This window comes from Pleurodeles waltl, chromosome 2_1 (assembly GCF_031143425.1).
Source record: "Pleurodeles waltl isolate 20211129_DDA chromosome 2_1, aPleWal1.hap1.20221129, whole genome shotgun sequence".
In the NCBI taxonomy this organism is placed as follows: Eukaryota; Metazoa; Chordata; class Amphibia; order Caudata; family Salamandridae; genus Pleurodeles; species Pleurodeles waltl.
The window spans coordinates 170,059,590-170,131,678 of NC_090438.1; the positions used below are offsets into that span (position 1 = coordinate 170,059,590).

The 72,089-nt window shown below is 43.1% G+C and overlaps 1 long non-coding RNA gene across 1 annotated transcript; it reads right to left on the reverse strand.

The window, feature by feature from the left end:
* Window positions 1–946: 946 nt before the first annotated feature.
* LOC138258559 (uncharacterized) lies at window positions 947–52,051 on the reverse strand. Its single transcript, XR_011198419.1, has 3 exons — window positions 51,954–52,051; window positions 7,436–7,559; window positions 947–1,113 (listed from the first exon to the last, which is right to left on the reverse strand). It is a non-coding gene; the product is annotated as an uncharacterized lncRNA (long non-coding RNA).
* Between the last annotated feature and the right edge of the window lie 20,038 nt (window positions 52,052–72,089).

Sequence of the window (72,089 nt, forward strand, 5' to 3'; positions counted from 1 at the left end):
TCCCTCTGGCCATGTGTGCTGCCTGTCTGTGGGATCTGGTCTAAGTTTTCATGTTTGTGCATTTGGCTGCCGGCTAAGTTTTATCCCACCTGTGACCTGTCAGTCATTAACCTTCAAGCCTGGTTCTCAGAGCCCGCATGACCACATGCGTATGTGCTGGGGTTGAAGGAGAATTCACAATGGGGAATCTAAAAGTGGTGATGCGACTTCGTCCGTGTACGAAAATGTTATGTTCATGTAAAAAGTTTCTTGTTGTCACGCACATCGTTATTGATCCATCCAATATCAACATTCTCCCTGTAGTTGAATTTTCAACTACACCATCAAACCCACAAGTTATGACAATCGAATTGTCGGTGCCTTGTTGTCCCACCGTCCTCGCTAGTTTTACTCTACCCAATTTGGGGACTGCATTTTTACAGCAGGAAACCCCCAATTGTAGGAAACCACACAAAACAATAACACATGAAAATGAGTAACATTGACATGCACAAACTAGTCAGCCACCAGAGAAGCCTGGAGAACCAGTTCATTAACCACTCCTGCTCAGGTGCATCTCCCTCTTCATGCATGTCTTTCTGTAGTCGGTGCAATGCTTGAATGGCAAGTGTCAGAGTTCCATTGTCGATTTCATTGCCAGGTATGAAAGAGCAGCAGGATGCACCGATCTTCACCATTTTGAGCATTTCCCAACTGGTTATTTGCAACCAGTGGGCATTTGCTTTTGCCTGCAAGGTAAGGAAGGGCATGGACCCTCCTGCCGATACTTGGGCATTGGTGAATAGTCTAAACTCCTCGGGAATGTCCTTGTACTGAGCCCAGCCAAAATAATCAGCGGCTCTTCTCCTTCGAGTCTGATGCAACAGTGTTGTTTTCTTCCTCAGCGGGTGTTGATACAGTTCAGACAGGTCTCCTATGAGGATGACCAGGGTTGGGGTGTGTATGGTGACGAGGGCGCAAAGGCCATACCATCCAGGAATGAGCTGGGTGTAAGTGAACTTGCCGCACTGCCAGTAGGTATCAATCAGAGTGGAGGTTACCCATTGCATATCCGGAATGTGCAGGTTTGTGCCACAGTTCTCATTCGTGCCCGGCAGATTAGTTCCTTTGCCTCTGAAACAGAAGGAATACATTGTGAGTTTCTGTACAATTAGGGGTTGTCCCTTCCCTCCTATCCACGTGTATCTGCATATCTCAGTGTCCCACATCTCCTGACACAGGGTATCTATGCTGTTGTTTAGCCCTCCCCTATAAGTACCATTTCCCTTCATGTCATCAAGGTTGATGGCTCTGCACTGAAACTCCGTGCCTCAAGTCCATTTGTTATTAATGAAGACAGCCCCAAGCATGCTAAGGGCTACCCTGGGACCACAGACAGAAGCAGGAGTGGACATGTTTGTGCACTGTTTTGTAGTTAAGCTACCTCCAAGAATTTCTTCTCGTCAAAATCTCAGGACCATATAGTGTCCTCCTCTATACCTCCCCTTCTGCCTATCCTGTCTAGCTCAATTTGGAAATGGGTAGACTCTGTGAGAAGGTACAGTGTTGTAGGATTGCTCTCATAGCAGATAACATTTACTACCACCCTATGGGGCTCTAGTCTGTTAGTTTGTATTTTGGCCCTAATTCCACACTGGTACAGATGGAGAAGGCACTTTGCTTTTTTCAGGGGCTACCTCTTGGGATAAGTACAATTTATCTGTGCATACTGCATGTGGTATCATCAAACAAACATAACATGACCTGGCTGATGTCTCGGAGCCCACTGTGGTCATGTGCAGATAGCACATTTTGTGTAAAAGAGAGCTGTGTAGTGTATGTGGGATGCTAGTGCTGGGTGTGGTGTAATTAAAGGTAACATGAGAGAGGCCCTACTCAGGCATGGTGACATTTATCAAATTGACTCCATTACACCAGGCTGTTCTTTGGAAATGCATGGATTCAGTAGCATCCCTAGGAAACAGAGAATGTATAAATGCATAAAGACACATAACTTAGGAAATAAGGTCTTGAGATGATTCCTGTAGGGATGTCTATGGTCTTCTTGGTGATGGGAGTTTCTGAGTTGAAAAACAGTTGTGAAAATCTTTGGAGCAAGGTGTGGTATGGGATTCCATTGGTGGTATGAATGTGAAAAGTCCTTGGGGTGTGTTGTAGCTCTTGATCCTGCTGAGTGTGACAGTTTTTGGAGCAATTTGTGGCTCTTGATCCTGCTGGAGTTTCTGGTGCAGCCGCTGAGAAGGCGATGGTCCACTATAGAGGTGGTGCACTTAACAGCTCAACTACAGACCTGTTGGGCAAGAGCTATGTTTGGTCATTATAAAAGAAAAGAACATTGCATCTTTGAGTGTCACCAATTAATCCTTGAGTATTTCTGTGTTTCTATGAATTTGGTGAGGACCTGAGGGTACACCCCTTGGGATTCCTGGCTATGGAAGAAATAGGTTATACTTTTATAAACATTAAACATTTTATTTCTATGCCTCGTCGGGTTCCCCCATGCTTGACCAAGTGCGTGTTTAAATGGTATGCTTTACTGAGTGGTTCTCCTGCATGTGCGTGGTTTTTAACTTCAGCTGGCATTCTGTTGGCATCACCAGCCCTTTGGTGCTCTAATGTGTGCATAGGGTGTCATCCCTGGAGGGGTCGTGATTCAGGCCTACCCTTCCGGGGGGATGCATTTACTGGAGGCGTGTCGCACTAAATGTTGGTCAGCAATCACAACATGCCCTGAGATCATGTGTGCACCCCTCTGGTTCTAGCGCCTTGCCCAGTATATGACCCTCCCAAATGGTGCCAGGTGTCCTAACTATGCCTTTTTCTCCAGGCTTCAATTGAGCTAGCTTTGGGCTTCTTCATTTAGCTCTTGAGTGTTTCCACAGACTTCTGATCTTTATTGTCGTAACCCAGAGAGGGTCATAGAGTTTTTACATGGCCCCTGTGTGCCTCTGATTTGTGGAGTTCCATATTAGGATTGTTACTCTTTTCAAACAGTGTGAAGCCTTGCGTGTTACCAAATTGTCTGGGCCTTTTGCAGGTGAGCATGTTTCTGCATTCTACTCTACTTGGGGCTGCAATGGGTGGTTTGGACTCTCTTTACTAGCACCCCCTCTCTCTCTGACCATCTCTATGGGCCTGTGGTTCCTGGCTGCTATTGGGAAGTTCAGAGGAAATGAAGAGGCAAAGACATATCCACACGGAGAATCTGGCACAAAGCCAGGAACTCGTCAAGGCTTAGCCCAAATTATGGGAATGAACTAGGGCTGCTAGCTGTCCTAGTGAACCCCCTCTAATGACCTGACACCATGAAGTGCTCCGTTGGGACTCATGTACGCACTGGGAACGGTATGTGTTCTCCGCTACCCCGAGTGCACAGTAGGCCTGGCTCCCAACACTTGAGTACAGCTTCATTTTGGAACGAAAATGGGGGCTCCCATTTGGCTGGGGGCTGCTGGAGGCACTATTGGTGTTGGGACTAAAAGGCACTTTGGTCTCAACAGGGGCCCTAGAATGGAGACCTTTTGTTTTGGTAATAGGATCCCATCCCATTTGTTTGCGTGGGGTGTCTGCCTTTTAAGCAGTGGTTGGAGGAGCCACCCTGCTCCTCTTTGTCATGCTGCCCTTTCCATAGGGTGTGGCTGATTAGCCCCATCCTGGAGAACCAGCAGCATAGTGGGGTCTAAACTCTGATGGACACCCATTAATGGCAAACTCTAGTGAGGATTCACGATCGACAGCCACATAGCAACCCAGAATGGCAGACTCTAGTGAGGACATCCAGTCAACTGCCACACAGCAACCTTGAGTTTCCCCAAAAACAAGTAAAAGTTAAAAACCTCTAATATTGTTTAACTTACCTTTCTCCTAATTTGTTTTTGCTACAGTGAATTTTATGATACCTGTGAAATGGATAGTTTGAATTGGGAGGTACTAAGGTTTGCTACGCATTTGGGTTCTGTGTCTGCGCAAAGGCATTGCTTTCCCAAACGGCTACCGTTCCCAATTGCAGCCTAGATCCTTGTTGGGCTGGGTTCCCTATCTGTTGTTGCTGATGCCATGCGTTGGTCCAATTACCTAACCCCTGCTGAGGGGGTGCAGCAGTGGACTGACTTCCCTGCGGCTAAATGTAAGGTGCATCCTGGTTTTATAGGGCTTGATTTTGCGTATGGGAATTTTGCAGGGCCTGGCCTCAGCCCATTGACTTCTGCACGAGGTGTGCTTTTAGTTGGCACCTGTTTGCCATGTGTCTCATTTTATGGCAATGGTAGCATTGTATGGCGTTTGGCTGCTGCCAACCACTTTGGTTTCCATTATTAATGCCATTTGGAACCCTCAGGAGTCTTGTGGTGGAGTTCCCTTCATAATTAGTGTAATTTGCATGCTTGCGTCCAACATGGCCCCCTCCAGGGTGGTCTTCCTCCGCTTATGTTGGATCAACCTAGCATTGTCCCTCTGAGCCTGTTCTTATTTCTCCTCATCCTTCTGCTGTTTCCATTTGTGGAAATGAAGTATGTGCACCTGTATATCTCGCCATTGTTTAGTATTGAGCCCTAATGCTCTGTCTAAACCACTTTGTTTTCGGTGGGCAGCACCTTCTTGAGAATGTTGTAAAAGAAGATGACTTGAGGGCCCGTATCTGCCCATGACTGTCCTGTCTCCTGTCCCGCCTTTCTCTCATCCTATCTAGGAAGTGTGTTATGGTCTCCTCAGGCTTCATGGTTTCTGCTATCAACCCATCTACATCTGGGCAGGCAGGGAACATTTCCCTCAAGACTTTCTATATTTGGTGCCTGTATGAATTAAACATGGCCCCATCATGCTTCGAGTTGCTCAGTTGATCACTTCTCTTGGTCCAGCAGACTGGCAGGCTGCAAAAGGGGTGTGCGAAGATAATGCCTTCCTCCTAAGCTCTTGTTTCCATTGGGGTTGGAAAACCATCAAGTAGCAGATGTCTTTATCAGTGCTCTCCTCGTTCGCACACATAGGTGGCATCTTGGTCCTCCTGTGTCTAAGCTGGGTTTTCACCAGGCAGCCTTGGTCCCCAATTTTGTGGTCACCCACTCTCCTCTACTGGTGCTCGGGCAAGGCACAGATCCCAGTCAAAAGCTTCCCTTCTGAATCTATCTAGGATTCTTCTGTGATTGGGTTTCTGTACCTACACCCGCTCTCTCAGTTGGAGGGCGCACTACCCTTTTCTCTTGTTGGGAGCCCAGGGTGTGAGCTCTCTCTACCTCCTTAGTGTGCATGATTCCTCTCACTCTCACCTAACCTGGATCAAGGCGCTGTCCTTCTAAGATGGGACCCGTTCTTGTGCTCGCTCTCTGTGTTTTCCTCTCCTACCTGATCATACCCTATGGCTCCCTCCTGGCTGCCAGATCTTGGAGAGCTGGGACCTCTTCCCTCATTTTTGCTAGCTGTCTCACTGTCCAAGACTGCTATAAATCTCTCTTTCACTCTGGTTTGCTCCCCGGAACCAGGGGGGCATTCATCCTTGCTGCTGAGGCTTGGTCTGCCGACTGTTACGAATGGGGAGTTGAGCCTCAGGGTGCTCTAGTGCTAGACTGGGGTGGTGCAGTCTATTGGTTCGCCATGCCTAAACCTAACACCCTGCTGTTTGGTAGGGGCCCCTTGAGCTCTCTTGACTAGCGGGTTAGTGTATCCTAATGCGGGGATAGCAGGCATCGGGGAGAGCACCTCCATACCTATACATGGCAGGGGAGGTACGGACGCCTTGCTTATGATGGTGGGTCAATGCTATTGGCCTGCACTTCCTCAGAGTTGACCCATAGTTCTAGCAATGCTTCCCTTTTGTCCTTGTTTTGCCCTGTGTATTTTGTTTGTACGTACGTTCTTGTGTGCTCTATGATATTACTGTTGAAGGTTCCCTCTTTTGGCAAGGGGAACATATGTGTCTATCTGTGTGTGTGTGTGTGTGTAGCTCATGCCACAGCTTGCTAAGCTTCTTGGCCAAAGTGGGGAATTTACTCTGCAAACGCTTTAATGGGGATTCTATGGTAAAAACTGGGTGGTCTTTTTAGGGGACAGTTATTCTTTTAGTTTTACATTTTTAGGGGAATTTTAGGTTATATGCATTCTAGCTTTTTGGATTTTTAAAAGATGTCTCTTCGAAGTTACTAACATTTCTGTTTTTATAGATTTTCTAAATTTAACTCTGGTGACAGGGAAATATGTACAAGGTTATTACTGGAAATATATATATATATATAAACCCCTTGTATATATACACATATATATACAAGGGGTTTACCAAATGTAATGTGGTAGAAGATGATATACACATGGGGTTACTAGATCTAACGAGCTCAATTTTATTCCCAGATACATTAAAAAACCATTTAACAAACAAATTCATGAAGACTCATAATCGTAGGAAAAAGTGCAATTGTTGATTCACAGCAACTTGAAATCTGGCAAAAAATAGCAAGCCTTACTTTGGCAACAATTTGTGCGAATCAGCAATACCTTCAGTATACATTAAAATATGGACAAAAACACAACATTCAACTTTGAAGACAAGGACAGTCACATTGATCTACCAGCATCATTTTATCAAAACAACACCATTTCAAAAGGCAGGGAAAATGTGGACTAGACCCCCACAAATGAGGGGAATTGTCTGTCTGCAATACCTTAGCCCTGCCTACTCCTAGTGCATGTTAGCCTGTGACCAAGGGGACCTTTACACTGTAAGGGACTAGAGGCATCTGTAAATCTTGTTAATATAAGCTCAGGGGAAAATATTGCAACAATTTATGTAAAGAATGAAAGGACTTACTTCAATTACCATAATCCCTTCTTGGCAAAAACACAAGCTATGCCTTGTCTCCTAGATCTCAATCGTTCTAGTATCCTACAGTCCAAACTCCCCCTGTGTCACACCCAGGGGTTTTGCGAACCATCTGTTTTATACCCTGGGGTGTAAGCAAAGCACATCTCTCACTTCTTTCAAATACCACCAGTGTTAAGAAACTGGTGGAACTGAGAAAATCAGGATAGCATAATAAGATCAATATGTGGACTCTATATCACACCCAGAGCCTATGAGTACTGCCTTCATCACAAGCCGCGGTCCAAGCGAAGGCACCTTTTAAAACAGAGAGCTCACCCTATGTCACATCCAGAGCCTTATGCGTACCATTTGTGTCATGCTCAGTGGTCCAAGCGGCCAGCAACCCAAAAACCCTGTATGACACCCAGGGGTCAAGTGTCCCATCTGTATTATGGCCAGTGGTCCAAGCGATCCCTTTTACGGACGCCGACAATTAAGGAAGTGACTTCCACTGATTATGCTTTTTCCTAGTTTGCCACACACTAACTCTAGGACTCAGGCTCTGATGTAGTCTCTTACTTTTGAGGATGGACCTTCACCCCTCAGATCAAGAAGAACTTCCAATCAATTGTGGCATCTGCTCACCTTTCTAGTTGCCCATATGTGAATCCGTCCAGAGTGGGCTCCCCTTCCTTTGGCCGCAATCGGGGCTGAAGAACCAATCAGCTCTTGGCTGACTCGCCAAAATGTTGCTTGAATGAGAATTTACCTTAAAAACAATAGTCAAGAGGCGCCTGGTAAAACAGGAAACAGTTCATTTAATTAAACATTGCGTCCGGGAGAGCAGTGACAGAACCGGAGTCTGAGGACTGTCTCTTGTTACATATAAAACTGAAGCAAATTTTATACATTTCTCTAGGAGCAATAAAACCATAAAATGCAAACAGTTGTCACAGAGTCACAGATACAATTCCAGATAGGGAATGCAGGTGGACCTCAACCTGGCACCGACACAATGTGGACCAGCACGTACGTGTCGAGGTGTTCGGCCTAAGGGGCACGTGGTCACTGCATGTGCTGTGTGTGCTGTGTCCTGATTGGCTAAGTATGCCTAACTACATGTGGCATCTAACTTTAGTTGTTTTGGGAATGCATGCATTACTCTGGCATGTGTGCTGTATTGAGGTTAATCTCCGGGGACCATTGTAGTGTTGTTGCCTATCTGTGGGATCTTATTTAAGTGTTCATGTTTGTGCATTTGGCTGCTAACTGTTACCTCACCTGTGACCTATCAGTCGTTAACCTTCAAGCCTGGGTCTCAGAACCTGCCTGACCACATACCTACTTGCTGGGGTTGATGGAGAGCTCACGATGAGAAAATATAACAGTGATGATGTTGCTTCTTTATCTTACAAAAATTTATTGTTCGTGTATAAAATATCCTGTTGTTGTGTGCATTGTCATTGATCAACCCAATATCCACATTCTCTACCCCTTACCAGCCCAAAACCAATGGCCTTGTTGAGAGATTTAACTCTGAAAGGCATGATCAGAAGTCTACCTGAGGAAAAAGTGGGATATTATCTGTTGTTTTCCTTCAGGGAGGTACCGCAGAAGGGAGTGGGCTTTAGCCTCTTAGAGCTTCAATACAGGCACCCTGTCAGGGGACCTCTCAGTTTGGTGAAGGAGGGGTAGGAGCAAGTTCCCAGCCATGTTCTTCAGAAATTAGTGAGCTAGATGCTGGACTTTGGAAGCCAAATGACTAAGTTGTGGAAGCAAGCTTGTGACAACCAGGAAGCCAGACAGGTTGTGATGAAGGTGTGTGTAATAACTCGCAACCAATAGAAGTAGTTGACAAGTTTATTGAACGTACTCCTTGCAAAACACCTCCTCGCTTGACAGCTTCTTTTCTCCTCACTGCACTCTTCTCACCAACATTCTAAGGTGCACTCCTGGTCGTACCATTAGCTAACATTCTACAGGAGAGCATAGGAGCGCACCATTACACTAGTACTAATGAAATATAAACCTAATTGTAAGGATTTAGTCATGTAGGATTTAAGTTAGTTAACTATGTAAAACAGTGTTTCTATAATAGGTTAATATGCTAAAATACATAGGTATTCATAATTACAACAATATTACAACACTTTCCCTCCAATACATAAGGGAGAATGGTTCATCATATTGTTTATTGTCGTAGGACATAGTCCTTGTGCCATGCTGGAGGAGTCTTTCTCCTGGGAAAATCAGTCTGGGTTCTCCGGGGAATGGTATTGCTTCCTTCTCCAATTCTCTCCTGTTCCTTATCCGGTTGGCTGTCCTGGATGGCAGATATGCGATCCATGCTCCATACCTGACCGTCTTCCAAAGTTACCACATTTTTATGTACTCTCACAATTCGTAACGGTTCAGAGAACTTGCTCATTCCATTCCGAGTGGATTCTGGAAGTTTCACTCTGACCCATTGACCCACCTTCCATTGTTTTCTCCTAGTACCATATTTGTTGTTATACCACTCCTGATACTTTTTCTGACTCTTCTCTACTCTCGCCAGCACTTCCTCACTCTGAACCAAAACAGGTTCCCCCCCTTCAACCAATTGGGGTTTAATTTGGTTCCCGGTTGCCTACCCTTAAGAGACACAAAGGGAGATACTCCTGTGACCAAATTAGGGGTGGTGTGGTATGACCACAACATTCGCTCAATCGCACTCTCTCCAGGCTCTCGCGACATGCTAGCTAACTGCAAACACTCTTTGACCATCCTGTTAACCCTCTCCACAAGACCATTAGCCCTCGGGTTGTACAGTGCTGACCTGAAATGTTGGATCCCACTGTTTCTTAAAAACTCTGCCATGGCTCCGGAAGTGAACTGCACCCCATTGTCTGTCACAATAGTGCTAGGAATACCTTCTCTGGTAAAGGCTTCTTTCAGAAATGCTATTGCCTCTTGTGTTGTTACATTATGAACAGCTTTTGTCATCACCCAGTGTGTATGATAATCGACTAAAACGAACATGAACCTTGCTCTCGAACCCAGATATGTAAGGGGTCCCAGGATGTCCAACCCTAAATTGTCCCAAGGTTTGGTGGGAACCTCGACGGGAGACAAAGGGGACCTGTGCGTAACCTTGGTTTTATCACTCATTGCGCAAAGGACACACTCACGAACAGTATTTTCCACCAACCTGTCCATGGTGGGAAACCAGTATGAAGCTCGAAATTTATTTTTGGTTAAGGTTCTACCTAGGTGTCCTTCGTGTGCCAGAGCTATAAGTTTTTCCCACAACACTTTGGGAGGAACGATTCGTTCACCTCACATAACTAAGTCATTGGCTATATGTAACTCATCACGCACCTCCCAATACCCCTTGAGTTCCTCATCAATCGGTTGTAGTCTCTCAGGCCACCCACTCCTTATTTTACTTTTCAAGGCTTGTATAACCTGATCCTCATTAGTGGCTGTAACCCATTCTTCCTTAGTAATGCCTGATAGCTCTACATAGAGCACTGGTTCAAGGGTCTCCTCCATTTTGTTTTGCCTCTCCTCTCTTGGTAGCCTAGACAGACAATCTGCTATAATATTCCTTTTTCCTGGAACATATTGCAGATCAAAATTAAAGGCTTCTAGCCCCATGATCCATTTTGCAATACGTGGTGTGGCGTGGTCTTTACCTTTAATGGTAAACAAAGAAATGAGTGGTTTGTGGTCCGTCCTAACCAAGAAAGGCAAACCCCACAGAAAAAACTTGAAGTGGTTAATAGCCCAAAAGCACGCCAGCGCTTCTCTCTCAATCGTAGAGTAGTTGAGTTCTGCCTCCCTTAATGACTTGGATGCAAACGCCACTATCCTTTCCTGCCCGTCAACACACTGAGATAAGGTGGCACCAAGACCTTTTCCACTAGCATCCGTGGTAAGCCATGTTTTCCTAGTGGGATCAAAGTTTCCTAAAGTAGGACAATGGACTATGGCGTCCTTGACTTGAACGAATGCAACCTGACACTCATCACTCCACTCAAAAGGTGCATTCTTCTTTAATAATGCTCTCAAGGGGGCCGTGACCACCGCAAAATTGTGAACAAATTTAGACATAAACTCAGCTAACCCTAAGAACGATCTCAATTCCTCTTTATTAGTTGGGGCTGGGGCTTCCTTCACTGCCACAACAAGATCGCATTTGGGTTCTACGCCGTTTTTATTTATCCTGTGCCCCAGGTATTCCACTGATTCCACTCCTAGTTGGCACTTTTCCTTTCTAATTGTCATGCCTGCATCATCAAGAGCTTTGAATACCTCTCTTAAAATGGAATTGTGTTCACTCTCCGTACTTCCATACACTAATATGTCATCCTGGAAGCACATAATCTGCTTAATTCCCTGCAATATGGTTTGCATAATTCTTTGAAACACCGCTGCCGCTGAAGCAAGGCCAAAGGGCATCCGGCGATATCTAAATGCCCCAAACGGAGTGATAAAGGATGTGAGTGAGCGTGAAGATGGATGTAATTCCACTTGGTGGTAAGCGGACGATAAATCAATTACGCTAAAATATCTGGCTGCCCCTAACATACTCACCATTTCGTCTATCTTGGGTATGGGGAACCTGTCCACCCATATATTAGCGTTCAAGTCCCTCAAATCCACACATAGACGAATGCCTCTGCCGCTAGGTTTCCTAGTGACCACTATGGGTGCTAGCCACAAGGAGCATTCAATTGGTTCAATAACTTCGGATTTAACTAGTTTTTCCAATTCTTCTTTCAGGGGTTCCCTCATTAAGTACGGCACAGTCCTGCACTTGTGTACTACAGGTGTAGCACCCTCCTTGAGTTTAATTTTGTGCTGGAAATTTTTCAGTTATCCCAGTCTATCTTCAAACAGCTTGGGAAATCCTTCACTAATGCCTTCACTAATTTCTTGCAAATCTACTAATAGCACGTGTTCCTTGCTGTTAGGATCCAGTTTGATTCCAAGATCCTTTTGGTGTTTCCACCCTAATAAGTTTGATCCTTTCTCTGTGATATACACTACTCCCTTGGTGTGCCTATCCTTGAATGTAATGCCCAGTTCTAGCATCCGTTTAAGTGGTATAGGATCATTGTTATATCCTCCAGGTCTTATATTAGCCGTGTTCAATTTGTACCCCTGGTCATGGAAATTATCAACAAAGGTTTGGTATTTCATGAATGTGTATGGTGAGCATGAATCAGCGTACGCTTCCACCTCAATACCATCAAGTTTGATGTTGCACAATGGATAATTGTTACTAAGGGGTTCCCTCCCATGACTTGCCTTGACTTGCAGTATAAATTTACTACCTAAATCAATGACCTCTTCCACCTTATTAGTTCTTTTTTTTGTGCTTTTATCATTTCTACACACCCGTGCATAGTGCCCCTTGGCTCCGCATTTCCTGTATAAACAGTTGCGCGCCAGACAAAGGGGACTGTTAGCCAGGTGATTGGGATTCCCACATCTGAAACACTTCCCTTTTGATATATCTTCACTTTGATTTTTTTTCATTGGTGCAGTTGATAATATTGAATCGTCAACCTTGTTGACCACACTTTCATCTAGGTTATTACAACTGTTGACTTCCTTCACCCCTTCTACCTCTGGCGAATTTTTGATTTCCTTCATACACTCCATCGTATGCTCAATACTCTTAGCTATGTCCACAGCTTGTTTAAGAGAGGGGTTATGTGTGAGGAGTTATTCCTGTACCCTTGGACTACTTGTACACCTCACCAATTGGTCTCGTATCAATGAATCCTCCAAGCCCTCAAAATCACAAGTATGAGCTAAGCCCCGCAAGGCGGCAATATAAGTGGCTACTTTTTCTTCTTTGCCCTGTACTCTGCAAAATAATCTATGCCTTTCCAGGACAATATTGATTTTGTGACCAAAATGACATTCCAATTTAGCAAGTGTTTGTTGGAACACATCAAAATTTTCTCCGCCATCCTCACTATCATCTTCTGCATCAGTCAGACTTTCATACACCTTTCTTCCATGTATTCCTAGATTATGTAGCAGTATATGTTGTTTCCTTAATGCCGTGAACTTTTCCCCCCGATAGCAATCAGATATGATTCAAACAGTTTAGACCACTCTTTCCAGGGTAACATCGGTTCACCTATTTCATTAAGGAACGGAGGAGGTTGGGACATTCCTGCTGCTGCCATTCCCTTTGTAGTTGGTCTCACTCAATAATATAGTGACTTGACTGAACGTGATATGTAACCCTTTTTTTTAATTTTTTTATATTCCTACCTAAGCATGTACTGTATCAACACTAACAATTCACTCTCAGACAGTAACTCACTAATTGTACTCTCACTAAATTACAACCCTCATGCACAGGTTGAAACAAACGTGCTGTTGATACAAGAATTAGCATCATTTAGAAATACAAACTCTTATTATGAAAGCGATCCAAGTTCCAACAGACAGGACTTTTATTTTGACAGATATTCAATTTCTGTCTTCCGTGTTCTTTGGTTGAAGTAATCACTAAGATAGTTTTTACGACTTTGGAGTCCCGTTGATATGTTTCTTCATGTCGCTTGATCGGGATTCTCACCAGGTAGGCTCCTCGCGCCTCCAAAGTTGACCCACAGATTCCCAACAGGCTCCGATAGGCACGATGAGGGAGAATTTCCTGAAGCACTTCGCGCAACTCCGTCAACACACTCAGAGGAAATCCTGCGCGTTAAGGAACCATGCTGCACGCACGCCACGCCGAACCAGCTGGCTCAACACAGTCTCACAGGTTGGTTTCTCCTCACGCGGCTCTGGCGCAGCGGAAACCGGTAGGGCAGATCCCTCCCGGTGATCGCGCTTCCCTCGGCACAGTAATGACACGGCTAGGACGCCGAACAACTGCCTCTGCACGGTTCTCCCCACACTTCGGTAGTCGGGAGAACTCACGCTCAAGTAAGCACACGCAGTATCCCCTTCTGTTGAACACGGCAAGGGGGGGCACCGTCCTCAATACTTCCGCTCCGCACTTTCCCACAGTGTGAGAAATACCTGGTCTCCCTCGTACCAATACAGCCCTAGTAGTGCCTACCGCACACACCACTCGGAATCTCCATATGGTAGAAGACTTCGCTTTCTACTGGATTAACCTTATCCAATTATCACACCACGAACAGTCACTGATGGGCAAACCCAGACCGTACCTTCCTAGATATGCACAAGCTGAATATAGTCTGTCATTGAGGTGTTGAACATATCAGGGGCAAGGAGTCTTCACCGCCCCTGCGCAGTATCCCATCCTCGTCGCCAAAAGTTCTTCTGTAATAACTCGCAACCAATAGAAGTAGTTGACAAGTTTATTGAACGTACTCCTTGCAAAACACCTCCTCGCTTGACAGCTTCTTTTCTCCTCACTGCACTCTTCTCACCAACATTCTAAGGTGCACTCCTGGTCGTACCATTAGCTAACATTCTACAGGAGAGCATAGGAGCGCACCATTACACTAGTACTAATGAAATATAAACCTAATTGTAAGGATTTAGTCATGTAGGATTTAAGTTAGTTAACTACGTAAAACAGTGTTTCTATAATAGGTTAATATGCTCAAATACATAGGTATTCATCATTACAACAATATTACAACAGTGTGGTATAACCAAAATTCTACCACTGTGGAGTTACAGTCTGGTAAGATTCCACATGGAACCTGTAGAGCCTAGTGCCCTTTCACGAAAATGGACTGGGCCTTATGAGGTAATTTAGAAGACGGGTAAGGCCACCTACGTGGTAGACCTTAACACCCTGAGGCAACCCCAGAGGGTACTTCACATCAATAGCCTCAAACTATACTTTGAGAGGTCTGAGCTCACCATGGTGTTGGTGACAGATGGAGCAGAAGAGGAAGAGAGTGATCCTCTCTCTGACCTCTTAGCCTCCATGAAGAAAGATGGATCTGTGGAGAGAGTAATCCTTTCCACCACTCTGACTCCTGAACAGCAATGTGACAATTGCCAATTGTTGGAGAAGTACTCCTCTCTTTTTTCCATTACTCCTGGGATTACCCACCTGTGTGCTCATGATGTGGGCACAGGGAACAACCTCCTGTCAAGAATAAATCTTTCAGGTTGTTGGAGAAGGTGAGGGCATGCATCAAGAACAAAGCCTCTAAGATGCTGGAGTTGGGAGTGATAGAACCCAACAGTAGCCCCTGGTCCAGTACTGTCGTTCCGGTATCAAAAGCCACCCCACCTGGCACCACACCTGGAACGGAGGTTCTGGGTGGATTATAGAGGACTAAGGGCCAGATGTAGGAAGCCTTTTGCATGTCGCAAACTGCGAATAACGCAGGTTGCGGCATGCAAAAGGCCGAACGCGATGCTCATCCTCAAATTGCGAGTCGGTACCGACTCGCAATTTGAGGATGCGACTCACAAATAGGAAGGCGGTGTTCCCTTCCTATTTGCGACCGCATCGACATGCTTAGTTGCTTCGTGACCGCGAATGCGGTCGCAAACCAACTCGCAGTTACCACCCACTTGAAGTGGGTGGTAACGCATTCGCAAACGGGAAGGGGTCCCCATGGGACCCCTTCCCCTTTGTGAATGTCGCTGAAAATATTTTTTCAGAGCAGGCAGTGGTCGAATGGACCACTGCCTACTCTGAAAAAATGAAACCAAATGGTTTCATTATTTTTTTTAATTGCAACTCGTTTTCCTTTAAGGAAAACGGGCTGCAATTCAACAAAAAAAACTGCTTTATTGAAAAAAGCAGTCCCAGACATGGAGGTCTGCTGTCTCCAGCAGGCACCATCCCTGTGAGTGCAGGGACTCACTATGGGGTCGCAATTTGCGACCCACCTCATTAATATTCATGAGGTGGGTCTTTGCGACCCCATAGCGAGTCGCAGAAGGTGTCTGAGACACCTTTCTGCATGCAATTTTGCGAGTTGCAATTTGCGAGTCGGTATGACTCGCAATTTGCAAGTTGCAAAATTATTTTTTGCTACATCTGGCCCTTAGCACTGTAACAAAGACTAATGTGCACCCCAGGTGGATGAGCTCATTTACAGGTTAGGGGCTTCCCAGTACTTAAGTACTTTCGATCTTACATCAGGGTACTGGCAGATCACCCTAACAAAGGTTGCAAAGGGGAGGTCAGCCGTCTCCACTCAATAGGGCCGCTACCAGTTTAGTGTCATGCCCTTTGGATTAAAGAACACTCCAGCCACCATCCAGGGGTTTGTGAACCAGGTCCTTGCTGAATTGGAGGCCTTCTTAGCTGCCTACCTGGATGACATAGATGTCTTCAGTAGCAGCTTGGAGGACCGCATCTTTCACCTCCAGGAAGTTCTCCAGGCCTTGCAACAGGCAGGCCTGACTATCAAGACCAGTAACTGTCAAATAGGGTAGGGGTCTGTGGTGTACTTGGGTCACCTGGTGGGCAGGGGTAAGTTAACTGTCATGGCCTGGGGACCCCCCCAAAGCCCAGACTGAGTCCAAAGCATTCTTATGCCTTACTAGTCACAACAGGAGGTTTGTCAAGGGATATGGCATCATTGGTGCCCCCCTGCCAGAGCTGACTTGAAGAAGCAGCTCTGTGAGAGAACAGGGCTGATTGCACAGGCCCCCTAACTTTTTGTCCCCATTTCCCACTTTTTGCTGGTGTTTTCCTGACTCTAATGGTGCCCTGGGTACTGCTAACCAGTCCCAGGGTCGGTGCTCTGTGTAAAATCAGTATGCAAATTAGGCTAATTATAATTGGCCAAGTCAACCTACCTCTAAGTCCCTAGTATATGGTAGGGCATGTAGGTTTAGGGACCCTAGCATAGATAGTGCACCCATAGGTGCACTGCGGAGGTGCCTAGTGTCTTTTTAAAGGCAGGCCTGCCTTGCTGGCTGCTTTTAAAATAAAATTACATGCAAATTTGACTTTGGAATTAAAAGTAGTTTCAAAGTCTTAAACTACCTTATTTTTACATATAAGTCACCCGTAAGGTGTGCCCTATGTGCCCCTAGGGCTGGGTGCCATGTAACTATAAGCAGGGACCTTATAAAGATAGTTTTATAAGCCCTGGTGAGGTAAAACAGCAAAATTTGTTGTTTCCCTCATTGTAGTGAATGGCCTACATAGGCTAGACTGGGGAGACTTTATTTTAATTTTAAAAATCTCCTTAAGTAACAGATACCAGAAGTTTGGTATCAAATTAATTGCTATAATAAATCTCACAACTTCCAGTTGTTTGATTTAATATAACTTGTTCAGGTAAAGAGTTTTAAACATTACCTGAAAAGTTGCCAACTTCAGCCCTGCAGTGTTTTTGCTGGATTTTTGAGGAATTTTGTTCCCTGGGATTGATTTTTGCCACACTTCCCAGGAAGTGGTCATCACAGGGGGAAGGACCCTGCCCCTGATTGGAGAACCAGGACCCCCATGTTTTTCACCTAGGAGCAAGGATAAAACTGGCAGACATGCACCCATACCTCAGATCCCTATCAGATTCCAACAAGGAAGAACTACAGAAGAAGGACTGCCCTGCTGGACCCCTGACCTGCACCTGGACACTGCACTCTGGAGGACTGCACCAGCTGCACACTTGGGCTTCACCACTAAAATGACTTTACCTGTCTTCTACTGCTTCAAGAAAGGACTCCCTGTTTGCTACAGGTACAAAGTAGCTGCCCAGAGTCCCCTGCATCAAGTCCTGCAAGCAGAGCCCAGCTGACCAGCGTCCAGTGGTCATTTGAGGATTCTGACCAGGTGCATTCTGGGAATTGTAGTCCCAACACCCAAGCAGCAACTCAGAGCTTCTGGAACCTTGGATCAAGTTGTGGACAGTTCAAGGACACAAAAAGGACCTCTGGAAGAAGATCCAGAAGTTTGGAGACGTTTGGAGCAACTCCATAAGTTGAAGAGGTGCATTGTGGGAGTTATAGTCCCAGACCCCAAGAGGTACACCAGAGCCTCTGAACCCTTGGCTGGTGCTGTGGACCACTTTCCGGAATCAAACACTTCTGAAAGTAAGTGTGACAGTGTTACCTTGTTGATGGCCTGAACTCTGGACTTTGTTCCTTTCCAGTGTGAAATTTGTTTTAACCCTTTGAGGCTAGTTGCTTCTATGCTCTAGAAAGCATTAATTCTTTGAAGATCATATCTCCGGTTCCTCTTATCCAATTTTATTTGTTTTGGGGTCATTTTAAAGATAAAAATATAATCTATGTTTATAAATTGTTTTGGGATTTTTAAACTGTTTCCTGTGTTTTATTTAATTACTGTTTTGTGATATTTGAATGCTTTATGCTTTATCTCCTAAATTAAGCCTTGTCGCTCGTAGCCAAGCTACCAAGGGTTGAGCTGGGTTTAATTTACTGAGACCTAACTGGACCTAAGTGGAGGTTAGTGGCCTATTGCTAAGTGTAGGTACTTACCTGCCCTTACCAATAACCCATTTTCCAACAAGCCCAGAAATGTGATTTAGACCGAGGCATGCAAAAAGTATTTGACTCCCTGAAGCAAGACATGTGCACAGTCCCTTTGCTCAAGATCCCTGAATTCTTTAAGGAGCTTATCATTAAGACAGATGCTTCAGAGCCTGGTATAGGGCAGGTTTTATCACAGATCAATGAAGAACGCCTGGACCAACCTGTAGCCTTCACCTCTATGAGGTTACTTCCCAGGGGACAAAGGTGGAGTGCTTTTACTGTCATTTGGACCCTGGTGAATTTGAAGCCATACCTGTTTGGCACCACTTCCTAAATACGGCTGACCACAGGCCCCTCAGGTGGCTAAAGCAAATGAGAGGTGAAAATACTAAAATTTTTAGGATGGTCCATTTCCCTACAGGGTATGGACTTCAGGATGGAACACAGACCTGGGGAAATTACGCTAATGCTGCTGGTTTATCTAGGTTTTTCCGATGAGAACTCCCTAGAGGTTGAGTAGCTCTCAACAATTTCAGCTGGGGAGACATGTGTTAGACCGGTCAGCCTAAGAGTGGTCTTCTCCCAAACCTTCTATCTGTCTGCCTCATATTTCTGCTGTATTATTTTGTTGGCCTTAGGACTCTGCGCACTTTATAATAACTGACCAGTGCTAAAGTGCATGTTCTTCTCCCCTAATCATAGTAACTTTGGTGTATCCACAATTGGCCTTTCTAATATACTTGTACATCCCTTGTTGAGTGGTATACCATATATCCTGGGACTGGGAATTAAATGCTACTCGTGTGCCTGCAGCACTGATTGCTGATTGTGCTCCCCACACAAGAAGTCTTTCAAACCTGTCTCAGGCCTGCCATTGCAAAGCTTGTGTGTGCAGTATCACTGCCACTTCGACTTAGCATTTAAAAACTCTTGCCAAGCCTTTAACTTCATTTTTATTACATATAAGTCACCCCTAAAGTAGGTTACAGGTAGCCCATAGGGCACAGTGCTATACAGGCAGTGCTTAATTTGTAAATAAAGAGGTGCTGGTGCCCAAAGCCCTCCTCATAAACATGCGGCTGCTGCAATTAAATGTGTGAACACAGAATACTGAGGCAGCATAATCCTGAAGCCATTTCGGGCCTCTTCAATCCACATAAAGCCACCCCCTGCCCCTTCAACTCACTTTCAGCTGGTTACACCATTTGTGATGATTTTTCGTTTTTCCCTTCCTCAGTCTTTCCCATATGTGTCTTTTGCTTGCAGCAAATGCTTGAGGCAGAAGAGCAAGCGCCGGTCCTCAAAAATAAGTGCTGGTGCTCAGCACCGGAAACAACAAGCACAATTTAAGTACTGTATGTAGGTAAAAGGCAGGATATGCACTTTTAACTTTTATATGTCCTGGTAGGGAGCAACTCCCAAAGTCATTTTTCACTACTGTGAGGCCTACCCCTCTGATAGGCTAGCAGTGGGAATTCCTTAATATAATTCTAATCTGTTATTCCTGATCATCAGAAAGGAGTAGCTGCATCATGTTTCAAATAATTTGAATGATAATGCTAAATCCTCTTTACTGGTGAAGTTGGATTCAACATTACTGTTTTAGAAATGTCACTTTTAGAAAGTGGGCATTTCTCTGCTCTTAGTGCTCTGTGTACCTTGTAGCCTGTTTGTAATACACGTTTGGACTTGGCTGATTAACTGCTACATTTGTGCACTCCCTCCATGCAGCCACAACACAAGACACTCTACTACACCTGTATTGATTTTTATACTGATGGGTCTTTCCCTGCAGGAAGAATGGGAGGGCTTCACACTTACACTTCAAAGGATAGTGGTCTGACCCTCACAGAGGGCCGAATACCTCCAGTTGATAGTCTGGAGCCAGGGCTGGGATGAAAGGGGATCTCTACATGTCAAGGAGCTGCTCTGAAGTCACCCTCACTTCAAAGGCACACTTGGCTATAAATACTGGGGCTCTGATTTTAGCAAATCAAATCACTACTGGACTTGGGAAGAACTCTGCTGGAGCAAAGGCTGCTGTGCTGTAAGGAACACCACTCGGCCTGGACTTACTATTCCAAGGCGTGCTTCTCTGCATTGCTGAGCTGCCCTACTGCCTGCTGATCTGTGCCCTGCTGAGAACAAGGGCTGGACCCATCTTGCTGACCAGAGTGACTTCAAGGGCTTGGTGGCTTCCCCCTGTTCTTCTGCAGTTTCATCAAAGACTGCTTATACCTCTCCTGTTGCTGCTGGCCACCATCTGTGAGTCCTACCCTTTCCTGAGGTGCCCCATCAAGTCAGGGGCTTCAGAAGTGGTTTCTGCAGCTTATTTATGCAACAATTGATGCATCCCCATGAGTGCGTGAGAAATTTCACCAATTCATTACTTCGACACAGACAAAGAGGCTGCTCAACAACAGTGGATTCACAGCCTGTGCATCCCTACGACGATGCTCAGCACAACTCGATGACAACACAACTCATTCACTTCAGTGGAGCCTGACAATGATGCAGTGACCTGAGTGCATGGAAATTACTGCAATATTGTGCCCTCGACATCAACGCTTTGCTCCATCAAAGGCACTGTTTCAGTGGACCCTGCATGAGTTCTGTAGCAGGCCTACCCTCCATAGCAGTCTGTCGGAACTTTGGCTTTGCACCAGTACCTCGTGACTTCAAGTAATCTTTTGACCACTAATGACTTCTAAGCACTATTTCTGATTTAATCTTTAAAACTTCATATCTCAACTTCTACTCATTGGATTTTTGTATTTTGGTCTTGTTTTACTCAGGTAAATATTCTTTATTTTTTTAAACTGGTGTGGAGTCCTTTTTTGCTGTGTTTTCATTGTGTTACTGGGTGTGTGTGTTGCTCAAATACTTCTTACACTGCCTCTTAAATTAGGCCTGACTGCTCTGTGCCTAACTACTAGACACTGTATGTGACCCTAACTAGAACTGTGATCCCTACATGGACAGGGTGTATACCTCTGCCAACTAAAGACCCAGGGCATAATTTACAAGTTTTTGCCACAGGGCTATGCAGCATGTCACTTTGCTGCACTGCCCTGCATCATAAGAAAAGGGCAGGAATGTTCCCTAATAATTAAATATGGTGCATTGCTGTCCTTTATGCCTGTGTACAAATTGGTGCCTGGCGACAATGCAAGCATCCTTGCACCATGATGCAAGGGTGTCTGCATTGTTGGAACACCTTCCTGCACAAAATCACTCAAATAAGTTGTTTTCCAATTTCTATGTGTGCTGCATTCTGCATGTAACTTCTTCATGGTTGTCCTGGATGTCAACATTGATGACATGTACAGGTTGGCAGGTCTCCTGTTCTCTGGAGTTTAAATGCTGCAGCACACATAGAAAGAGGAAAAATCAAGGAGAAATAAACTTTTTTCTCCTGGTTACGCTTCCCCTGGTGAGATGCACAGTTTTGATGCATTTCTAGGTTTGCAGATCCTTGCAAATTTGTAAATGTGTCAAAACCCATGGGTGTGGCATGGGGAAACCCACTGCAATGCCCGCTGAATGTCTCAGGGGCGTAGAGTAAGGCAAAGCAGCACTATGCACAGTCCATGCAAAGCTATGCAGGGTGGCTTTGCATTGCCTCATAGATTTGATGGAGAGACATGTACCACCGGAGCATCATAAAAAGTGATGCTCCGTCGGTGCAGGCCTCTTGTAAATGAGGCCCCCAATTTATAACATTCTGCTAATGCCTTTCAGGTAAAAGCATGAACTTGGTCATATTGAAATGTATTGACCTATCCACATTGCTGCCAAGCTTAGCACGTCTTTTATGACTGTGCAAGCTATAACAAGGCATTGGAGCCATACCCACATTAATTGCATTAATTGCATGCATGAGTCTACCACTACTACTTTACATTTGTACCTATCTACTGGTTGTAGCGGACTGATATGATTCACATACACAATTATCAAAAGATTTCCAGCTTTCTCCAATAACAGTGGTGGGGGTCTAATAGTGAAAGAATGTTTTGAACTGTTGACAAATTTTGCATTCTAACACATATTGTTTACCTTGCTTTGGCATCAACGGCTACCAATAATGCCCCTCTAGGACGTGTAACATTGCAGACACCTCAGCATGCACAGAGCCTATTTCTTCATGAATGCCCATTAAAAAAATGTAATCTTCTGTATTCATTTGGGATATAACGTTTGTCTCTTAAAGTACGGAGTCTATTTTTCCCAGGGAGCAGTTTCCCGGAAAGCTAGGAGGTATGGCTTTTTTGCAGCGCAACGATTGGTCTGATGACTCTCAGGACCCTGAATTGCACAGCGGATTGTGCAGATTGGCTTGTGGCAGAATTACTTTTGGATTGAACTCCCTCACTTTGGTGTGCTGGATTTCCACTGATGAAAACTGTCAATGGAGGGCAGCTAGCTGAGCCCAAAGCTGCTTAGCGTTCATCATCTTTCCCTGTGAGTCTTTGTAATTATTGGTCTCCCAATGTTTAAATCAACATTGTATCCCTGGACACAGAAGAATGAGTTGGATGGGTTTTATTCTTTTTGTCTGCTGGTGGTTGACTTCTCTTTTCAGCACATAGACTGATACTATATAAGGTGCTGGGGGACAGCAGGCACCTTTAATAGACTTCCCTTACTTATCGCCACAACCCTGTGAAAAATAGGAATAGTGCTCATCAGATGATTGATACCACTCTGGGGTCCTTATTTACCATTTAGCTCACTGGTTATATCCCCCCTGTAAAATTGTGGTTTCATTTAAATCTACCCTGTTTTTCTCTTGGTGGACTCTCATTCACTGTCCTTGTTTCAAACCAGGATCTCTGCAATTTCACCTATAAGATCTGTATCCCCTTGGGGATACAGACATGAAATATTGTTTCCATAACTCTACCTCTTTCTGATTTAGCTGAGTCACAGCATAACGTTAATGAATAGCGAATTTTGCTGCATTGACTTTAATAATACAAAGAACTATCTCAGACACTGTCTCTATATTCACTATAAGTTTCATCTCTTAATGCACTGCAGGCAAACCTATATGCTCCTTCTGTATCTCTTTCAACAGTTTTGGCAACACTGTAGTGTTAAACCTTGCAGCCTTAGGTCTTAAGTTGGCCTTCCCCCATGCATTTGCTTGTTTCCTTCGCTTATTTGGTGGAACTTGTGTAGTTGGCCTTTGGACTCTGTGCCCTTCACAACTGCTAAATAGAGCTAAAGTGCTTGGAGTCACTCCCTAAACATGATAAAATTGGCCTACACCTGATTGGCATATTTTAATTAATTATAGGTCCCTAATAAAGTGGTGTGCCATTTACCCAGGGCCTTTTAAGTGATACTAGTTGGCCTGCAGCACTTACTGCACCACCAACTTAAATAGCTCTTTTGAACATGTCCCAGGTCTACTATTGCAGCCTGAATGAAGTTTTACACTGCAATTTTGGTTTGAGAAAATCGCCCTTTTCCCAATCCTTAAACTTCCCTTTTATCACTTATAAGTAACCTCTTGGGTAGCTCTAGGCAGCTGATAGGGCAGGGTACACTGTGATCAAAAGGTTGGCAATGCACTTTTAAGTTTACATGTCCTTGAAGTGAAAAGCTCATATATTTGATTTTCACTACTGTGAGGCCTACTTTTCTCATAGAATAACATTGGGTTGCTTATTAGATTCAATAAGTCCTAACCTTTAATTGGGGACAGGTAGAGAACTCATATTTGGTGTCTGAGAAACTGTAATATAATCTTTAATGGTACCATTAGATTTTAAGTTACAATTTTGAAAATACCAATTTAGAAAGTTGGCATTTTCCTGAACGATCTATTTGGTGCCTGCAGGCTGTTCCTGGGTCACACAACTGTGTGTAGTTGGCAGTTGGACTTTACATATTCCTCCCAGACAGCTATGTAATAAAGGGATTAGGTGTGCCTGGATGGGCCATCATTGGCAAGATGGTGGATGGCAGGGCTGCACACAGTTCCACTTGCAAATCAATAGGCAGTGTGCTGTCTTCACACAAAGAACTTCACATTAGTCCATTGTGCCTCCCGCCAGGCTGGAGCCAAGGCAAGAGAGGCAGGAAACTCCGTGCACGTCACAGGTAATTTCTAGAAACATCTACTTCTTAAAAAAAGGCACCAGGCATAAAAATAGGACCCCCAAACACATTATTCATTTTACTTTCTGGACCTGTGGAAGTACTTTCAGAGGTCCGTCTGCTGCCGTGGTCTGCTGTGTACTTCAAAGGACTCCTCTGCTGCACCTTGAAGGACTGCTCTGCTGTCTGAAGCCTGGCTTGAATCCTCAGAAGCTTGCCCTTCTAATTTTGCCCTGTTCTACTGCTTGAACCCAAGACCACCAGATTGACTCCAAGGGCTAGGTGGCTAGTCTTATGATCAGAGCCTCAGGGACCGAATCGTTCTCAATGATCTTGAACCCTCACCTGCACCTAGCCTGAGTGAGTCCTTACCCTCCAAGTGGTACTTCTCTAGTACTGGACCCTTGGAAGTGGTCCTAGAGGTGGCCAGATAGCCAAACCCTAAAACCTGGGCTAAAAAGTGCTTAGCGAGCCCAGAGGAGACCAGGACCTACATGCTCGCCAACCTGTCCAAGGTACATCACCAGTTATTCTGACTTTGCAGAAGTCCCTGCTGCGTTCTTCTCCACTGCAGCAAATCCTGTTCAATGGTGCTTTGCAGAAGGGGTGTCCAGACTTATGGAGCACTTGTCAGCTTCGGCTTGCAGCTTCATCCTACTGGAGGTTTTTCATGGAAATCTTCACCCCAACATTGTCCAGTGCCTCCACAAAAACAATACTGTCTCCTTCTCGGACACCGCCTGCTACCATTAAAGTCACCGACCCATATCTGAGGTAAGTCTCTGTAGTGAGCTAGTCTAGTAAGTAGTGCATAATAGAATTGTGGGTCATCATAGTTGGGTCGGTACACAGCTACCAACAGTGCCACAAAGTGGTCCATGTGGCAGCTGCTGCTACAAAATGCCCTCCAGTGTCCTGTTGCATAGCATGTCCCTTTCATGTGCCTTTGTGTTAGTAGCATGCTATTAGGAGGCAAGTGCGTTTCCTGTAGGATAGCTACGTCTATTTGGGCTGTTCCAAATATGAAATAACCTTGCAAATTTTTCTGTCATCATTCAGCCCTCTATTGTTCCAAGTGAGACATTTCAACAGTGATTTCTGTTCATAGTAGGGGTAAACCTCCTGTATCATCAGCCATATCCACCTCCTGTTCCAATCACACAGCTTTCGGAATGTAATGTACACAACTTTGTCAGACCACTTCAGTGCCAAATAGTCAGCCGGACACACCCGCACACACCCACCACCCACGCTATGCCTCCCAACAACCAGAATGGCAATTCAACTCCTACCCCAAACCCACCCATTCCCCCATTCAGCGAAACCCAAAATTCTATTTTGAATCATTACTTAAAAAATGCTGTAAGCCATTCGGAAACTGGAATCGGCCACCTGGTACCATAATGGGTCAGGGTCATATTACCAAAATGAACGTTTTACCCAAACTCTTATATTTATTCAGATCAAACCCATTACATATCCCTAGAACACTCTTTCAGTGACTTAAGCAGCAATTCATTTTATACGAGGTTGTAAGAGATTTAGAGGAGCTCTCAAGGTTAGTAAATTAGCAATCGAGAGGGGTGGCCCTGAATTACCTGACTTTAGCTATATTTCTTGGTGATAATGGCAACTAGAGGTATTGAATTGCTGTATAAAAACAAAGATAAATATGCTATAATGCTTAGGGTTGTGACAGAGTTTTAGAAATAATTTCTGGCCAGCTAAAATTAGTCCAAATTATCACAAAAGGATATGCTTTAACTGAATAACTAGTGCTATCATTATTTCGGAAGGGTAGATTAATCTATATGGGATTAAATCAATTAACGGCATTCACCCGTTAAATGATATTCCACTTTTACCTAGTGTAGTCAGCAATATAATAGAAAGAGAAAACAACTGGGCTAAATTAGGCCTTGTCACATTTGAGCAGTTCTTTTTTAATGGAATCTCTAACTGCAGAATATCTTTCATAGTTAAAAAATCGAGTTGTTTAAATATCTATAGGTACTCATTTTTTAACTCTGTCAAGTATTACTTTGGATCCGTATAAATTGCTGATCAAAGAGATGTTAAGATCAAGGACTTCTATAAAACAGTGACTATTGATGACAGAAAATATGTCCCTTAAGTGGACTGCTAAATTGGGCCAAACTTCAATATCTCAGATATTACGAAAGCCTAACAATTCGTTTTTGACATGTTTAGGTTATTTACGCTCTGTTTACAACAATTCAACATGTTTCATATGACCTATTACACACCTATAAAATTTGTATAAATCAAGTTGTCCGGAAGATTCCAGTAGTCTTGGATGTCATACAGAGGCTGCAAATGAAGCACACGTTTGGATGATGTAAGAGTATAACAGATCTTTGGAACATAGGGAGTGCAATCACAGATCTAAAGAAACAGGTGATGTTTAACTAACATGCCCATTATTTTGGGCTCAGATGATAAATTAACACAACATTCTATGAGCCTCATTTAGAAGGCCATTGTTCCACCGTTGCATCTAGGGCACAAGCAGTACTTTCCACTGCTCCACATTTACTAACTGAAGCATTAGATTCAATGCGTTAATTTGTAAAGCCTTGCATCACATTACCTGCACCAGGAATAATGTATGCAAGGTTGGCATTCCCTCGGTAAAAGACACGCAGAACTGACCCAGTGAAATTTACATTTCACTGCGTCGCTCTGCGACTTCACACATAATGCCTTTTCAGAGCAGGTGTTAAACTGAAGCAGGGCTTTTCTCTATTGGAGCCTTCCTAACATTGCTGGTGTAGCGTCATTTTTTTTTATGCTAGTCCAGCAGTGAGTGTTTGGAGACACAGATGCATCAGAATTTCTGACACAACTGGGAAAATGTGTGCCATGGAACTCTGCATTGTAAATACATCCATGGTGTCATTAGGCGGTTGTAGGGCAGTGCAAAAAATCTGACACATTGGAGTCAATGCTTCAGATTCTTGCAGATGAGGCCCTTAGGGGCATATTTACAAGGAACTGGCACATTGGCTCTGATGTGCCAGTTTCCTTGCGTCGCCAAGCCCCTCTAACGACACCATGGTAGCTCTGTACTTACAATACAGTGCACCATGGCGCTCATTAGCATCACATTTTTTGATGCTATTGTGGTGCTTTGCTGGACTAGTGCCAAAAGGTTTGACACTAGTCCAGCAAAGCTTGGGGAGGCCCACAGGAAATAGCCTAGTGACACTTTAACGCCTGCCCTGGGCAGGAATTAAAAAAATATGCTAGAATGGCGCAGTGAAATCTTGTAAATTTCACTGTGCCATTTTTTGGGGCCTCCCTGCAGGGGAACGCCCCCCTTGCATACATTATACCAGGCACAGGTATAATGTGGCGCAAGGGTTAACAAAGTGGCGCAATGCTGTTTATCACCTCCCTAGCTTAAAAAAAATTATGCTACGGCAACGCTAAGGGGCACAAAGCGCTTGTAAATATGCCCCTTAGTATTTTGGATTTAGTGTTATAATAGTGGCAAGATTGAGATTTACTTTGGAATGGATTCATTGTATCCCACATAACATCGAAGAATGATGCAACTTGTATTATACGTGTGAAATTGAATCAACTGTACAAACAGCTGAAGAAAGTCAAAGATAAATGGAGACCTCTCGTTTGTATTAAAATTTAAAAATAAAATCAGGAGGTGGTTGTATAATTCTTGCATTTATCTTTACGCGTGATTGCAGATCTCTACGTTCATTTACTACTAGCTTCATGCATATATTAATCGATCAACAAAATAAATAAACAATTTAAACCAGTACGATTAAAAAAAAGTACATGATTTAAACGCCTTTTTTACAGTGCATTAGGGGTTCATCCACAAGGACCTATTGAGTAAATTATAGGCATGTGAGTCACCAGGAATTAACAATCATTGTAATTGATTTTACTCAGAAAAAAACAAAAAATACTGGGAAAGTCTTGTGACAGGCCTCAATGATACGGTTCCCTAGGACTTTTCAATTTTAATTACGATCTCACAATCACAGCAGAAAAAGCAGGGGCTCAATAAATTTAATCTCTATATTATTTAGCCAGTTGATATTTATGTGTGTGCAATTGTTGATTTTGCTTTGCAGAAACATTTTAACACTTTTCACTTACAATTCTTTTTAGTGTAACCTCGAGGAACCTGCGTAAGGTAAACAGATCAATAATATTTCAAATGTGCATTTCTAACAACAATGCTGATACCAAAATGTTTTTTTATTCCGATGGGAGTAGCATGGAATAAAAAAGGGCCAGTGAGAAAAACGTCCACCTACCTTTATTCTACTGAATAGTGTTTGCAATCCTATATTTATAGAAGGACTCAGAATGAGTTGCAGAGTGTCATCCTGACATGGATGTATTGATAAATCATTCATTTAATTGGGTTAGAGTTCAACCACATCTCCAATTTTTGTGGTGTGGTACCTGGTATTTCTAAAAGTGGTTGTAATTACCAAATGCCCACCTTTCTCTCTGTTCTAATTTGATCTTCATTCACATTATTTCCCACTCTCATTCTGTATTTAATTTGTTTCACCTCCGTTGTCCTTTGTGATCCACTTGCCATTTCGCCTCTTATCTTTTTCCTAATTCAACTTAATGTTCCCCGTTTGCTCCTCTCACTAACCTTGTCTTCCTCCTCATACTCTTTGCCACTCTTTTGTACCCTTCCTCATTGTGCCCCCTCAAAGCCTTCATACTCTATCTGATTTCCTTTGTTCTCTTCTTTTATTGGGAAGGATTATAGCGATATCTTATGGTGTGAATAAATCAGGTTACCATGATACCATGAGCAACATGTAGCTTACTAGGCACATATTTGGGACCGCTGCTATAGATGAACCACCCAAGAATTACTGCGCATTTAAAAAAAAACTTGAAATGTCAAATTTAGGTTACATTCAATCGAGGCCTGAAAAAATTCTATTTAGGGGGTCATTACAACCTTGGGTTGGCCGCCGTACTGCCGCACTCCCACCGCGGCCACTATGAGATCCCCGCTGGGCCGGCAGGCGGAAACCTGGTTTCCGGTCGCCGCCCCAGCAGGGATCACGGCCGCAACACAGGAGCCGGCTCCAAATGGAGCCGGCGGTGTTGCGGCTGTGCGACGGGTGCAGTTGCACCCATCCCGCTTTTCACTGACTGCACAGCTGTCTGCAAAGCTGCACGGGGCAGTGGCAGGGGGCCCCTGCACTGTCCATGCCAGCGGCATGGGCAGCGCAGGAGCCCCCACGGGCCCCACGACTCCCCTTTCCGCCAGCCTTTTCATGGCGGTTCAAACCACCATGAAAAGGCTGGCGGGAGGGGGACTTGTAATCCCCTGGGCAGCGCTGAGGATTACTCCCGCCGGGACAAAAGTGGCGGGAAACTGCTGGTCCCGGCGCCGCGGTCGTAATCCCCCATGGAAGCACTGCCTGCCTGTTGCCGATGCTTCCTCCAAAACAGCCCTGGCGGTCGACCCCCTAAGTCTATTCTAACTGCCAGTATGCCTCTCAACTCCAACACGGTGACCTCACTTGTTACACAGTCATGCAAACAATAAATCACACCCCAAATGCAATGCTCATGACATCACCCCGAATGTGACAGATGCATTTGCAAATGTCATAAATAATCTAACAGATGAGATTCCATATAATATTACCCATAACACTTGAAAGAGATGGCTCTGAATGTAGCAATATGTTTTATTTCAGTGTGTTGTAATACTTAATTACGTTGTGCTTTTTGGTGCTGATATTTATTGGTATGATTTTTATAAGAAATAAACATTGCATTTGGAGTATGAGTTATGATGCAGTTATGGATTGCAAAGTGGGCACCAACCCCAATACACAGGGTGTGAGGAGTTTATAAAGACAAATGTTTGGGTTACGATCTTGGTGAATGGAATATTCCGTCACAAATGTGATGGATCTTCCATCCGCTGTATTATGAGTTCCATAGGATATAATGGAATTGTAATATGGAGGCTGGGATATCCATCACATTTGTGACAGAGTAACCCTATCCTCCACCAAGATCATAATCAGGCTCACAGTCTTTAATAGATTGCTGTGTGTGATTCTCAGAAGAACACTTTTTGGTTGTTGAATGTGTTTTTTTCTTAATGCTTTTACTGAACAGGATTAGAATATTGGTGGCCAATCTCGAAACTGGAAACCAATTCATTGATAACATCTTTTAGGTGTTCTTACATTGTTCATGCTCCTTTTTGGAATTCAGTTGGTTTTGCACTATATGTAGTTCAATGCAAAATGCTGAGGGGATCCTCAATTTGCTTTGGCCCCACTGCACTGAAGAATTCTATAGTTGCAGTTTCTTTTCTTGGCATTGTTAATGTAGATGTAGAATGCTACTTCTCATGTTTTTTCCCTGAGTTCTAAAAGAGTATAAACCTTTTTGCCTTTTACTGAGATTTATGTTGCAAAGTTTCCAAATGACCTTTTGAGCGTTCCATTTTTTCTTACTGGTGGCATAGGGGAAGAATGTTCAATCTATTGAGCCTCTGGTGGTCTTTTCGGTCTCCAAACTCTCTTGTGTAAATTATTTCTTCCTCTTCTTGTTAAGAAGTATTTGATGAACCTGCTACCTCCTTGACTGTTGACCCAGAACAATGGCTAAGACTAAATTGTAGTATCTCTGAGTGGCAACTGTTTTGCTCTGTGGAAAAACTAGAATATGCTCCTGCCATGCAATAGGCCCTTTCGGATGTTGTGGAATGATAAATGAGCTTTTAGGAAAGGGAGAGCTTAGAATGAACTTTACTTTGACAGGAGGTCTGCAGACTATCATCCATTACTATTGGTAGGTGTGAGCAGTTTGTGGACTGTCATGTTTTAAAAAAAAGTTCATTTCAACAAGAGTCCTCAATCTGACCCCAGCTTACTCTAAAATCAACATGTTTAGAACAATATATTTACATTTTAAACTGCCCTAAAAAATGTCAAATATTGTTGATACGAAATGGCACCCATAGACCTTGAACTCTGAAATAGTCCATTGACTGTGGAAGGGGTTCAAACACTTGTGTAACATGTGTTGTAGTTTGCAAACTCAGTATAGCCTCCACATACTGCAGTAGGGGACCCAACATGGGTCCACAGATTTCATAATTTGCAAACCCTGCACAGAGACCCCAAACCTTGGCCGGAAACCCAATATTAGGCCCTGGGTTCTATAGTTCAAAAATAGTGCATGGAGTTTACAGACTTTAGATCGTGAATGGAGGGACCTGTGTCTGTTGGGGGTTCATAATCTGTAGGAGTTACAATCCTGCAACATAAGCACATTTAGTTTCAAATTGTGGAGCACCGTTTGGCAGTCCCTCATCTGGGCCTACGGGGCACAGTGTGCCACCCTTTCCTCCCTGTTTGGCCTTTTCATTCATTTTTCAGGCTACGGAGACCACACCAGAGTCATATATTGGCAGCTACAGGAGAAATTATTTTCCAGCAGGCAGCTGATCAGATCCTTTGGGCACTGGAGTTGCAAACCTTAAAAGGACAAAGAGAGTTAAAGCTCCCTCATGAAATCAAATGTTATTTTTTGATTTGGGCCAGTGAACTGTCCTTGATCCCAGATTCAAGGACATTTCACAAACTAACATATTTGAAACTTGTCAAACCTTTGAAGCCTAAACAACACACTCTCCTGTTGTTTAGTAACAAAAGTTTTTTAAAGGTGTATCCTAAAATAATTTCCATACAGATAAAGAAGTCTTATAGAGTCCAGTCCTTTAATAGGGTTGTCCATAGTATTAATGCGTTTTCTAGGTGGCTCGGCTGATCTCATGTCAAATCATTTATGAACCTCTACAAAGCCAAGTGGTCTCCAACAGTGGCATTTGGCTCAGAAATCTGGGGATACAAGTCCTGCCAACCTATCCAGGTGTCTGAGAACAAATTCTTTCGAAGGATATTAAAATTGACTCAGTCTGTACCTGCAGAGATATTGCACAAGGAATTGAATATAGGGTTTATTTCATATTTATTATATATTTGTCCTGTCATTTTGAGGCTTTCTGTCTGGTTAAAAAATGAATTAGAGTGTAACACAGTGATCCAGAAGTACTGTCTGGGGCTAGGCTATTCCCACTGAATCACATGGCTCCAATACATTAAATGCATTGTGTAGACCGAAATAATTTTCTAGCCCAGAACATATTTGAAAATCTGATGTTATGGGAGTTAAGTACGCATTTAATACCTTTGTTCAGGGAAGGAGGAACATTCTTGGCAGAAACATCTGTGCATACACTTTGCTTTGGTTAAGTACCAGGTCACCCTGAACTGTATGTAACACTGGACATGACTATTTTGTCTTTTATCTTATTTTCATCTAAATTTGTTCCCCCAGCTTTTAGTCGGCTAGCATAAATTATCTGAACCTGCTATTTGCACATGTGGTTTGGCTGTTGCACTTAACACTTTACATGTTGTTTTTATTTGTTCTGAATTTGGCAGACTGAAATAGAAGTTTAATCTCCCCATTCTCTTGCCACTGAACAAGTGAGGTCTGCTTTACTGTACATTCACTTTTTAGATAATGTACGGATTGCTATTGTGTTTCTTGGTTTTCAGCAGGGGTGTTCCATTCCCATCATTGAAATATGTTGCTCTTTTTTTATATGACCTTTTTGAACTCTGCATTTTTATCTGCTTTTATGATTTACATTGATCAATCGAACAAAGAGAATTTGACTGACTAACACGATTACGAGCCTGACAGTCTTGAGACCACCAACCTCGTGGTGACAGTCAGGACTGCTGCTGCTTGGTGGTCAGGCCGCCACATTATGACCCTGGCCGTCAGACCACCAGGGGACTGCCATCACTGCTGCGATCGGTGATCCTGATGAGCTGACGGTGGCAGAGGTCAGAATCAGCCAGGGAGGAGCTGCAGGCAGCGCTGCCCTGCTGATTACAACCTGGTTCTCCTCCAGCCTTTTCATGGTGGTATCATGAAAGGCTGGCAGAGAACAGGTGCAGGGGGCCACACGGGGCGCCCTGCACTGCCCATGTACTTGGCATGGGAAGTGCAGGGGTCCCCCTGTCCAGCACCCTTGCAATGGTCACTATCTTCTGTGCGGACAGTGAGCATTGCGAGGGTACTGGTGCCCCTGTGATGGCAGCATTGCTGCCGGCTTGATTATGAGCCGGTGACAATGCTTCTGCCACTTTCCCACTGGAATGACTGGCAGAAACCTTGGTTTTTACCCATCAGCCCAGCAGGAAAGTCATAATGGGCCCGGCGGGGAGGTCGGAAGTTTGGCGGATGGATTATCCCATCCGCTGAACTCATAGTGAGGACCATAGTTGTAAAAGTTATACATATTCTTAAATATATTAGGAAAATGGAGTAAAATTATAACATTATTTCAATGGGAAATATTATGAAATTAAGAGAAAGACAGAAGTGAAATAAGAAAGAAAGGAAAGCAAAACAATTGACAACAAAATAGGAACTCATAACTAGCTAGAGGCATATTGGGCCAGATGTAGCAAAACTAGATTTTGCGACTCGGAAATTGCGACTCGGAAATTGCGACTCGCAATTTCCGAGTCGCAAAACCATATGCAGAAATGGTGTCTCAGACACCTTCTGCGAGTCGCTATGGGGTCGCAAAGACCCACCTCATTAACATTAATGAGGTGGGTCGCATTTTGCGACCCCATAGCGAGTCCCTGCACTCACAGGGATGGTGGCCTGCTGAAGTCAGCAGACCTCCATGTCTGTGACTGCTTTTTAAATAAAGCAGTTTTTTTTTTTTCATTTTGCAGCCCGTTTTCTTTGAAAAAAATAACAAAACCATTTGGTTTCGGTTTTTCAGAGTAGGCAGTAGTCCATTAGACCACTGCCTGCTCTGAAAAGCCCTTTTTGGCAACATTCACAAAGGGGAAGGGGTCCCATGGGGACCACTTCCCTTTTGCGCATGGGTTACCATCAGTGTGACACTGGTGGTAACTGCGAATTGCTTTGCGACTGTATTCGCGGTCACAAAACTATTTAGCATAGCGATGCAAGTCGCAAATAGGAAGGGAACACCCCTTCCTATTTGTGAGTTGCATTCCCAATTTGCGAGTCGGTACCCACTCGCAAATTGTGAATGAGCATCGCAAAGGGCATTTTGCATGGCGCAAACAGCGATTTTCGCAGTTTGCACCATGCAAAATGTTTGCTACATCTGGCCCATTATGAATTACAAAAATGTAAGAGAAATAAGAAAAGATCATCTTATATACTATTATCTGAATGAAGGTGTAGTATATCTGTTCTAAAGGTGGTTGATGGAGAATGGATGACTGAGCAGATTTAGAAATAACTACTCTTACCGCTGATCAGATTGATTTTCCTTTGATGGCAAGCAAAATAGAATTCAATTATGCTCTGTCCAGTCCATGATTATAACAAATGCCATACCATCATGTTTGAAATAAAATGCTTATGGACTTTTTCCAGTTCTTTGTCATTTGTTGAAAGGCAACAGCAAACAACTAATCTGTAATATTGACATTTAAAGTAGTACAATTGGTAAAGTTGTACTTTCTACAACCAAATTGTCAATATTATGAGAAACATTAGTGCATATAAATAGTATTGGACTGATTCCAAACTCAGAACCAAATGCACATGTAAAACAGAAAGTCAATTAAATATATTTTAAAATCAGAAAAAATAAGAGGACCAGCAAGCAGGTTAGTGTGAAGTGAAGTGTGCTTAAAGTTTCTGAGGTAATCATATGTCTAACACATATGAAAGATAGAGTTTTTTTGTATTAGTAGGGTGAGAGGTTTTCATCAATTTAAGACAAACTTTATTCCAAAATGTAACCAGCCATGAAATTCCAAGGCCTTGTACCCATTATAACTCAACAGCTGTTTTAGATCTAGAGGAAGAAAAGATCTTGTCAATATGTGCCAGGAATAAGAGGTAGAATTTGTAAGAGGTGAGATATTGTGTAACAGAAGGATTGGTAATGTCTTCCATGACCAGAGAATAATATGGGGCAAGGTATCAAATATTTCATAATATGAACTAGGTATATAAAATATAGTTTGTGCTTTTTAAAATGAAATAGATCATGTTTCGTTAGTTGATGTGACCAACCTAAGCATTTTTTTAATTTATGCCATGATGAGGAGTTAAGAAATTGCTCCCTTTCACTTCACTGACATGAGAAAAAAAAACAATGGTCTTAATATTTTACAGACATTTTTATAAATTGGAAGAGACATAGAGATTGACTGATGCAATGGTAATATAAAATGTTGTTCTAGACCCATCTAAGGGTTGGAGGAAGCCACATTGTCTGATAGCCAATATGAAAATTGTTTCAAACAGAAAACCTTAGTATAGAAAATCCACCCTCCCTGCTGTTTAGCACGTTTCAATTTGAAAAGTGGAATATAGGGATTTTTCTTATTTTGCTGGAATGATATGATGACACAATATATGTAGAAGTGAAACAGAATATTAATAGGGAATGTAGATAAGGTGTACAAAACTAAACAGACTAACATGAACTTGTTGGAGCCAAGGCAGCCCCACCAGGATTAAAATAGTGGATTCCCTGTATTAAAGTTTGGTAATTGTATAGTTACAATCAATTTAACAGTGCCCTTAATAGAATCAGTAAACCAAAGTCAAAGGTATTCAATTTTACTTGCATTTTAAGCAAAGGTGGAAGAACTGAAATCATGCATTAAACATAGTTTATTGAGAGGGAGAATTTCACATTTGTTAGAATTTAATTTATATCCAAAAACCTTTGCAAAGAAATTAACTTCTTCTAGGAATACTGGAAACAATGAAATTGGAAGGGAAAGAAATAAGAGAATAGCATCTCCATAGGTAGATGTTTTAATTTGGTTACCTCAATAATGAAATGATTGAATATTTCTATTTTGTCTTACTTTAAAAAATAGCTCTAGAACACAGGTAAAAAGTAAAGGTGTAAGGGGACAACTCTGTTTAACACCTCTATGTAGTTAGAATAGGACAGAAATCAAACTGTTAACAAAGATGGATACTTTAGGAGATTAATACAAAGGTGAAATTAAATGAATACCTTTAAGGCCAAATCCAACCCATTTCAAAGCATGGAAGATAGCATTCCAGTCCACTTGATCAAATACTTCTTCATCATCAAGAGATATTGCAGCTAATAGTTGTTTATAACCTTTAGCAAAACTAGTTTGTTCTTTCCCTAATAAATTTGGTAATAAAAGTTCAAGGTAAAGTGCACTCTTGTTTCTTAATAATTTAGTCAGTATTAACTAATGACATAGGCCTGGGGATAAATATTTTAGAAACATGACGGTAAAAGGTAATGGAAAAAAACATCCTGTCTATGGACCTTACCCTTCCTAATCAAATGCCTCAATCAAATTCACTGCATTTACTAAGTCATATGATATGGCGGGGGAAGTGTTTATATAATTTATGTAAATTATATTCTTTTCATATATCTGACAAGTAATTCAGTATGACATCTTGTTTAGTAGGTGTTTCAGTTGTGTAATTGTTCATAACAGGGTAATTATGCATTGCCAATCTTACTCTGTTATGCATATCATTTAGTACAGGATATGAAATAATATGAAGGTGCAAGTTCCATAGATTAGTTACTAAATTCAAATGTAGTTCTTATTTATTCATCAAGACATTGTTTAGAAGGAGAAGAAAAATATGCATGTCCTAATTGCTCAACATGTCTTAGAATGTCTATAGTTATTTGTTTAGAAGTTTTTTTTTTTTTTTTTTATTAGCAGGTTGTTAGAAATGGGGTCTCTAGTGGTTTTCACCCTTTCCAAGCAGGGACCCTCACTCTAGTCAGGGTAAGGGAGTCACACACCTAGGATAACCCCCTGCTCGTCCCCTAGGTAGCTTGGCTCAAGCAGTCAGGCTTATCTCTGGGGCAATGTGTAAAGTACTTGTACACACACAACAATACAATGAAAACATTACAAAAGTACTCCTAACAGTTTAGAAAACTAGCTAATATTTATCTGAATAAAACAAGACCAAAACAACATCAATCCAACAGACACAATTAAAGATTGCACATTTTATAGGTTTAAATGAGTCTTAATCTATAGGAATCAATGTTTGTATCTTTTTAGCACAAAGTACCTGGGATGCATCAAGAATAAAGACAATGCGGGCCACTAGGGAGGGGAGGTGCCCGAAGCTAAATCGATGCATTAGTTCTTTACTGCGCTGGGGAGTTGATGCGTTGATTCTTTCTTCGCAGGAGACACAATGTGTTGGATCTTTACAGGCAGGGAAGATGATGCATTGATTCTTTCCTCACAAGAAAGGTGGTGCGTTGCTTTCTAGACACGTAGCCATGTTCCTTACTACGGTGCATGGTAGACAAGAAATTGGCACCCTGGGGACGATGCATGTAAAATCCAGACATGCTGTGATGATGGAGCTGTGTTGAAACACAGGCACAGAGTCAGTTCTGCAGCCACAAGACAGAAGCTTCGTTGATTCTCCAGCTGTGGGACAGTTGTTGCATCAGTATGTCTGCTGGGGTGCGCCGGTGCATGGATTTTATCCTTCAGGTCACCAGTTAACACTTCCAAGGGTTCAGGGACTGGAGTTAGCACCACTTGGCAAGTCAGAGCTCTCAGCAGAAGAACTCCGGCATTGGCAGATGAAATCTTAAATGTCTCTGAGTCTTTTTAACAGGATGCAAGCTGAGTTCAAGCCCTTGGAGAACCTTGGAAAGCAGGATGTAGAAAGCAAAGTCCAGTCCTTACACTTGCAGGACAGAAGCAGCAAGCATCAGGCCAGCACAACAGGCATTGTGGCAATCCCTCCTACAGCATCCAACTCTTATTCCTGGCAGAATGTCCTTAGTCCATAAGTATTCTAACTTGTGGTGTCAGAGGTCCAGTACTTATACCTATGTCTGTCTTTGAAGTAGTCAAACATCAAAGAGAAGTCTTTATAGTGCACAATACCCTACCTGTCCCTGCCGGGGTCCCAAAGACACTCCAGTGGTTTGGGGACTGCTTTGTGTGAGGACAGGCACAGCCTTATTGAGGTGCAAGTGTTAGCTCCTCCCACCACATTAGCTCAGGGAGACCCATCAGCCTGGTGTTGGGATATCCAAGGCACAACTCAGCTTCCCTTGTGAGACTGTCTAGAGTGAATGTCATCCTGACCCGGGTTGTATTTAGCAGAGAGGCAGAGGTACAGAATGGTTAAGCAACAAAATAGCCACTTTCTAAAAGCAGCATTTTCAAACTTACAATTAAAAACAAACTTCTTCCCCAAAAGACGAATTTTAAATTCTGAGTTCAGAGATCCCAAAATCAACATCTCTATCTGCTCCCAATGGGAAATTACACTTGAAAGATATTTCAAGGCAATTCTCATGTTAACCTATGGGAGAGACAGGCCCTGCAATAGTGAAAAACAGATTTAGCAGTACTTCACTTTCAGGACATGTACAACACACCAGTGCATGTCCTATCTTTTAAATGCACTGCACCCTGCCCATGGGGATGCCTTGGGCCTAACTTAGGGGTGGCTTACATGTAGTAAAAGGGAAGTTTTGGGCCTGGCTAGTGGATGCAATTACCAGGTCGAAATGGCAGGTTAAAACTGCAAACACAGACACCATATGGCAGGTCTGAGGCGGGTTTACAGGGCTACTCATTTTGGTGGCACAATCGGTGCTGCAGGCCCATTAGTAGTATTTGACCTACAAGCCCTAGGCACTTGACTAGGGACTTACTTGTAAGTCAAATATGCCAATAATGGATAAATTAATCACCAATACATTTTAGACAGAGAACATATGCACTTTAGCAGTTTTTAGAGTCCTAAACCCAACAAAAACAGGTCAGACAAAATGGGAGGAAGAAGGCAAGAGGTTTGAGAATAACCCTGCAAAAATGGCAGGTCCAACAAAGTTAATGATGAAATCCTTAGCAGTGGTTTTAAATGTTTTCCAAATTATCTCTATATAAATGTTACCAGCAGACTTTAATTGAAAGACTTCAGTAGTAACCTTCTGGAAAGCTTGGGGAGAAGAGAGATCTATTACAAGTGAATCACTAACTCTCCATGTTCTCAAACCTATAGAATTAGGTAAGATGTGCAAATTGAGAATAACAGGAGCATGATCTGATGTTCATATTGAACACCTTTCAGAACGAATACTATGTCGAGAGAGATGTTTAGAAACAAATACATTAATGTTAGAAATGGGGTCTTTGGTTGGCAGTCAGGTTACCTCCTGTCCAAGCAAGGACCCTCAGTCTAGTCAGGGTAAGTCACACACAATCCAAATTATCCTGTGCCCACCTTCTGGTAGCTTGGCACTGAGCAGTCAGGCTTAACTTAGAAGGAAATGTGCAAAGTATTTGTGCAATAACTCATGCAATAACACACTATAATACCACAAAAATACACCACACAGTGTTTAGAAAAATATATAATATTTATCTGGTTAAATGCAGGTCCAAATGTACATGTTAAAATATCACTTTAGACTAAAAGGAGTCTTTAAAAAGCAACAAGTGTCTCTTGCAAGCACAAAGTACCTGGTTTGCATTCAAATTCTCCACAAGGGACCGCAGAGGAGGAGATGCGTGGAAAACGGGGAGGTGTGTGTCGGTTTCTCTGGGCGCACATAGACGATGCGTCGATAATTTTCCACTCAGGGAAGGCTTTGCTTCATTTTCAGGCATGCTTACTTGGATCCTCTTCGGGTTGCTGGATTTTCGGATGTCCCAGGGATGATGCAGAGAAATCCTGGGCGTGCAGGACGAAGTCACAGGAGCTGTGTCGATCCGGTGGGCATGGCAGGAGCTGAGTCAATTCTTCTCACAGGAAGTCGGGCAGCGTGGTTCCAGCTCGGCTATGCGTCGATCCAGTGGCCCGTGCATCGAAGTTCCAGTTGCAATGCTGGTGCTGCGTCAATCTCCTCTCGGGGAGCCGGGCTGCATCAATCCGGTTCAGTGTGCAGTGATTCTCTCACCGTGATGCAGGCTGTGCATCGTTTCTGGCAGGCTGTGTGTCACATTTTCGCCGCACAAGGAGTTCTTTGTAGGAGCAAGTCTTTTTGGTCCTGAGACTTCAAGGAACAAGAGACAAGCTCTATCCAAGCCCTTGGAGAGTACTTCTCAGCAGAGCCAGAGAACAGCAAGGCAGCAGGGCAACAGCAGGGCAGCAGTTCCTTGCAGAAAAGCAGTCTGGGGAGTCCTTTGGGCACCCAGGCAGTTCCTCTTGGAAGGTTGCAGGGTCTGGTTCAAAGTTTGTTCACCTGTGGTATCTTGTCCAGAAGTGTCTGACGTAGTAGGGTCAGAGGCCCTGTTTAAATACCCAAATGTGCCTTTGAAGTGGGGGAGAATTCAAAGAGTGGCTTAGAAGTGCACACTGTCCCCTTTCAGTTCAATCCTGTCTGCCAGGGTCCCAGTACGGGGTTTGGCAGTCCATTGTGTGAGGACAGGCCACTGTCCTTTGACGTGTAAGTGTCAGGCCCTCCACCCTCCCAGCCCAGGAAAATCCATTCAGTATGCAGATGTATGCAGGTGTGACTGACAGCATCCTGTGTATCGGGTTGTCTGAGTGAAATGCCCAAAGGAGCTGTCAAGTAACCCAGCCAGACATGGATTGTAAGGCACAGAAGGATTTAAGTGCAGAGAAATGCTCACTTTTTAAAAGTGGCATTTCTAAAATAGTAACATTAAATCCAACTTCACCAGTCAGCAGGATTTTGTTTTACCATTCTGGCCATACTAAATATGACCTTGTTACTCCTTGCAGATCAGAATCTACCACTCAAACAGTATATGAGGGTAGCCCTAATATTAGCCTATGAAAGGAATATGCCTCACAGCAGTGCAAACAAATTTAGTTCTACACTACCAGTACATATAAACTACACAGGTATATGTCCTGCCTTTTACCTACATAACACCCTGCCCTAGGGGTTACCTAGGGCCTACCTTAGGAGTGGCTTATATGTAGAAAAGGGGAGTTTAAGGCTTGGCAGGTACTGTTAAATGCGAAGGCGAAGTGGCAGTGAAACTGCACACACATGCCTTGCAATGGCAGGCCTGAGGCATGGTTAAGGGGCTACCTATGTGGGTGGCACAATCAGTGCGGCAGGCCCACTAGTAGCATTTAATCTACAGGCCCTGGGCACATGTGGTGCACTTTGCTGGGGACTTACAAGTAGATTGAATAAGCCAATTGGGTATGAACCAATGTCACCATGTTTTAAGGGAGAGAGAATATGCACTTTAGCACTGGTTAGCAATGGTAAAGTGTGCAGAGTCCTAAAACCAGCAAAAACAAAAAGTGGAGGGCGGCAGGCAGAAAGTTAGGGGTGACCACACTGAGGCTGTCAGGTCTAATAATTACCTATCCTGGAATAAGAGAGAAAAAGAAAACTACTCTTAAAGAGGGCTAAAAAACTCCCTAAGTGTCTACAAAGTGCCCTTGCAGTAAAGTATTAAGAAATTGTGTTTGCATGACTGAGGGCATACAGGTGACTTTTGGTTGTGTATTGAGAAAATGTTCAAGAGACAGGTTTCCATCACCCCCACAACTCAAATGATCCTCAGAAAAAGAAATCAATTTTTCAGTAATTTCAGTCCACAAAGTATTATCAGGTTGATTGGGGCCATAAACATTAAATATGGAAATGGAATATAATTAATTAATAGGTGAATTCCAAACCACTGTTCATTATCATTGCCATCTTGAGAACCCAATTTAACATCTAGGAATTTATGACATACAACAATTGCACCATTCTTTTTTTCCTCTACATAGTGAAAAGAAAATATTACTGTGAGAAATTGGGTTGTTGGTTGATTCGGATGTAAGCCTGGTCAAGCAACAGCTACAATCCCTGGCAGGATGAACAACAAAAGCCGCTAATTTAATCTGTGCTTATCCCTGGGTAACTAGGCACAAAAAGCAGTCATGCTTAACTTAGAGGCAATGGGTAAAGTGTTTGTGCATCTCACAAACAGTAATAGACTCAAAAAACAAAGCAAGACAAATCCCACACCAATTTAGAAAAATAGAGTATGTTTTCATAAATTATTTGACACCAAAATGACAAAAAGAAAACAAATTCCAGGAGGCAAGATACCCCTTAGGCAAAGTACCACTAAAAAGGATTTGCTTCTATGGAGAACAAAGTATCAGGAGCTGCCGCAAAGTCAGGCCGAGCGGCAATTAACTTTGGGCGGATAGAAGAGCAGGTTGGTGTTGGTCTTCTTTCCATTCCCAAGTTCCAAGTTTTAGATTTAGGCTATCTGGGCACCTTTAACACAACAACCAAAAACCCGAGGCTGGAGGGACACCACTTGGGGGTTCAGGACTCACTCAGGCTGAGTCCAGGTATGGGTTCAAGATGGTGGGAGCCTTTTATTTACCTGTAGCTCTGAACAGGAGCTAGCAAACTAGCCTTTGGAGTCATTCTGGTAGTCTTGAGTTCAAGTGAAGAAGCAGGACGCAAGCAGCAGGGTAGGCCTCAATGGGTTCAAGGCTAGCTCCAGGCAGCAAAGCAGTCCTTCTAGTTGTAGCAAACTTAGGGGCATATTTATAGGCCCGTAGCGCCACCTTGCGCCAAATTACGTCAATTGTTTTGATGTTAATGTGGCCCAAAGAGGCCAAAATCCCACGCCCTATTTACAGAGTGGCGCAATGCATGCATTGTGCCACTCTGTAACCCTTTGCGCTACATTATGCCTGCACCAGGCATAATGTATGCAAAGGGGGCGTTCCCCCGTTAGGGGAGCCGGTAAAATGGTGCAAGGAAATCTATGGGATTTCCTTGCGTCATTTATTACGCCATTTTTAATGCATACTCAAGTGCAGATGTTAAAAGGGGGCTTCCATTCTTTAGAATGGGCCCCTATGTACTATGCAGGAGTAGCACCAATATTTTGGCGCTACTCCTGCAGAGTACATCAATAGCGTACTAAAAAATAAAACTATTGCCCCCTACCCTGAGCCATGGTGCGCCGTATTTTTAATATGGCGCACACATGGTGGTGGTAGTGGGGTGCTAAGGGGAGCAGGGAAAGTGGCGCTGCACTCGGTGCAGCACCACTTTCCATAAATCTTCCCTTTAGAACCAAAGTTATGAATTTTTTTATTTGTTCGTAAAAACAAGCGCAAAACAGATCAAAACACCAACTGTGGCCATCTAGTCACTGTAAAGTCAAAGTCAAAAAAAATTGCCAATGGACACTGAGTGCAGGTCAGATACAAAAAGTGGATTGGGCCCAGTCAGTGCTTACCTACAGATTTAGAAGACAATTTTGAAAAACAAATTCTGAGAATGTAAGTTCAGTAAGTTCAGTGGGACAAGGTTCCAAGTGGTGTCTGAGGATGGAGCATCATTATCGGGGAGCCACTGGATGACATATCAATGAAGACTGCTACATTTGGACTGAGCCACTTTTTTGGAAGTCAAAAATCTCTATGAGGGTGAGGCAGGAGGCTGTAGACAACTTGAACCCCAGGAGGCCTGATACCCCTTTGGAAAAGGACTCCTGAACAGGATTTGCTTATATGGAGAAAAAAGTATCAATATCTGATGCAAAGTCAGGCCAAGTGTCAATGCACCTTAGGCAGATAGAAGAACAGTTTGGTGCTGGTCTTCTTTCAGTTCCCAAGTTCCAAGTTTTAGATTTAGGCTATCTAGGCACCTTTAACACAACAACCAAGGGCCCGAGACTGTAGGAACACCACTTGCGGGTTCAGGGTTTCAATCAGACTGAGTCCAGGTACGGATTTAAGATGGTGGGAGCCTTTTATGTCACCGTGGCTCTGAAGAGGAGGCTAGCAAACTACATTCCGGTAGTCCTAGCTTCAAGTGAAGAAGCAGAGCACAAGCATCAGAGCAGATCTCTGAGGGTTCAAGGCTAGCGCCAGGCACCAAAACAGTCCTTCCAGGTGCAGCAAAGCAGTCTTGTGGAGTACACAGCAGGGCACAGCATCAGCCAGTCCTCTAAGAGTCCTTATGCATGTTCAGTAAATGAACTGAAGAGTGGGTTTGAGGGCCCAACGTTTTTACCTGGTGCCTTCTTTGAAGTAGATGTTTCTAGAGGTTTCACTTTGCAGTTGTAGTTGACAATGCAGTGGTAACAAGATTTTTGTGTGAAGGCAGAGCACAGCCTATTTAGTTGCAAGTGGGGCTGTGCCCAGCTCTGCCCCCTCATCCTGCCAGCAGATGGTCTATACAGGCAAATTAAATCCTCTATTGTATGGCCAACTACACCCAGTCATGTGACCTAGGACAGGAAAAGGGCACAAAAAGTGGCATTTTCAAAATTATAATTTAAAATCCGACCTTACTCTTAAAGAGGATTTTAATTACACTTTCTCAGATACCAAACATTACATTTCTATCTGCTCCCAATTGAAGGTTATCACTTATTAAATGCAATATTCTAACCCAATGTTATTCGTTGGGAGAGGTAGGTCTTGCAGTCGTGGAAAACCAATGTAAGAATTTTTCACCACCAGGACATGTAAAAGTTAAAAGTACTTGTCAGTCTTTTTGAATACACTGCACCCTGCCTTCCAGGCTGTTTATGGCTTACTCTTGGAGTGACTTACATGAATTAAAAAGGAAGAGTTAGGCCTGGTAAAAAGGTTTATTTTGCCAGGTCGAAATGGCAGTTTAAAACTGCACACACAGACTGTAGTGACATGCCTAAGACATATTTAAAGGACTACTTAAGTGGGTGGCACAATTAGTGCTGCAGGCCCTATCATTTACAGGCCCTGGATTCATGCAGTGCCAATTTTCTATGGGATTACAAATTAATTAAATGTGCCAATTGGGTGTAAGCAAATTTGACCATGTTTAAGAGTGAGCACAATAATTTTAGCACTGGTTAGCAGTGGTGAAATGTGCAGAGTCCTAAAGCTAGCAATAGCAAACAAGAAGTCACCAACACAGGAGGATTGAAGGAAATACATTGGGGGAAACCTCACCAAGGATGTCAGGTACGACAGCATGCAAGATTAAAAATCTGATTTGCTGTTTGGTGCAAACTGAATGTCATCTAATTTCTGGCGAACATGCCACATATTGAAGCAAATCCACAGATGATTTCCCACCATCTTAGGGATAGTATTTTGTAGGAAATTCAAGGAAAGGGGTATGTTGCTTGGCAAGAGGGAGCATTACATACTGCTCAGGTGCCTTGGTTAATGGTTGAACTGGGGCCAAGGACTGGGGTCAGGATAGAGTGTACCCCTGCCCCAGACTGATTTTACTGGTCAGTTTTTCTTCCTGGGAAAATGAGGTTCAGTGTTCCTGCACCATGAAAATACAGGTATGGAACACTTAAAATTGTGTGAGGCATAATTCTACACAGGAATTCCACTCTTTACTGTGCTCTGATCTACTCGCTATTGAGGCTTCGGTGGGATAGTCATTCATCAGTACATCTGACATGACTCTGGTAAACTTGGGCGTACTTTAAGGAACTGCCTGTTTGAGGCAACGTGAGACATTTTCCATTCCAAATTGTGATTCCACAGAGCCAGTGGTTGAAGATGACACCTGTGTTGCTCTATTTAGGATCACAGTCACCGGTAGCTGCTGCAGGCCTTGAGATTTTAACAGCACTGTGGGATGTAGACTGAAGAGTTGACACAGTGACCATAACCCACATTCCATTTAATGAAGGCGTCCAGTGGAACATGCAATCATAAGTGTCTTTATCAGAGAGTTGTATATTTTTGGCTTTTGTTTTGAATTGCTCCCCAGTTTGCTGAATCTGATTTGACACACTGGACTTTTCCCATAATAGGCAGTATGTCAATGTTCAAGAGTGAGTGACTTTCACATTCTCAGATTTTTGTGGTGTCCAAGGGTCTTCTGGTGACTATTATAAAGCCCATTTTAAGCCTGTTGTCTAGCTGCGACCATAGTTGCATTGGCATAGATCAAAGTCATTTTCAAGCATTATTGCCCATGTAACAAACCTGTTGACTCACCCACCTGCTCATCCTTGACAAATGTCATCCAATGTCATATTATGTTGTGTATGAGTATCTTGGCATGTCTAATTAAGCAGCTGTCTTTTCTGTCTTGGCAATGGTATATATAGCGATTGATATAAGCTGAACTTTTGAATATACCAAGGACTGTAATCCCTTTGTCTACATTTGTTTAGTTTCCTCCAGTACAAACACACATCCCTAATTTCTAGATGCCCTCCAGCCTACAGTAGAGATATTTTTTTTATTTCAGTCAATAATTTTAGCTTTCTTTATTAATTCTTCAAAGCTATATGTATATTGTATTTTTATATCATTTAGAAGTGGCCTATTTAATGTCCATCATGTGGAAAAGGCGCTTTGGACAAAAGGAGAAGGCAGAATTGTAATATTAGCAAAAATAAACCATGGAAAAAAACAGACAAAGGAAACACATCGATTTAAAAGAGAACCATTTTTGTTATAGAGAAAAACATTCACGCATTTAATTTATTTAACACATATAGAAATATGTAGAGGACGTGCCAGCTGTTTGCCTAGGGCACAGACAGGCTTGAGGATCTAGGCTTGAGATGCAGATCATGCACACCTGTCAGGTTAGATTAAGTCTATCAAATAAATTATTTAGGCTTGAATAAACCAAATAAATCAACAGTTTGCATGCAATTTAACAACAACATTTGCAAGTGTATGATCTTATCAAATATGCTGGAAAGGAGGCTGTGTTCGATAAGCATGACGGACCTTCTTTCACTATTTACCAAAGTCCTTTTACAAAGGGGTTTGTGACCCTATTCTAATAGTAAATAGCAGGAGAGGACCCTCCATTTGAACGGAGAAGCGTCACCCTGCCAAAAAAATGCCCCCCCCCATAACGGAAAAATAAAATAGTAATAAACGTTTTTCATTACCATTTTATTTTTTAGTGCCCCATCCTGAATCGAGTGTCAGGAAGGGGCGGGGCAATTGCTGCCGAGTGGCAGCAGGGAGCTGGGCACTTGTTTAAAGTGCGCATGTCTCTTTGGCCTGCTGTCTTGCGACAGCCAGCCAGACATGCACACTTTAAATATCTCTAACCCAGCTGTCTTCAGACAGCTGGTATAGAGAAGGCACAGGCCTCCAGCGCTCTGGTGAATGCTGAGAGAGCCCACTCCCACCAATCCGGATGTTGCTTTCATGCTGGTTAACAGCATGAAAGCAGCATCAGGATTGGTTAGTGGTGTTTCCTAGTACCGTGCGTTGAAGCTTCCAGGAGCAGGAGGACACCGCAAGGAAGACGTCTGAAGTTAAGTGCCTTTCTTGTTTTTGTTTTTTTATTATCATTATTTTTCTGTCCCCCCCACACACCCGACCTCCACCCCTCTGCTGTAAACATAAGCCAACTGCCATTAGTAAATAGGAGGTGGTGTCAAATGTGCATTCCCCCCTTATATGTGATTCAGAGGGAACTGTACCAATGGTGTGTTACTTCAAGAGCGGTCCCAAACCATTGGTTAGATAGTGACACCTCAGAGGGGTGGTATCTGCGTCGCAAAGGGAAGCTTTTTATATGGGACATCCTTCTCTCTGGAATGATGAGGGCAACCTCTGGTGAAAGTGAGGGGGTTTGGAGGGTGCAGGCAGTGCTTCAGATACAGGGATTGAGGTCTGCTGACCTTGGCAGACTTCTATACCTGCATTTTAGCCAATCCCAGGATATCGCAAATTGTGACTTGCCTAATTAATATATATTAGGCAAGCCATTTTGCAGCAACCTGTGGATGTACAATTTGCGATGTATTTGTATGAAATTTATATTGCAAATGTACCTACCTATCGTTCGAAATTCAGATGGTATGCAAATTGCACATCTCTGGTTTGCGAATTGGAATAGTTCATCCGTCTTTATCGAGTGGTGTGCACATCTGGACAACAATGGCCACAAATATTGGCATTCGTTGCTAGAATTTGAGGTAGTAATTAAAGGCCAGTATGTGGTACTGTATTATTGATCTAGGAAATGATGCAATATGGACTGCATCCCTGTCCACTGTGGAAAAAAAGAGTGGAGGTTAATTTCCTTACAATTGTAAAGATAAACTAAATAATTTCATGCTATCATCGAGAATGAGAAAAGGCACCATAAATTCAAAAGCTCCAACATATCATAAATCTGCAAATAGATCAGAGAAACAAGTGTTATCCTTTGGTTAGTGTAGTCGCTTGCAGGACTCCACTACAGCAAAATGTAATAGCAAGTCCAACTCCTTAAAGGAGCCATCCAATGTAGAGAAAAAAACACCTTTGTTTGCTCAGTCCTGCATGCTAGCAATCACAAAAAATAGGCAATTTAGAATGATGCTTTGTTAGATGGCGTCTTGAGGGTTTGAAATATACTGCAAGATCATTCACCTCAGGGGCCCTTTAAGAGCAAACATGTGGCGTCAATGATGGGAGTCATCCTCAATCAAACATGGTTGTCTTACCAACAACATGGTGTTGTCTGTAATTTGCGGTATTCTAATCCTTTCAAAGTGGGCATCTACACATCCCTGAGTACAAAGTGCTTTCAGCTACAGCTGTGACATTGGACTTTGGCCACTTTGCAGATATGGCTCTTAAATGACACTCACTTTGTATGAAAAGTCACTTTCAGGTACAGCTCACCAATATGTTTGACATTTAGCCTGTCCTCTCACACTCATATTCAGGAGAATAGCTTGGTCAGTATGATTGGGGGTGTGAGCTTCAGAATTCCCAACAATCACGCTGTAATATCTTCTTAAAACACATTGGGGCTTATTTACAAGCACCTTGCGGCACTGTAGCATCACATTTTTTATGCTGTTGTGGTGCAAAGCAGTCCCCTACAGTGCACAGAATTTACAAACTGGCAAAATGGGACCAGTGTGTAAAGCCTTGTGCAACATTATACCTGTGCCATGCAAAATGTATGCAAGGAAGGCATTCTCCCGTTAAAAGCCACGCAGAACTGGCAGTTCTGCATCTTCACTGTGTCAAAAATGTAACGCTAGCTGAGAGCAGGCATTAAGCAGACATAAGGCTTCTTAAAATGGGAGACTTCCATGCATTGCTGGAGGAGCGTCATTTTTTGATGCAAGCCCAGCAATGCGTGACTTTAACGCCACAAATGTGTCAGAAGTTCTGAGCATCTGTGGAAAATGTGCACCAGGGAGGTCCTTATAGTAAATGCAGCGCTACCATGGTGTTGTTAGTGGGGCGCAGGGCAGTGCAAGAAATCTGACATATCGGAGCTGATGAGTTAGATGCTAGTAAATGTGGCCCATTATATGAGAAGCAGAACATGAGGTGGGCTTACGGGGTAGTGGGAAGAGAGAAGAGTGTGGATTATTAAGGTACTTCAAATGCAATATTTTTCAAACTAATCAACATTTTTAAGGCCTTCAAAACAGACGAGAGTGAGTGAGTGTTTTTTGTTACACCCCCACCTGAGCTACACTCCTGCTCATTCTCTTTCCCTCTCCCTTCTCACACTCTCTTCATTTCTACCAAACCCTCTACCTCTCTAGAAAAAACATGTTGTCATCCATTCTCTCTTGTACATTCTCTTTCAAAATTCTTCCGTCTGTCTCACTTGTATTCTGTTCTCACTCATGCTCTTACTCTGTTTCATACACGAGAAATCATTTCTGACCCCTTTCTCCTTGTGTTATCTTCTCTCTTTGTTATTCATTGTCTCTCTCTTTCTCTCTCTGTGGCTCTCTCTCTCCTTCTCTCTCTTTTCTCTATGACACACACATACACACTCTCTCTGTCCTGTGTTTCAACCCTTCTCTCTCTTTTGCACTCACACACACATATACTTTTTCTCCACTCTTTACAAGAAACAGTTTTCTTGTGCTGCCCTGCACCCCTCCTAATGACGCCATGGAGCGCTGTGTTTACAATACAGTGTTACATGGCCCAAAGTGTCCACAACAGCGCCAGAAATTCTGATGCTGTTGTAGCGCTAAACCTTAACATTGCAGGGTTAGCATCTAATTTTGACTCTAGCCCAGCAATGTTAGGGGAGCCCAACAGAAAACAGCACAGCATCACCTTTAATGCCTGCCCTGAGCAGGCTTTAAAAAATTATGCTATGCCTGCGCAGCACAGCCATTTCTGCAAAGCATTTAACGGGGAAACGCCTACCTTGTATACATTATACCTAGCGAAGGGTTTGCAAACTTGTTCGATGGTGATATTGCACCAGTTTGTAGATATGACTGTTTTGCGCGGCCTTAGTGTAGAAAAAAATGATTCTAAGGCAGCGAAAATCCTGGTAAATGAGGCCCTTTGTTTTGTATTCTCTCTGCAGCTCCCTCTCTCCTTCTCTCAATACTCTCCTCCCTCAGTCTCTCCCATCCTCTCCCCCTGTGTCTCTCTCAGAACGCCACACCCATACATACAAACCAAATACCCTTCTCTCCTTTATTTTACCTCCTTTGCCTTTCTTTCTCTTCGTTTTCCCTCATACACTCTCTCTCTCTCACCCTAGCTGTCAGCAACATTCGCTCTCGAATTATCTTCATCATCCTGGCCTCTGCCTCTCGTTCTCTACTGCTCTTCTATGTGCAACCATCTCTCTCTTCCCTCTGCTGTCTCATTTTCGTCTACTGAACATGCAGTATCAGGGTTAGCTAAGAAAATTAGCACACGACGTCTTACATTGGGTCTGATACCATCGCTGTAGGAATTTGATGGAAAAGTGTATCCACTTTTGCAAAATTGCAGTTCAACTCAGAAAGAACGAGCGCGTGCGCTAAACCGTTGTCTAACTAGCAATTAATTTAAAAAACGACCTAAAATGTACTCCGGTACTTATGACTCATTCGTTTTATCTGTCGCCAGTCAATGACCCAGAAAAATGAAGCGGCCTACCTTATTTCCTGTACATCCGTTGCTCCTATCCAACGAAGGCCTCGACCCTTAAATCCGCCAACAGCTAACAAAGGTCAAGGTCACTGTCAAATAACTACTTAAAAAACCAAAGCCTCTCTTGCAGATGAAAGAGCACTTTGCTGAGCGCCCGTGCTGTACAGCTTTGATTTATGGAAAACCTGCAATTAATCTCATGGGAGCAAGAATGTCACTGATGTTCGTTTTGTGCGTCACAAAGATTTGTCAGACTTAATTGATCATAAAAGGATGCAGCAATGCTGCTCCGGAGCTCAAATGACGCTAATCAATTGCTGTTTCCTGAAACAGACTTGCTTCAACATGAAAGATGCCCTCTGCAGCCTTCCTGTTTTTTTACTTCTGGTAGTCTATTATTTAGTGAATTTGCATGTCTTCCCTGTTCTCTTACACACACCATTGAAACTATCTACCCTCAACATGTCGAATGTTCATTAATTAACAAATGTCACTAATTAGCTTTGTGGTATCTGAAACAAAGCAGTTTCAATGCCTCAAGAGTCTGTACTAATAAGCAAGTTCCTCTGCTTTTCGTACTTGTTAGAGGACAATGAATCAACCCATGGCAATCTTCTCTTCCTCCCATAGACTGGGCCAAATTCTAGGGACGCGCGAAACCTGGAAAACTCCGTGCAATGCTGGGCTGGGAAAATAGAAGTAGCCTTGTCAAAATGTTCACACCTGCCCTTTTCCTTACCTCTCCCCGCTTTCTCGTCCTTTGGATTCTCTCTTTCCTTTTTTTCTTTCTCTCTTCCTTCGCTCCTGTCGCTTTCTCGCTACCTTCCCCTCCCTCATTTATCTCTGGAAGCCTCTTCGTGCCTTCTGCACTTACAAGCTCAGAGAAGCGGGGAAAGGGACAGGCGCTTTGGGGCGGTCCCGGGCTTTTAAAAAAGGCCTCCAAGCCCTATGTCCCACCGGTAAAATTCCCGGTGGAATGAAAGGCCTGCCTGGTCCTGCTTGCGTGCAAGGCTGGCAGGTGATTCACATACCAGATTTCATGAGGGGCGTCGCTTCGCATGTGACAATTCAGCTACACACAAGGAATTTCCAGCATTTCTAAGCTCAGTGTGTAGCTGCCATAAATGCAGCAGGCGCAGTGGTGCGAGACCCAGAAGTGGAATGGGGCCAGTCCTATCTACTTAAGTGCCTATTTCCGTGCTTGCATTATGGCCCATGGCACACTTTGCTATGCCACTGAATAGTTGCACTCAGTGCTTAATTTGTAAATAAAGAGGTGCCGGTGCTCAAAGCCCTTCCCTTAAACACGAGGCTTCTGTAATTAAATCTGCCAGCACTGAATACTGAGGCAGTGTAATCCTGAAGCCATCTCCGGCATCTTCAATCCATTTACGGCCACCCCTGCCCCTTCAGCTCATCCTTCAACTTTCTACTTTCACCCTTTATTACGCTTTTTAGTTTTCCCTTATTCCGTCTTTCCCATATGTGTCTTTTGCTCGCAGCAAATGCTTGAGGCATAAGAATAAGCCCCTGCCCTCACAAATAAGTGGTGCTCAGCACCGGAAACAACAAGCAGAAATTCAGCACTGTTTGCACTGAGTAATGGGTTGTTCTCAAAGGAATTTTGACAAGAGTTTGTTACTGAAAGGCAAACCAAATAAGGTGAACGTCAACATAGATATAATTTTGTAGTTATTCATAATTTGAATTTGAAGTTGAAATTACTTTTCCTCCCTTTATGCTCCTCTAAACTTACACCTGGGTGGCCCAACCAACAAAAGGCGAGGAAATACACTAAAGTCATTTGCCATGACCAGGAAAGAGGAAACTAAGGCATCTGTAAAAATTGCATGTCCAATGATTACCAGAATCATATAAACAATTTAAAATTTCCACTAAAGAATAACTCATTCAAAGTAAGAACATCTGCACTACGTGTGTGCTGCACAAAAACGTAACCTGATGCGATGATAGAGCAATCTAATACCTCCGAACAACCCGTGTTTAGACAAATACTTCAACCTAAAATAGCTTTCCACTCAAAACTTGAACATAAGGGTCCAGATCTACTAATGTTTCAGGCAATGCAACATATCAAGGGAACATGTGCTGCATTGCTTAAAATGGGCAGAGCAGAAATACGTCATTCTACTAAGATATAGTGCCCTTCTTCTGTACACATACAAAGAAAAACATGCGAGGAGAAATAAAAATGTGTGCCTCACTTACTAGAAACTGACAGGTCGGCATCGATGCGCCAGTTTTCTAGCACCAGACCCCTAATGATGCCATGGTTGCGCTCCATGGCGTATGATTCCGCAGATGTGCCTGAAATGAGGGAGCATCTATTGACGTAAAAGTGGTGCATTGCTCGAGTAGCGTCAGTAATCTGATGATACTTCAGCAATGCAAGGGGGTTCCAGTGTTAAAAAGCTCACTGTCACTTTAATGCCTGCTCTGAGCAGACGTTAAAAATATGACACTGTGAATGCGCAGAATGGTGCAAAGAAATGTAGTAAACTTCACTGCACCAGTTCTGTGTGGCTTTTAACTTTGGAATGCCCACTCTGCATACATTATACCTGACGCAGGTATAATGTGGTGCAGGGCTTTTCAAAATGGGGCAATGGTCCATTGAGGCCCATCAAAAACAATAGTGTGCCTCCTTTTAAAGCCTGCTCTGTGCAGGAGTTAAAAATGCAACTAAAAATGGTGCACAGAAATCCTTTACATTTCACTGCACAATTTTTCACCCCCCCACGAGGGAACACCCCCTTGCATACATTATGTATGGCGCAGGCATAATGTAGCGCAAATCACTTAAAAAGTGACGCAATGCATGCATTGTACCACTTTGCAAATATTACAAATTGATTTTGGCCTTGTTGGGTCACATTAGCGTACAAATGTTTTGCTAATGTGGCACAAGGAGGCACTAGGCCCTCTTAAATCTGGGCCCATGAGTGCTGCACTCTACAGTACACATACAAAGTAGAAAAAGTTTAAAAGTTAGTCTAAGCTTAGCAGTTTGTACTGGAACTCCACCCTTTCAGTATAAAACCTATGCTCGACATCACGCACATACCCTTGTACCAAGGTGTAAAGGTTTGTGTGGAGGGCTGGTAGCCTGATTGTCTGCCTGCCCTAAAGCGAGGAAAGGAAGGTGTTATATCTCGGTAGATACAGCATTTTCCTGCTCTCTCTGCTTCACGTAATGCAGCACAGAAACCTTGGCCTCTGGCTTGCAATACATTTTAATAAATGTACCCCCTTTAGAAGGTCGATTAACAGCAGATCAAAATGAAGCATTCTAAGCATTCTACTTGTTGATCTTTTCTCAGTATTACATACATGATGCCACTTCTTCTTCTTTTTCCTTTTTTGTCTTCTAATTATTATTATTAGTAGTAGTAGTAGTATTAATAATATTATTGTAAATATTATTCTTGTTGTTTTTGGTATTAGTATTGTTATTATTATTATTAGTAGTAGTGCCTGTAGTAGTAGTCATGGGAGGAGGAGTACTAGTAAAAGTACTGTTGGTTTGGGGCAATGTTAGAGATGGGGATTTGGTTGGCAGTCAGGTTACCCCCTTGTCCAAGCAATGACCCTCACTCTAGTCAGGTAAGTCACACACAATCCAAATTATCCTGTGCCCACCCTCTGGTAGATTGGCACTGAGCAGTCAGGCTTAACGTAGAAGGCAATGTGTAAAGTATTTGTGCAATACATCATGCAATAACACAGTAGAACACCACAAAAATACACCACATAGTGTTTAGAAAAATATATAATATTTTATCTGGTAAGATGCAGGTCAAAACGATCAAGATTCAATAAGTATATGTTGAGATATCACTGTAAAAATGAGATAAAGTGTCTTTAGTCTTTAGAAAAATAACAAGTGTCTCTTGCAAGCACAAAGTATCCGGTTTGCGTTCAAATTCTCCACAAGGGACTGTGGAAAAGGGGGAGGTGTGCGTTGATTTTTCCGGTGCACACAGACAATGAGTCGGTGAGTTTTCACACAGGGCAGACTTTCCGTCAATTTCCAGCGCGTAGACTGGGATCCTCTTCGGGTTGCGAGGTTTTCGGATGCCCCGGGGACAATGCGATGAAATCCTGAGCATGCAGGATGAAGTCACAGGGGCTGCATTGATCTGGTGGGCGATGCATAGAAATTTCTGTCGCACAGCAAACGCTGTGTCGATTCCTCTTAAAAAGATGGGCTGCGTCATTCTTTGCATTGATCCAGTGGGCCGTGCGGCAAATTTCCAGTCTCAACGCTGCCTCTGCATCGTTCTCCTCTTCGGAAAGTTGGGCTGCATCGATCCGGTTCGGCGTGCAGTGATTTTCTCACCGCGATGTAGGCTGTGCGTCGTTTCTTGCAGGCTGTGTCGATTTCCGCCGCACAAGGAGTTCTTTTGCAGAAATGAAGTCTTTTTGGTCCTGAGACTCCAGGGAACAGGAGGAAAGCTCTATCCAAGCCTTTGGAGAGCACTTCTCAGCAGAGCCAGAGGACAGCAAGTCAGCAGGGCAACAGCAGGGCAGCTGTACTCTGCAGAAAGGCAGCCAGGTGAGTCTTTTGGGCAGCCAGGCAGTTCCTCTTGGCAGGTTGCAGGTTCTGGTTCAGGGTTTCTTCTCCAGTCGTATCTTGTCTCCAGGAAGTGTCTGAGTTGGTAGGGTCTGAGACCCTGCTTAAATACCCAAATGAGTCTTTGAAGTGGGGGGGACTTCAAAGAGTGGCTTAAAAGTGCACAAGGTCCCCTTTCAGTTCCATCCTGTCTTCCAGGGTCCCAGTAGTGAGTGTGGCAATCCTTTGTGTGAGGGCAGGCTACTGTCCTTTGACATGTAAGTGTCAGGCCCTTCACCCTCCCAGCCCAGGAAGACCCATTCAGTATGCAGAGTGTGCAAGTGTGACTGAGCATCTTGTGTTTGGGGTTTGTCTAAATGGACTGCACAAGGAAGCTGTCAACTAACCCAACCAGACGTGGATTGTAAGGCACAGAAGGATTTAAGTGCAGAGAAATGCTCACTTTCTAAAAGTAGCATTTCTTAAATAGTAATATTAAATCCAACTTCACCAGTCAGTAGGATTTTGTATTACCATTCTGGCCATACTAAATATGACCTTGTTACTCCTTTCAGATCAGAATCTACCACTCAAACAGTATATGAGGGTAGCCCTAATGTTAGCATATGAAAGGAGCAGGCCTCACAGCAGTGTAAAAGACAAATTTAGGAGTTTTACACTACCAGGACGTATAAACTGCACAGGTACATGTCCTGCCTTTTATCTACATAGCACCATGCCCTATGGGTTACCTAGGGCCTACCTTAGGGGTGACCTATATGTAGAAAAAGGGGAGTTTAAGGCTTGGCAAGTACTTTTAAATGACAACTCGAACTCGCAGTGAAACTGCACACACAAGCCTTGCAATGGCAGGCCCGAGGCATGGTTAAGAGGCTACTTATGTGGGTGGCACAATCAGTGCTGCAGGCCCACTAGTAACATTTAATCTACAGGCCCAAGGCACATGTAGTGCACTTTAGTGGGGTCTTACAAGTAGATTAAATAAGCCAATTGGGTATAAACCAATGTCACCATGTTTTAAGGGAGAGAGCATATGCACTTTAGCACTGGATAGTAGTGGTAAAGTGTGCAGAGTCCTAAAACCAGCAAAAACAGTGTCCAAAATGTGGAGGGAGGCAGGCAAAAATTTAGGGGTGACCACCCTAAAGCTGTCATGTCTAACAGGCAATATTCCTTTAATAATTTCTAATACGTAAATGAGAGACTGTACAATAGAGTCACATTAACTTTTATGGCTTGATATTCTCTAAATTCAGGTGCCTTTCACTGCAACACGCATTTGTTGATTTCATCGCAGTTTTTAATAAGCATGTAAGATAATTTACCATTTACTACTTGAACTAATTTGCACATCTGGGGGACCACCTAACATGGTTGTCATTATCATCAAGTTCCATTACGAACCCTGGGCTAGCATATGATATCTTGTAGCACTGGACATATCAGAACTATCTCCTTCCCCTTGTTTTGTAGACTTCTTTTCTTAAGAGATCTTAATGATGAACTGTTCCTGTCTGTCCTAAAAACCCTTGATATCAAAGTCCAACTTCTATGCAGCTACCATAGCAATAAAGGAGAGAACTGCTATTATACTACAAAGTGTTTTTTCCAAACTTGTTTTTATTGTTTTATAAACTGAAAACAGCAGTACATGAGAGTATATAAAAGTATAAACAATTTTATAAAGTATACAAAGGCAAATCATCTCACATTGCTACTTATATTCCCTTGTGTATCTCAGTACAAAGTCACTGGACCTTAAGTCCTCATCACCCTGTGTATACATCTTGGAAGTGAATCCACCATTTCTCCCAAAATAGTTGTGTTTTTTCTTGGGCACCCCCTGTTCTTGAACACCAGCTTGTTTACCTAGGCTCAAATATCCATTACTCATAACTATTTTGCCATTGTTGGCACAATGCTTGTATGCTTGTGTGTGGCGATGCCCCTCTGTGCCACCAGATTCCATATTTTCAACAATTTCTCTTTCCTTTTGTGCCACCCTATTCCAGTGATATCTCTGACAGAATGGTGCTTAGATCTCATGTGAAGGGAACCCCAATCACCGTCTGCAGGGTTGCATGAATCTGGGACCAGTATGTCTGAATCATGGGACATTACCAACTCATGTATAGAGAGGTGCCTGAATCCACTCAACACCTTTTACCACCTGTTGGCTGTCTTCCCCATTTTATAAAGTTTAACAGGAGTATAATAAACCCTGTGGAAATATTTACATTTAAAAAATGTAGCCTGGATGAGATTTTCAACTCTCTTGCATCCATTTTGGCCTCCTGCCACTTAGTGTCTTCAAGAGCGCCTAACTCTTCAACCCTTCTCTCCCTGAACTGCAGAAGAGGGTCCAGCGTGTTAACCACCAAGTCTTGATATATCCAGGAGACTCTCCTATTTTCTATTTTTGTCAACAGTATTTTAGATTCCATCAGTCTATAATTGGATAATGGATTTAGGTAATATTTATAATTTCCCAGGGTAAGCCTAATCTTCAGGAATTGAAAGAACTGGGAGGCTCTTTCTGAAGGATCCATTCGTAGAGGGGTGTCAGCTCCACCCTGGTGGGACTGCCTGCCACAGGGTGCACTGTGCTTGTTCTAAAGTAACTTTTGCTGCCCTTGTGGGACTACCAGTCCCAGGGTGCCCTGCTACAACACCAATTTGCCCTAATTGACTCCAGCCGCACCAAAGGAGGAGGCATTCAAATCGCACTTAGAAAGCTGCCTCTTCCCCTGCGGCGCAGGACACTCTTTCTGCTTGGGGGCCATTGGTGGAGAGGTGCCATCTCCACCCTGGTGGGTCCGTCTGTCCCAGGGTGCATTGTGCCTGTTCTAAAGCAACTTTTGCTGTCCTGGTGGGACTACCTGCCCCTGGGTGCCCTGCTACAGCACCAATTTGCCCTAATTGACTCCAGCCACACGAAGGGGGGAGACGCCCACATTGCCCTTATAGCACTGCCTCTTCCCCCGCGGTTTGGGATGCTCTTGCTGCTTGGGGGCCATTAGTGGAGGGGTGCCCTCTCCACCCTGGTGGGACCGTCTGTGCTAGGGTACATGTGCCGGTTCTAAAGTAACTTTGGCTGGCCTAGTCGGACTACCTGTACCACGGTGCCCTGCTACAACATAAATTTGCCCTAATTGACTCCAGCCGCACCAAGGGAAGAGGCATCCACATTGCGCTTATAGAGCTGCCTCTTCCCCCACAGCACGGGACTCACACGGGTCATGTCTGTGCTAAGGGCGGGCCCGTCCACGCCTGTCAGAGCCCGGATGAAGCTGGGCTGGGCCCCCACGCTTTCATTTTTTCTTATTTTTTTAAATTATTTTTGCTTGTTGCCTATTGTTCTTCTAACCAAGGCACTCATGGTTTGTAAATTTGACTAGCTTAAAGGTATTCCTGTATTACGAAGCAATAGTTACCTAATCATCCAGCGTAATAATTGTGTAACAGCATCTAAGAGAGCTTGCCACATACTGATGAATACCTTTCATTTAGGAAAATAAACAAGGCTGTAGGGGGAGGCATCCCCTACCCTTAAGATACCAACAATAGGGGCCAAGGTAGTTGGAATAAAATCAATAATTCCAGCCTACAATGGTGAACGTAAAGCTCTCAAACTTTCCCCTGGCGAGGGGGAAATCCCTAAAAAAATGAGAAGTGTGAGCAATAATTGCACCACAGCAAAGATAGATGACCTGTGTGATAAGACCAAATTACAGACAGTGCCTGACACAAAGATCACATCCTTCTATTAAAAAAGTCAGGGCCACAAGGGGGAAACAAGGTCGCCCATGGGATGGGGGAAATGCTAGCCAAATAGCCCAGCAAGGCCGCGGCACCATAATAAAAAAAGCCCAAAAGAAAACTGTACAGGCTCTATGTTTGCCCCCAAGCCACAGCCAAAGTACCAAGGGTAAGGTTGCAGCGCAGGGGTGCGATATTGTTTGCTCCAATAGATATATGGTCTTTGGCGGAGAATGAGACAAACAATGCGACTGACAAAAACGATAGATATCCCCTCACTAGATGACCCTGTGATACCAGTGACCCAGGAGGGAAGAGCATCAATGCAATTGGGGCAAAAATCTGGGACAAAGTAGATCTATATGAGGTAATTGGCACCCTAACAAGAGAGATTGGGGAGTTGAGAAGCTTGGTCAAATCACTGATGCTACACGCCAAAGACAGAGAGGGAATGGGAACAAATTGATGGGTACATGCGGAAGATGAAACACATAGATCTTCACACTCATCAGATAGATGCCCAACTCCTTCATGACCTACAGCTTTGTGTAACCAAAACCATGAACAAATTAATGCCATCCATATATTGTTCTGGTACAAGGAATCTGATAATGACTATATTAGCAGACCACATGACGATAATGAGCCTCAGGCAAGAGCACTTCACAAAGGAATTTGTAAAATTACTTTCCTCGCCCAGGTGACATCACAAATGTTGATCATCATCAACAGAATTCGGGCGCAAAATTGAGTCACGTACTATCCGCCACAAAAGGAAGATTACTAACTTTGGAAGTACATCATACTTTGAGGGAAGCCCGAGGCACTATAATGAACATACAGTTTGTCTAACAAATGTGCCAAAAGTACACCAATCATGTAGGGAAGATGGGGATTCCCTCAAACACAAACTCATCCATTAGATTCGAAATAAGTGCCAATACTTGTCACTTATCCATTTGGACATTGTAAGAGCAGAAAGACTGTTTGGGGGAAGTGGGGTTCTGAAGCCATTGCAACAGTAAAGAACAGGAGGCTAGTAGATGGTCTTATTGATATGGAGCTGAGGTCTAGTCCATCTCTTAACTTTACCATGAGATTCAGACTGCAAAGACACTTTCCTGTTGAGCCCCTAGCACCAAGGAACACCCAAAGAGGGACAGGCCAGTTAACAATGGATAGAAGAGACACTGACCTTGAGGTAGTAGATTGACTTACCCATTTGGGCACAGCAGTTCAGGGTAAAAATACTGGGGTAATACTAGATGGAATCTCAGGTGAGAACTCCCAGCAGAACTTAAGGGTGGGAAGAAGCGAGGGGCCCAGAATTGGCTAGATTGTCCTTGCAACAACACAAGTAATTGGAACAAGTCCTGTGATACCAATAGTTGGGGATAGCATTTCCTTGATTTCATGGAATGTGGTGGGTTTAAGGAATAAATTAATTGATCCTGAGTAACATGAGCACATTGACCAATTCCATCTTTGCCTTTTCCAGGAAACTTGGTTAATGGATCCACCAAACAAGTTGGGCTTTACAACTTATTTTGTGAGTGCCACCCCAGTAGCAAGTGGAAGACCTTCCAGGGGATTGATCTTATGGGGCAAATCTTTTTTTAAATAATGAGCTAAACATGCATAATATAGCCACTCCTGACATTTTGGGGGTGTCACTGAGTTCTAAAAATAAGACTTTATTTCACCTTTTTAACATCTATATAAGACCAACAAAATTAAATTCGGAGTCATGTGTAGGAGACATTTCGACGACACACTAATGAATATTCCCCCAATGAAACAATATAATCAGGGGGAGATTTTGATTGTAGTTATAAACCTATAAATGGGCTAGAGCAATTGGTGGAGGATGAAGACATGGCACAAGGTATCCCCCATTTGTCTACTGAATTGACAGTTCCCTGCATAGCTGCAGCTTTGCCACTTATGCATTTCACCATAAAATATAGATTACGGACCTGCAATGGTAGAATTGGCAGGGCAACCCTAATTTGGATACATTCCAAAGTGGTAGAGTTTGTTCGAGACTTGATTATATCATGCATAGCACAATAACATGATATATGATAGTAACATTTAAAATAGGTAATAGTGAAAATGATCACGTCCCGTTATGAAAAGAGTTGAGGGAGTATTTCTCAGAACCAAGTTGTATGGGGAGGGGTAGGGTAGGATTTCAACCTACTGTCAGTAACAATCGTAGGGCAGTAAAATGGCCTTCAGTACTGAGCAATTTGGGGGACATGGCGAACATATATAATGTGTTTGCAGACTTACTGAATGCATATGTCAATAAAAGATCTACCAATTTTAGATGTCCATCAATCCCTAGTCCTTGCATTAAGACCATACCTTACTAAACCAGTATGACAAAGGCCAGACCAGGGTGAAAATAGCCTTAGGCAGCATAATCCCTGGTACACGAGGGAGAGCAAAGAGGGGGAAAAAAGCATTACTCGAAACCTTAAAATCTAAAAATCCAATGGTGGTACGGGAGACAAGAGCTAGATATAAAAAAGTTTTGGCCAACTCAGAGAAAAACTGGGAAGATCAGAACGGGGCTGATCTTCTCTGCGTTGCTAAATATAAAGATACAGTAACCTTTTTGAGGATAGTTTCCCATCGAAGTAAAGAGAGGGTATCCAATACTGAGCACTATTTAGATCCTGGTACATGGATTTGCCACTTTACTGATCTCTACTCCGAACCTCCGGGGCACTCTCAGCACCCTATTTGCCCCAGGGAGCAATCAAAGGCTACAACAATGGAAATCTGCTTCAGCCTGGAAGAGACAGTGGAGGCCATGGAGACCATTAAATCGGTTAAGCCCTGGGTCTGGATAAGATCTCTGGGGATCTATTCAGGCACAGCACTGAGGTATGGGCTCCATACATAAATCTGAGCAGTAATGCAGTGGCATTAGGGGCGCCTGTCCCCGAAACATGGAAAGGGGCAGAAATTATCCTGATTCAGAAAAAAGGATACAGGCAAGAGCCTGGAAACTATAGGCTAATTAGTTTGATAGATGTGCTGCAAAACAATTATGCCAGGCAGCTACTAAATAGAGTAACTGACTAGATGGAGGAAGGCAATATTTTAACACTTTATCAAGCAGGCTTTAGGCCACGAACCAGCACAATCAACCAGGTTTTCAGGCTCTTATGTGTCATGTGGAAATACACTAAATTGAAGGGAAGTCATCTCTACATTGCGTTCGTAGATCTATGTGCTGCCTTTGATCTGGTCCACAGGGACACTTTATGGGTCTCATTAAGGAAACAGGGTATTCTGGAAAATCTTTTACTCCAGGTAGTTAGGTTGCATGAGGGCAACTATGAAAAGGTTTGGTGGGGTCAGAACGGCGAACTAACAGATGCTATCCCCATTAATGGGGGAGTGAGGCAGGGGTGTGTGCTTGCACCAACCCTATTCTCACTCCATATAAATGATGTAGTCGATCAACTTACTCAGTGTGTTCACGAGTCCCTGAAATTATGGGGGGACCTAGTCCCTCACTCCTGTTTGCAGATGATACCATCTTGATGTTCCAGACCCCAATGGGGCTTACAAACTCTATTAGGGAAATTTAATGAAGTTTGCATGCTAAAAGGGCATGAAATTACCATAAAAAAGACCAAGTATCTGATTGTTGGACCCCACAAATTGCTCAAGACGAACCTGATGATACAAGTGCAAAAACTGGAATTTAATTATTTAGGTGTGCTGTTGGATTCTAAGTTATCCTGGGCTCCCCAAGTGAATAAAGCAAAATTTTCACTCATCCACAATTCCCTAGCGATTAGGTATAAATATCGTAACACAAGAGTAAAAGTAGTATCCCCTCTGCTTGAGGTTTATAAATACAAGGCTCAGGCTGCTGCCTTATACGGGGCAGAGTTGTGGGGAACAACTAATCTGAAACAACTAGCATTGCAAGAAAATAATTTCATGAAAGCTGTACTAGGATTACCTGTTTTAACACCTTTGACTCCAATGTTCTTTGATTTGAACCTTAGCAGCTCTGAGGACATTGCTCTATTGGTGTAGACTGTGGACACACAAGACCTGACTGATTACTGGGAGGCTTTAGTTGAATTGTTGGATCTTGATAGATCTGTAACCCTTCCTTGGCTTTGCTACGTTAGGACTTGGGCCCATATTTATACTTCTTTAGCCACGCATTTGTGTCATTTTTTGGCGCAGAAGCAGCGCAAACTTACAAAATACAATTATATTTTGTAAGATTTTGCCGATTTTGCGTAAAAAAAATCACGCAAATGCAGCGCTAAAAAAGTATAAATATGGGCCTTGGTTTTTTAAACTTGGCCTCAACTTTTTTTGGGATGAACTCACACTCTTACAGTGCACTCAAAGCGGCACTTGAAGCAAGTATACTGGGAACATCTTTTTAATAATCTTCATCATAACTCTGGATTGGGAAGGTTGACCAGTTCCTAGATGTTAAATCCAATCCCAATTTTGAAGAGTAGAAAGATGCAATCCAACCAAGTAGTGCAAAAACACTTTATGTGGGGTTTCGATATGATACTCTCCAGGTCAGGGCATTTACCGATAAATGGGACCAACAGAATAAAAACAGAGATTATCCAATTTGTAGTTTATGCAATATGGGTAACATCAAAACTATAGAGCACATTCTACTCTTCTGCAAAGCTTACGAGACGCCTAGAAGGAAATTGATTCGTCAAATTTGCAACAATTTAGGAATTTGGCAATACCAGGAAGCCTTAAGAATCCTAAGGTCCAACACTACTCCTTATATTTTGTTTGGAATAAGTAGATTTTTATAAATTGCTGCATACGTTCGTGACAAGGTGAGTCTGAGCTTTTAGAGCACTAAAGGTTCAATTAGTTTTTAAAGGAATTATCTGGCCTCTCAGACCCTCCTCAATTGATTTTTGGATGAGGCTTTAGCAGGCTTTATAAAACATGTTAAACTATTAGATTTATTTTGGGAGGAGACTATGATATTTTACATTTTAGGATGAACAAATGCCCATCCATCAGTCCTGATCACAATCAAGTATACGTTTTTTACAAATAGTAATTCTGAGATTCAATTATAAAGAAGCATCCCCTGCTGTTGCTAATGAATTATGAGTTAATTGGTATATAATTGTGAGCAATGTTCAAAATGTCTTTATCCAATCTGATTATCAAGTGTGTTTTGATTTAATTTATATGACATAAGGTTGCAGGATATAAGCATAGGAGGCTTCTCTATGGGTGCTAGTTTACCTGTTTTATTAGCTTATCATCTTAGTAATAGTATAGCATGATCAGTACGTTGAATTTACTTGTTTTAATTGTTTATTATGTAATCACAGAAGTAGATTTTCATACTGTATATATTAACGCTTTAATATATTTTTGTTCAAATATGATATCATGAATTTAAGTGTTTTGCATGGATCATTGTATCCGAAATAAACATTGTTGATGATGATGAAACGGGGACCTGTGCAGCTGTATTCTTCACTAAGATCTGTGACTGAGTTGATGTTGTAGACATCCAAATATTCCCAAGGTGAGGAATTCAATTTTTGTCCCATGGACCAAAACCCTCCAAATTTGTTACCTGGCACATAATGGGTTCATCTTTCTTAACTTCCTTCCCCAAGCAAACCTTTACGCGAACAGTTGAGATATACCTCTGATTTTGATGGTATGTCTTCAGAAACTCTCTTGGTGTACAGCAATTACAATACCAATATGTTTACTTGGTATTAGAGTTCATGTCTGATGGTCGGGTCACTTCACTCTTCGAACACCCAGTTGTTCATGGTAAGTGTATGAACAGCCCAGTAATAAAGTTGCACGTTTGTAATCCCCAGCCCACCATCATATGGTGACTGCACATATTTTGTAAAGGCCACTCTAGGTGGTCCACCGGCACACACAAGTAAAAAGTAATTCTGGACTGCAGAGCTTTGGAGAAGGTTGGAGTTTGGGAGGGTATACAGAATGTGCTGTAATGAAATAATTTTGAACAATGCCTCTGTGTCCATTATTGAAAATGTAAGTCCACTCCAAGTCGTCATCTATGCTTTCATTTTATGTAGTAGCAGTGCTATGTTCCACCTCCAACTTTCATCTTGTGATTGTCCAGGTACTTCAATGGGCTTCTAGTGACCTGCAGCCCAGAAACAGTAAGCATGTCTATTGTGTCCCACACTTTTCTGGGGACTAAGGCATGGGGTTTAGTAGGTAAATCAAAATATCAGCTGCTTGCACTGAAATATGATCTTTTAATCCTCCCCCCAATTCAAGCCCACTCAGCTGAGCATCCCTGATGTATGCTAATAGCCAGTGACTCTATTACTACAGAGAAGAGGCGAGGGGACAGTAGGCATCCCTGACTTCGTTCCAGCTGTCTTGGGAATGGTCGGGACAGCACACTATTAACTAGCACTCTGGCCAATGTGGAGGAGTATAAGAAGCGCACAGAAGAAATAAACCTTGGACTGCCCAAATCCCATTTTTTTCAATTCAAATGATTTCTCAAAATTCATTGAGGCCAAAACCACCTGCCAATGTATTTTATGAAGGTTTGCTAAAGCCATATGCAATTGCTTAAGGCAGTGTCTGATTCCTCAGAAAGACGTACATCCACTCTGATCCAGGCCTTCTACAGTCCTCGCAATCTTTGTGATTCTGATGGCTAACACGTTAGCTGGAAATTTGGCCTTGTGCTTATAAGAGGCACAATCACTTGATAGATTACAAGGCCCCACAAAGATCATAGGGCTAAGTCTCAGCATAAGGGATCTCTTGGAACATGGCTTCTAATGGGTCAGCCAATCAACTGGCACATCATTTAAATAATTCAGGGGTAAGCCATTAGGTCTGGGTGTTTTTCGCAATGAGGTGCATCCCATTGCTTCTAATATTTCTCTGTTGAGTCTATGTAAATTTGAGCCTGGAATATCCATATCTAAACCGTGGGCGTGGGAATTGTTTGGTATAACTGCCTATTCTAGTCTGCAGTGGTCTGAAAAGTCTATCAACGGAGGTCACTTTCACAGGTCTTGTATCTTTGGTATGAAGTGGAGTTCCTGTTAGACCACTTACCTGTAGAACTTGTCCACAGAGACAATATTGAACCCTACTTTCTCCCAACACAAAGCCCGACCAAGGTAAGATAACCTTAAATAAGACGCTGTCCTAGGAGGGAAGGGGGTCAGGACAAAATCATAAAAGACACAAAGACTTGTACCCTCTGAGTTGTGTCTAGCTTGCTATCCTGTTTGGGAATGCCCAAGTGTCTTCTTCTTTTGGGGTGTGCAGTAGAGTCAACTAAAGGGAAGGAACATGCATACTATATTAGCATTAGCATGCATTTACATAGTTGGTTCAAATAACATTTGTGCAATGGAAGTGCATACTCTCAGAGATGCTCATAACAACACAGAAAATATGTACTTAGTTTCTGTGGGATAGAAGTTCACACTCCTTTTGTGAGCTTCAGATAAAATTTCACAGTTTTTTTCCCTGGCTGCATATGTCATATGTTCTTGTTATATGACTGTTCTTCCTTTTCTTATGTTCATTTCTCTTTTTCTCTTTAAAAGTTTGAAAATTGTCTCCTGAATTCTTATCAGATAGCATGGGAATCTTATGCCGGGATTATTCACAAGTCTTGGAGTTTTTCTTTCTGTAGAATTGTTGCAGACGAGAAACAAAGAATAGTCCACTAAACCTGTTTTCTCTTTTGCTTTGCCCTTCCTTTCATTGCAGGTTAGGCCCTCACATGTCGGAATGATCAATAGGGCCAGTTTCTGAATGGCTGCAGCCGCGAAGAGGACTCCCTACCATCACTCATGGTAGGTCTTGTCTGGAATGCGGGGATTGGAAGATGTCCGATTAGCTGCTTGGAGAGGTCTTTGGGGAGCAGATGTCACCAGGTCAGACTAGGAAGCTTGGATCAGGGAGAACAAATCCCATACCAATTTAGAGTAAAATCTAATAAATACAATGACACCAAAATTAGTTAATCCACCAGTAGAACCGCAGTTATGAATTTGTTGTGGTTTAAGTGAAAAATAGCACCTAACAGATCAAAGCGTCAACCATGGGTATTGGTTGCGCAAGACATTGGCAAAGTCAAAAGTTAAGGTGGACCTCAATGGAAAGTGGTTTGGCTACACAAGATGGCTCACCTTCAGACTTAGAATAATTTTTGAAGAATGAAGAATGAGAACTTTAGAAAAGGTAAAGTTCAGCAGGGCAAGGCAGCCGATGGTGCCAGAAGAGGAGGCAGCATTTTAGAGGAGGCGTTGGATGGAGTAGTGATTTTTACCTTCTACTTTTTTGGAAGTTGAAAATCTCTAGTGGGAGAAAAGCATGAGCTGTAGCTAATGAGGGCTCTACAAGGCTGGATACCTTTGGTGAGCGGCCCCACTGAACAGGATTTGCTGATGTAGCGTAGAAGATAGCGGGGCAACCAGACAGTCAGGCCAACCAGTGATGCCCCCTGGACAATTCGCAAGCAGGTAGATACCTGTCTTCTGTCAGTTCTCAGGCCACTTTTTGGTGAAAAGTCTCTACTTTTAAGGATAATCAGGTGCAGCACCTTTAGCACCACTACCTACAGTCCAGGATTGGAGTGGTACCACTTGGGGGTTCAGGAATCACACCAGTAGAGGCCAGGTGCAGGATTCAAGGTCTCTGGAGCTTGTTATGTCCCTTTAGGTCAACAGAAGGCCAGTCAACTAGCCCTTGAAGTCACTCTGGTACTCCTGGGTTGACCCAGCAAGGCAGGCTGCAAGCAGCTAGGCAGGCCTCAAGCAGCAAGACTTTCCACTGAGGGTACACGTCAAGCGTGAAGCCGCAGGGCAGTACTGTGATAGCAGCAGGCCTGTTCTCTGAGGTACAAGACAGGCCTCAAACACCAGGGAATGCCTCTGGGGAGCCAAGGCAGTCCTTCTGATGTCCTCTTCAGGTCCAAAAGTGTAGTGAACAGTTGGTCTGAGGGACTAATATTTATACCTGGTGCCCGCCTCTGAAGTCAGGGAAACTTCTAAGTTACCCCCACATCTGGTCGGCTTTGTATCACTGTTTGGGGGAATTCTCAAAGACCACCTGCCAAGCTATTAATAGTCATAGTCAAGATACAGGCTGCAGGCACCTTCTGGTTAGGACAAGAAAATGCCAAATTTCTAAAATTGGCATTTTCAGAACTGTGGCTTAAAATCCAACTTTACCATTAAAGAGGGTTTTAAATTGCAATTAATGTAAGACCAAACATATTTCTACCTGTCCCCATTCAAACATTAGCACTTATTATATACTGTATAATAAGATAACCCAATGTTATCCTATAGGAGAAGTATGCCTTACAGTAGTGAAAAACAAATTTAGGGATTTTTCAGAACCAGGACACGTAAAACGCTCTTTTTTAAAATGTAATGTATCCTACCCTGTAGGCTGTTTAGGACCTACCTTAGGAGTGACTTGTATGTATTAGAAGTGAACATGTAGGACTGGTAAAAAGGGTACTTTGCAATGTCAAATAGGCAGTTTCAAACAGCACACAGACTGCAAAGGCAGGCATGAGTCATGTCTTAAAAGACTACTTTAGTGGATGGCGTAATTCTTGCTGCAGGCCCACTAATGGTTTTTAATTTACAGGCCCTGGGTACATGTGGTACCACTGTACTAGGGACTTATAAGTAAATTAAATGTGCCAATTGGCTGTAAGGCAACATCACTAAGTTTAAAGGGGAAACGCTAAGCACTTTAGCACTGATTAGTAGTGGGAAAGTGCACAGGGTCCTAATGTCCACAAAACCAAACTCCAGATAATAGTAGAGGAAGGGTAAAACATTTGCATTTGTGGGAAGACCACACCAAGGATGTCAAGTTTAATGCAATTTGATTTCAAATAACTATTTTGAAAATACTATCTTTAGATTGTTGACATTTCCCTGCCTTCAGCCTCTTTTCAGAGTTAATCCCAAACGGTCATCTGGCAACCTACTAAGAAGTGTGAATAGCTCCCAGGAAAAGAACAAAAGGGACTTGGCTGGCAGAAGGTGTGACCTCCTGACTTTTCTGACAGGATGGCCTAGGGCTTTGCCACCAAATGGAATAGTTTCAAAGGAGCATCCCCTGTCACAGCCAGATATAACTCACTCCTAGGCCTGCCTCTGCCAAAGTAGCCATAGCAGGCTTAATCCCAATATGGGGGGAGGGGGTTGGACTTGTTACAGAACTGGCCTTCTGTGAAAGTTCATCATTTCCTAGGGCATACCTCAGGTGTGGCCCAGAGCTCAGCACAAGGAAACAAAGGTTCTGCCATACTGGTTTTAGATAGCGAGGTGCACTGTGGGATAGTTTACAGTAAAACACACAGTGATTGCTGCAAATGTGGGTAGGCACACTGAAGTATAATAAAATGATGAATGGAATGCTTGAACTAATCTCAGCCACTGGTAATTACTCTGGTTGTATCCCATTACATTGTTATTTTGCACACCATGCCACCTCAGTTTGGACCCAGCCCACGGACAGTTTACAGTAAAGCACACAGGGAGTTCTGCAAAAATGAGGAAGCGTACCACTGGGAACTTTTACGGCAATGGTGAGATAGTGGTCAGGAGTTTCCCCCACCCACAGGCTGGCACAGGTCATAAAAGGGGCACCCTCAGTTCCCTTTTCAGAGTACCTCTGGACTGAAGGAAAGCAGAAGAAGGACTCCACCTGCTATTTAAATCTGTGGAGCGAAGCACCAATGTCTGGACATGCTCCCCACTTGTACCCAGGACAGAAAAGCGGACTCCAAAGTCTAGTTAGCTTGTGTCCGATTCACCTTCAGGAACAAAAATGCTGCAAGAAGTCCAAATCTTTGCTGGATTTGCCCTGGACCTTGCTGGTGGCTTTTGAGAGATTGGGTCCCAAATGCTCTGAACCCGTTGGCTGGTGTTAGAGTGTACTATTTTCCCCTGCAATGTTGCCACACTAAGCACTTAGAAACTTTTATGCTGGAAATTAATCAGAGGCTACCACTGGACTGACGCCAAGTCTTACCCACATGAGTCGAACTGCCAGTCTCACTGAACTTGCTGATTTGTCCTGCTGAAAGGATTCTGATTTCCAGAAAAGTTTCTAAGTCTGAATGCAGAGGACCAATGCCGAGCAGCAACCTGGTGATCATGATGTCTTTCTGGGCCCCAACTTCAGCCTTCCCCCACTTGGAATTGAGAGTCTCAAAGTTCCCGTCAGAGCCAAGATTCTCCCAAAGGTCCTGCATGTCAGATACCTGTAGTCAAAGAGTCCCTCTTTGAATCCAGCTGGTAATCCAACCCGTTGCCGACCTTGACAGGTCCCGCAATAATCTCACACAGCAGTACCATGGTACATTATAGGAGGGCCGTTTAGGGTCCTGTGGTCCTGTGGAAGTATCACAGCACGTGCAGTATGAGTTTGCTTCTTTATTATTATTTGGCACCTTTGAAGGTCCCTCTGCATCCCCCTTTTAGTACCAAGGGCCCAGGGTGTCCCTATCCTGCGCCTATATTTTTTTCCATTTTCATGGCACAAGGACCGAGTCCCAGTGTCCTGTAATGGCAGCCACAATAATTTTCTTTATGTTGTGGCAAACCAATCAGATTGCTCAGTCCCACAAGACTTGTTCCAGTCTTTCAGAACCAAGAAAGTCAATGGAGAAAAAGCTCTCTTGGCCAATCAGAGACCTTTATTTTTTAAATTTATTGATCTACCATCTAGATGTAGCTAAAATTGTAACCCATCATAACCACCCGCAGTACCTCTTTAAACACAAATTTCTTGAAAACAGCTGAGTGGTTTTACACCAAATAACAAAAAGTATGCTTTCAGATTACATTTGTAACTTTCTGCCACATTTGGTAAGATTCTATTCATCTTCTTCTCCTGTATCCCTTACAAAATCTTTCTATGGAGATTAGCATGGGAAAATTATGTTTTGAGACCGTGCCTTTTTCATAACCCCTGCTTGACAGATCACCCAGAAAAGTTCGATGAAGGAGCTGAGATGGATGATTCAACGCTGTTCTTATGGAACCTCTGCCCTAAATATAACTACACAGTGGTAATTTACAACTGTATAGTATATATCTATATCTATCTATATATCTATATTTATACCTATCTTTCTCTCGCTCTCTACTCTCTCTCTCTCTCTCTCTATATATATATATATGTATATATATATATATACAGAACATTTTTCCTCTGTAAAAGAGGATGCTGGAATACCTACTCACAATATGCAACATTGATCAATTTACCCTGTTGCTAGTGATTTCCACCTGAAACATACAAGTAATCTGTATCTCCTTCAATTCTTTGGCATCAACACGTTTGACAAATTGGTGAGAGAAGTGGACCATGAGAAACTGTTACGTATGCGAGAATCACGCTACATCATTGATCTCAACACAAAGGCCTCACATGGCCTCAAACTGGAGGAAGAATGAGCAGTACATATTTGATACTGTACAA